The sequence below is a fragment of the Rhamphochromis longiceps genome, linkage group LG6 (genome assembly GCF_057381845.1).
Source record: "Rhamphochromis longiceps isolate RC_006_pf linkage group LG6, R_longiceps_female_GT1.1, whole genome shotgun sequence".
Taxonomy (NCBI): domain Eukaryota; kingdom Metazoa; phylum Chordata; class Actinopteri; order Cichliformes; family Cichlidae; genus Rhamphochromis; species Rhamphochromis longiceps.
In genome coordinates, this window is record NC_140562.1 from 13,081,761 (window position 1) to 13,144,690 (window position 62,930).

The following is a 62,930-nucleotide window of genomic DNA, read 5'->3' on the forward strand; positions in this document are numbered from 1 at the left end:
CGAGGGATGATGCAGGGTGTACGTTGTTTCGTGGCTCCCGCTGCACATCGGCCCCTTTGCCCGTGTTCATCATCGTTCCAGTGTGTTCAGGTGTTCCCACGCCTCTGCGTCCATTCATCCAAAAGAAGAGCGAGGGAGAGAACAGGAGATGGAGGATGTGGAAGAGGAAGAGGAGAGTGCAGAGGGGCTTTTCCCCTCAGAAAGGGGGGGAAAAAACAACCAAGAGAACATACTTTTGAGAGAAAAAAAAAGATATTTTTCTCCTCTGCTGGGTCACAATGAAGAGTGTAAATTTTTAAATTAACTGAAAATGATGAATAAAAAAAAAAATCATTTGTTCTCTATATGAATGACTATGTTAACCATGAACAAAAAGTAATGACTTCTATGACAAAGACATATAATAAATTAATTTTAAAATTTTAACTCTGAGTTCTTCGAGGCTTTGGTTGAAGGTGTTTGGCTGATGGGAAGTGTGTTTAATAAATTACGGCGACTTGCATCATCTCACTAGAGGGCAGCACTGCAACACACATCATTACATCTCATTAGGATGCATCACTTTAGAGGCTCTGGACACATTTTAATAGCAAACTTTTAATGATGAGAAATTCTAAGTGCTGCAGAATGAACATTTGTGCACCTCTGCAACGATCATTAACAAATCTATCATTTAAAGTGTTCCGGTTACTTTTAACTATAAGTCTTAAATCACAAAGATTTTGACAGAGTAAACACTTTAGGGTTGGAGCTCAAGGAACAATGCAGGTTATTTGGCATCTTTAGTTTAAATGTGCAAATGATTGCATCATAACATGTAATAAATAGGGAGCTCTGATCAGACATAACATTATGACCACCTGCCTAATATTGTGTTGCCCCCCTTTTTTGCTGCCAAAACAGCCCGGACCTGCTGAAGACTCCGCTGGACCCCTGAAGGTGTGCTGTGGTATCTGCACCAAGACGCTAGCAGCAGATCCTATATGTAGTGGACGTTTTGAAGTGGGGCCTCCATGCATTGGAATTGTTTGTCCAGCACATCCCACAGATCCACAACTAGGTTGATATATGGGGAGTTTCACCAAGTCAACACCTCAAACTTGTTGTGATCCTCAAATGATTCCTGAACCTTTGTTTTGTTCAGCATTATCCTGCTGAAAGAGGCCACAGCCATCAGGGAATACGGTTTCCATGACAGGGAAAGCTGCAGGTTTGGAGATGACCCAGTCATCTAGCCATCACAGACTGGGTCATCATCAAACTAGCTGTTATCCTCATGCTTGCCCAGTTTTCTGCTTCTAACTCACCAACTTTAAAGACAAAACGTTCTCTTGTTCCCTAATATATCCCACCCACTAACAGGTGCCATGATGAAGAGATACTATTAGTACCTGACCGATGAAGTGTTCACTTCACCAAGTTATTGATGGGTTACTGCCAGCTCCCTTTTATAGCGGGGTGAGGGTCGTTTGCTAGTTTCTATAAATGCAGAGAGGCCTGACAGTTTTAAGGAGAGGGATTAACCTGTGCTACGCTGCAACATAGTCGTTTGGCACTATATTTATATTTGTATCACCTGTTGGTTCATTTTTGCTCCACTTCTAATAGTCTCACACCTCCACTGGGATTATGACCTGCTCCGAAAACAGAACAGAACCCAAAAAACTCATTTTCATGTGTAAAAAGTTCAAAGTTATAAAACAAAAACAACAACAGCAATAAAAGGCTGGCAAACTACTCAAAGCCCTAAACCTCTACCACATCAGTTAAGGGTGTTCATTTTTGAAAACAAAAGAGACGAAAACAAAAAGCTTTGAGGTCACGATGCATTCAGCTGGACAGAGGGAGCCACTTTATGTCTAAATCTTTGGTTAATGTTGAGTTTAAGTGCCAGATCAGCCACAGTGGACCAGGGTGTAACGGCTCCCAGCCCAACCACACACACCAAGGAATGTACTGCTGCTGTTTTTCTCAATCTGAAGTGGAGGCAACCACAAACAAAAGGTCTTTAAATATCTAAAGACACTCACACACACGCAGGCACACTGACGCCAACAGCTGCAGGCACAGTACGGACGTAAAATAAACATTAATACTTTCAGCCAGCAGGATGCATGAAAACACACACTGACATCAACAACCGTGGATGTGCTGCACGAGAGTAATCGAGAACAACAAATGTCACTGTAAAACAAATAGGACATTCAAATCAAAGGCACAAACCACTGGCTGTTACACAGCCTCCAAGAACATATCCACAGTTTCTAATATGGTGCTATGAACTTTTCCCTCCTTAAAGCTATATATATATATATATATATATATATATATATATATATATATATATATATTGTAACATTCACAAGAACCAGACGGTTGGGGTCTCAGTTTGTCCGTTTATTCGGCACATAAGCCAGCGGGTTGTTAACTCAGGGGGAAGCGCTCTCGAACTACACCTCTCTTCAGCCTGGCACACACACAGAACAACCAGGTCCCCCCACCCCTTCCTGTACACCACCCTCACTACTTCCTGCAGCCCAACCAAACATGAATCTTAAAGGAACAACAACAGTGTGCAGAGAAAACCAACATGTCACTGTCCAGTAACACTTAACCATCGTTACACTGCCCCCCCAGCAATAAGTTCCTCGTCCCCGAGGGAACGACACAGTCTCTGAGGCGGGGCGGTAGCCTACGTTCCCTCCTTGACCTCCTGAGCCCCTGAGGAGGACGCGGAGCTTCGGGGCTTTGGGGTGAAGAGTCCGAGGGGGGGGAACGCAGCCCCGGTCGGGGGCCCCTCTGAGCAGGGTCATGGACGCTCTGTACACGTCCCTCTGGAAAGGAGGGGAGGGACTGTCCTCTGTAGGGGGCCATCCGGTCTCTGTGCAGCGCTACTATCCTCCCCCTAGGAGGCAACTGCACCCTGTAAACAACCTCCCCCACTCGCTCTAGGACGCTGCAAGGCCCCACCCAGCTGCTATCCAGTTTAGGACACCGTCCCTTCTTCCTCTTTGGGCTGTAGACCCACACCAGCTCCCCAGCACGGAAGTGCCTCCCTTTAGTGGTGATGTCGTAATTCCTCTTTTGGCGCAGGCCTGCCTTCGCCAGCTGCTCTCAGGCGTAGGAATGTGCAGAATCCAGCCGGTCCTGCAGCTTCCTTGCGTAGTCCCGGCCCGGTGGTGCCTCTGGCGCGTCCGGGGGTTTCCCAAAAGCCAACTCTGCAGGAGTTCTCAGCTCTCTCCCTAACATGAGCAGGGCAGGCGTACATTGGGTGGAGTCCTGCACTGCCGACCTGTAGGCCATGAGGGTAAGGGGAAGATGGTAATCCCAGTCCCGTTGGTGTTCTGAGGTAAGGATGGCTAGCTGCTGGGCCAGCGTCCTGTTAAACCTTTCCACCAGCCCATCGCTTTGGGGGTGAAGTGGGGTGGTGCGGGTTTTCTTAGTCCCAAGGCGTTCACACATGGCAGCAAATACCTTGGACTCAAAGTTACGCCCCTGGTCACTGTGGAGGGTCTCTGCTGTTCCAAAGCGGCTGAACATCCCCTCCACTAATACATTAGCGACCGTCTCAGCCTCCTGATCTGGGATGGCGTATGCTTCCGGCCACTTGGTAAAATAGTCCATGGCCACAAGAACATAGCGGTTTCCTCTGTCTGTGCGAGGAAATGGGCCCATGACGTCCACAGCTACTCGCTCCATTGGGGCTCCTGCTGGTTGCTGCTGAAGCTGAGCCCGGGACTGGTCTTGTGGCCCTTTGTGTGAGGAACATGCATCACAGCTGCGGCAAAAGTCCTCCACATCCCTCCACTGTTGACCCCAGTAATAGCCCTGGCGGAGGCGGCGAAGAGTCTTGGAGACCCCAAAGTGGCCAGAGCCAGTGCTCCCATGGCAGGCTCCCAGCACAGCTGACCTCAGCGACCTTGGCACCACAACCTGCCACCTCTCCTCCCCCGTGGCAGGATCCTTCCAGGCACGCTCCAACACCCCCTCCTTCAGCCTGAGAGCTGCAAACTTGGCCCACAGCCCCCTGGTACAGATGGAAAACCCAGTGACCTCATCCCAAAGGGGTTGCTCCCCCTTCTCCAGCCACTGCAGGACCGGCAGCAGGTCTGTGTCTTGTTCCTGCCGTGCCCTCCACTCCGCTGCATCCACCACCAGAAGAACCCTGCAGGCGAGCTGTGCTGCTCCGTCTATTGTCGTGAGTTCCCGCTCTATTTCCTCTCGCTTCTCACAGTAACGGCAGCCAGCTGCAGCACATGGGCGGCGAGAGAGGGCGTCTGCGTTAGAATGGTGCGTCCCTGCTCTGTGCTCCACGGTGAAATTGAAGGCTTGGAGCTCCTCCAGCCAGCGAGCCACCTGTCCCTCTGGCTCCCTGAAAGACATCAGCCACTGAAGGGCAGCATGATCAGTTCTGACAACAAATGCTGTGCCGCACAGGTAGTATTTAAAGTGTCTCACCCCCGCCACCACAGCCAACAGCTCTCGTCGTGTGACACAGTAGCGCCGCTCGCTCCTGTTCAGGACCCGGCTGAAGTACGCCACCACCTTCTCCCCTTCCGGTCCAACCTGCGACAACACCGCTCCCAGCCCCACATTACTTGCGTCAGTGTCCAGGACAAAAGGCAGGGCGGGGTCAGGGGGGGCAAGGACTGGGGACTCTGTCAGCGATCTGCGGAGGGTGTCGAACGCCTGCTGACAGTCCTGGGTCCAGATGAAGTCACGGTCCTTCTGCAGCAGGTGGAAGAGTGGTGCGGCTATGGAGGAAAAGCCCTTCACAAACCTCCTGTAATAAGACGCCAGTCCTAGGAAGCTTTTGAGCTGTTTCTGGTCTGCTGGTGTGGGCCACTCGGTAATGGTGTGAATTTTTTCCTCCAAAGTGCTGATGCCCTCACGACCCAGCTTGCGGCCCAGAAACTCCACCTCCCTCCTCATGAAGTGGCACTTGTCGGGATGCAGCTTCAGGCCTGCAGCCGCCACCCTCTCCAACACTTGTCTCAGGGCATCCAGGGCAGCATCAAAGGAGCTCCCGTGCACTAGAAGATCATCCAGGTAAACCAGACACCGTTGCCGTGGGACGCCAGCCAGCACACTGTCCATGAGCCTCTCGAAGGTCGCAGGAGCGTTGCAAAGGCCAAAACTCAGGACTTTGAACTGCCATAGTCCCCTGTTAGTGCAGAAGGCTGTCTTCGGTCTGGATTCCGGGGACAGTGGCACCTGCCAGTAGCCACTCCGCAGGTCCAGGGTGGAAAACCAGGAGGACCCGGCTACTAAGTCGAGGGACTCATCAATCCTGGGAAGGGGGTAAGAGTCTTTCTTCGTCACTTTGTTGAGTGGTCTGTAGTCCACACAGAAACGCATCCTAGGACTTTTTTTCTTAGGCACCATCACCACCGCGGAGGCCCACGGGCTATCAGATGGTTCTATGATGCCCGCCTTCATCATTTCACACAGCTCCCTGTCTGCAGCCTCCTGATGAGCCAGGGGCAGGCGGCGGGGGCGCACTTTAATAGGCTGGGCATCCCCGGTCTCAATGACGTGCTCTACCAAGTGTGTCAAGCCAACATCACTTTCTTTCAGGGCAAAAATGTCACTAAACTCTTTTAGTACCTGCAATAGACTCTCTTGCTGCTGTGGAGTCAGCCCCTCACAGTTCTTTGACCAGATACTCCTCACTGCTGAGAGCCTCTCCTCCTCCTCCGCTCGCTGTTCTGCTGGCGGGTCTGCAGGGGTCTCTGCGGTGGAGGTGGACGCCGCGGCAGATGCTGTGCAGACCGGGGGAGGAATAAGCGGCACCTTCTTCCCATCAGGGAGTACGAGGAGGCCTTTGCCTAAGTCCAGTACACCACCAATGGCTCGTAAAAAATCCAGCCCAAGGATGCAGGCGTCCTGCACGTCAGCCACCCAGGCAGCATAAGACACACCGAGGTCCCCCACCTTAAACTGGAACACTCCCTTCCCTCTCATTGGGGCCAGATCACCGGTCACAGTCTTAAGTTGCACGTTAGTCGGTTGTACAGCAGCTCCGGTTGGGACAATATCGGGTCGGACCAGCGTTGCATTGGATCCCGTGTCCAGCAGGGCCGTACAGGACACCCCCGCAATCGTCACTGGAACATGGCAAAAGCCGCCAACCTGGGTCCAGCCCACAGTGATGGCCGCACCGGGTGGAGGTGGCGGTGGTGTGGGGATGTCGTTCTCCCAGGCCCGTGTACTCCCGCCTAAACGGGCCCGTGGGCGTTTCCCTGAACCGCTGCAAGCTTGGGGCACTGCCTGATGAGGTGTCCGACTTGTCCACATCCCCAGCAGCTCTGAGGTCGGCGGTGTGGGCCAGCCCGAGGGGAAGGCGACTGCAGCGAAGCTGTCTGCACCAAACTGCACAGGCCCGCTGGCGTCTCCATCTGTTCCACAGGTGCTGACACAGCCCTCACCACGTGTGCGTCGTCAGCGCCCCCAGAGGATCCTGCAAGCATCTCCCTCTCCAACGCTAGCTCCAGGGCTGCACTGAGTGTGGCCGGCCGAGCAAGCTGAGTTTGCATGCGGAGCTCTTTAGGGCTCAGGGCCTGCAGGAACTGGTCCCGAGCTAACTCCGCCTGCACTGATGGTGGCATGCTGTCATACGCCCTCCGGCAAAGGCACTCGACTTCATGGGCCAAAATGCGGAGGGGCTCACCTGGCAATCTGCGTCTGTTGTGGAACTCCGACCTCAGCAGCACTGGTTGGTTATACTGCCCGAAGCGCCTCTGAAGTGCTCCGACCAGAGCATTATAATCTCCCCTCTGCTCCTCGGTCAGCAGCAGCAGGCATGCAGCTGCATCCTCACACAGGCACAAAGCCAATTGGAGAGCTTTATGTTCCTCAGACCAGCCAGCTGCAACAGCTAACAGCTCGAACTGTGCGATAAACACTTCCCATGGCGTCTTGCCGCTGAACTTAGGCGTTTTTATATTCGCTGCAGCTTGCTGGGCGCCGCCATGTTTGTTTACATCACGTGACGGCGCGCCAAGCGAGGTCGACTCCTTCCCGCCGGAATCGCGGCCGCTGTGCGAACAGTTCCCGAGCCTAGTCAAACCTGGAGAAAATCCAGCCTCGGCAGACAGCCGCAGCGCCGTTTCCCTCACTCCATGGGCGGGCGAGCGCGGACGAACCTCCCTCTCCTCCGTCTCCTTCTTAATCCTGCCCGGCAACATCCTCGTCTCGTAACGGCAAGCGTCGCCGGCAACAGGGTCTCGGGCGTTCTGGGGTTCTTTTTTCTTTCTTCACTTCTGACACCAATGTAACGTTCACAAGAACCAGACGGTTGGGGTCTCAGTTTGTCCGTTTATTCGGCACATAAGCCAGCGGGTTGTTAACTCAGGGGGAAGCGCTCTCGAACTACACCTCTCTTCAGCCTGGCACACACACAGAACAACCAGGTCCCCCCACCCCTTCCTGTACACCACCCTCACTACTTCCTGCAGCCCAACCAAACATGAATCTTAAAGGAACAACAACAGTGTGCAGAGAAAACCAACATGTCACTGTCCAGTAACACTTAACCATCGTTACAATATATATATATATATATATATATATATATATATATATATATATATATATATATATATATATATATACATATATATGTATATATATATATATATATATATATATGTATATATATATATATATATATGTATGTGTATATGTATATATGTGTATATGTATATGTATATATATATATATATACTGTGAGGTAAAGGCCCTACAATAATAATAAGCAAGCACTTGACAACAGTGGAAAGGAAAAACTCTCGTTTAACAGGAAGAAATCTCTGGCAGAACCAGGGTTGGGGGTAAATATGTGATTTTTTTTTTATGTGTAATATGATAGAAGTCAGAGGATGAGTCAGCTTTGTGTTTCTCTTTCAGCTTTCTGAAGCACTTTGGGGCCAGAACAGCCGCTGATCTATCAGCTATTATATTTATCATGTTAATGTGGACGAGACACAGAGGTGAAAGGGCAGCACATGCTGGCCTTACTTTTTTCATCTGGACTTTAAACAGTTTACTTGATGTCTAGTGTTGTGTTTGCAGCGTGTTTCCACTAAAACATTACCTAAACTGTTTGTAGTAGTATTATCTTATACCAACAGTATTCTCTGCATCCCAAATGAATACATCAGTTCAAAGCTGAAGAAGGTAACATATTTTTCTGTATTATTACACATTCAGAACTGTCAGCGTGTTGTATTTAAAGTGGTCTGACAGAAGCTGACCTCACCAGGGATTTTTCCAGTCCCAATGAGCTGATCAGGAATCTCTATAGATAGGTATCTGTATATGAATATGCAGCATTATTCAGAAAGCTTTCCTATTTCCACTGTAGCCCTGAAAATTCAAAATATCAAGTGATTCAAACACTTTCTTGATGTTACCGAGATTTACACTTTCAGACAAACGTTCTGACAACCTGAACTTTCCTAGCAGTCTGTGAAGGAACAAATGAGGGAACAGATTCATGAAGCACAAACTCAAAGCCATCAGCTATCAGTTGACAAGGACTTTTATTAGGTTTATAGAGAAAAACATTTTTTTAAGCAGCACAGGATACAAATATCTGTTAGGGTGTATATTAATTTTCTGAGTCATCACCCAAAACATCCGTCCAAGATCGCCAGTTTTACTGTAGGCAGAGTTTAGGTACCTGTATGCAGGGTTGGCTGAACACTGTATAAGCTTGATGGCGGTGTTTGGCTCAAATCACGAAAAACTGCACTTGCACTCACATAAGTTATATTACAACTGTACACGCACAGCACACTCAGTGCCCTGGATTTTCATATGCGTATGTTTATTTCTTGACCTGTTGTTTCAAGTGAAGCAAAATGATTGTAAAATAACTCAATTTAGACATACATAGCTGTGCCTTTATCATTTATTACTACAATGCAACTTAAAAATGGAACTCGAATCATAGTAAACTCCTGAATATGACTTGGTCCACAAAAATCTCATACTGGGAAAGTAAAATAATTTCACATAGAAGTTGGAATATGGTCCAGTGAGGAACCAAAAGTCAGCAGGGAGTTTAATTTTTTTTTAATCCATTTAAGAGGCATATAGCATGGTTTGCTTAGTGGGCGGGGCTAAGAACTGCAGGAGAGGCAGACCCAGGCTTTCCTGGATTTTTGCCTGCTGTAGGCCTAAGTGATGAAGATCAAAAAGATGCACGAGGAGACACAGAGCTCAGCCTCAGGGGAGTCACAAGCTACTGTGATAACACTCAGAGCCCAGATAAATAAGAGGAGCGCCAAATCAAATATGTGAATCCATCCACTGTGGTGAGCCCTAAGAAATAAGGGAGCCCTACCTGGGTCAACACAACTGATGAAACCTTCATTTTTATTTCATTTTTTAACAATCTTCTCAATTAAGATTTGGTATTTGATTAGAAGTCCGAGTTTTCTCTTTACTTCTGCACTTAACAGATCTCTGTTTGTGCAGCATGTCAGGTGTACTGTATAAACAAAAGTCAGATTGCAGTCTTTAAATCTAAGCTGGGCCTTTATTGTGAAACCCCCTCCTCCACATCTGGTCTCCTGACAGACATGGTCATCGGTCCAAAGCTATAATCCATCTTCCATTATTGATACGGGCTACATGCTGAGGTGGTGTTCCTGTCAGGGGAGAACTTCTCTGCGGTTTCCTTCACAGGTTGCATTTGAATAATAGCAGAAATCAGCAGAGGTACATTATTAAAATTGAAATCTGAATAATAACTCACAGAGGTAATTCACATCTGAATAGCCATAGGCACAGCGCTGTGTCATAACTCACACAAAGCACAGCTCTGCTCCCATTTTGCCTTCAAATCATTAGTGATCCACAGTTAAAGCTCTTAATCTTTGACTATCAGAGAGAAACAATGGACGCCACACTTCACTAAACATAAAAACACAGGATTTGAGTCATATCCTTACAAGGTTTGCGTTTCTGTTTATTGGTCCTTTGTTGTCTTTATTTACCACATCCCTCATTTTCCAAGCGATAAAGTTCCACTCATCATCTTGTAATATCCTTTTGTGTTTTCCCTAATTGCTAATGACTTGCACTTCTGTCCCAGCACTTAATGACCTTTCAATTAAATAGCTCTTTCTCCAGAATTACAGTAGACACGCTATATATCTGGAGCCAAGATGGATAATTAAATGTGCTGTAGTGCGAAAATGAATTATGAAGCAGGAAATGCACGGCCCCAAGTGCAAGAAAAAAGAAGGTAAAAAAATCAACAGGAAACACTGTGATTTTTCCCACAGAAACGATGAAGCAGAACAGCAAATATTTAAAAGCCTTGTTAGATTCTACATCGTTTATCTGTTATGTGTGTTTTGCTTTGCAATACCAAGCACCGGATAATCACAGAAATGAACGTTTTAAAGGAATGAAAACAATTTGCAAGGAAATGTATTATGACTCAAGTCTGCTGCCTCACAGTGTTTACATGTAGAGAATAGGAAAGAAAAAAATGACACATAGAAACCAGCTTTGCTGAAAACAATACAGAATTATAACCAGGATACTTAAAACTAGAGTACGTGCACATGTTCTGCTTAATAATCAGGCTGCTTCATAGGCTCTATTGTTTAGTGGCAATTGCACATTGCCTTTGTTCTACTTAAGGACCAAAGCACAAACAGTGTAAGTACACACGGTTAGACACCACACAATTACCAAAAAGTAATATGTCAAAATATGCAGAAAACACGATGAATATTTCAATCATATTTCTTGCAAAAGAAACTCAAGACATGCCTGAAAAGAGTAGCTGAGTAACTGAAGATATTTGCAGGAACAGCAGAAGAAAAGCCCCACTAGCAGAGGTGGGAAGTAACTGTAATCCGATGACTTTTTTCAAGTAACGAGTAAAGTAAGCGATTACTGATGCAAAAAAAGTAATTAGATTACTGTTACTTTCCCGTAAGCACGCTGCGTTACTGTGTTACTAAACAGTCATGTTGTTTGTGAGAGTGTCTCATGACAATTGATGTACGAGCTGATCAATTCTGTAAAAAGTAACTAAAACATTAGCGTCCACTGTTCACTCTGTATGGGAAACAACTTCTTTCCACAGCGAAAATTACACTTCAAATCTGAAATTCACAGAGAAACCCCCGGAGCCCCCCACTGACATGACTGCTGTGGCAAACCTCCACCCGCCCCACTCCTGCTAAACAGGTAAAAATAGATTTAAGAGCGACAGGACTCTTTGATTTTATTTATTTTTTGTTGTGTTTTACTTGCAACTATTTGAAAGAGTGAGTGTAAACACTAAAAAAATGTTTTATTTGATATGCTGGAATAGGCGGAAACTAGGTTTAAATGTTAAATAATTTTTTTCAAGTCAAAGACTGTTGCACTTTTGCTTAATGCAATGTGCATAAAGTTAAAAGATTAAAACTAATAAACTAAATAAGTGAGGCAACTAATCCTAACTCCAGTTCAGTTGTGGTTTTAGAACAGAATCTGAACAGAATCTCAAAAAGCTCCCTATTGTTCACATCTTACTGCAGATCAGGTGCAGGAACAAGTTTATCATGATCCCACAAATTGTACGCGAGCAGGACCAAAGTGTGCTTGACTGGCAAAGCTCACTGTGCAAGTGACTCCAAGCAAATCCCCACTTGTCCAGATTCTGCAGTTCTACCCATAAAAACCAAAACCCTGATTTGTTCACATCTTCACCTCACTTGCAACATTCACAGAGCTCCTGATTCATTTCCGAAGGACTTTGGGATTCCATACAGTTTTTGTGGTTTTCAGCAACTCTCAAAAATGTATCAACAATATCAACAATCGATCTCTTCACAGTCACCTTTGGGATGATTTCTCTGTGTGGAACCCCATAAATGCTTAGAAAGCACCTGGTTAGACTCCTGACCTGATGTGCTGCTTTTCAAACTTGGACTGAGTGAACTTGTTGACTAGTCGTCTCTTTTTTTTGCTTTATGGGTGGATCTTCAGGAATCTAATATTTCTTGTTTTTTTCTAACAACAAAGCACAAATTCCTTTTGAAATTTTAGTTTTTCACCAAGTTAAAATTAGAACAAATATTTCTGTTGCTTCAATATATCACTCAGCCACAGTTTCACTTGTTGCTAGGTTTAGAAACATGTAGTATGTATCCCTTCAGCGATGGACCCACACACACATCCTCCACAGCATTCAGCGGGTTACATTTAGTGTATATTATGTAGTCCCTCAGTCCTGCAGTACTTTTCCTGAAATTCTCGACAGTGTACTACATTAAGTGGAAAAGTCACAATAATTACAGGAAAATCAAGCAGACTAGAGCCAGAGGGCCCTGTGCGTGTCAGCATTTATGACAGTAACTTCTATAAACCTCCTGCAGATGGAAGACTCTAGATAGCTGCCGCAGCACCGGATGACAGAAATTACAGAAGGCCTGAGGCTGAATGAATCTGTATTGCGCCTGTATTGCATGGTGGTGGCAGTGGAGGCATGTTTGTGTGTGTGTGTGTGTGTGTGTGTGTGTGTGTGTGTGTGTGTGTGTGTGTGTGTGTGTGTGTGTGTGTGTGTGTGTGTGTGTGTGTGTGTGTGTGTGTGTGCAGCTTCTCAGAAAAGAACAGGGTGGAGTCAGGCAAGTAGGGCAAGCGAAAGTCTTTAATTCGGAACCCAAAACTGAAGCCAGACAGCCCGTCATTTTGTGTGAGCGTGTGTGTGTGTGTGTGAGTGCGCGCACGTGCATGACTGAAGGAGTACCTGCAGACTACTGTGTATACGTGTACTGTATGTGTTTGTGTCTTTGCTGACTTCGTATGCAGCTGTTGTTATGGTTGTTTAGGTTTGTAAGATAATGAGGACATTTTGAGCACATTATTAGGTTTTCAGAGAAACTTTGCATGATTTCTAAAGAGCGTCTTACTAACTTTAACTATAAAAACTACAGGTTGTAAAGAAAACGTGTGAAAAGAAGAAAAAGGCCTATCGCAGCTGCTATTAGAGAAGAGGCTGGATACATCATGGATAGGTCAGTCATACAGCAAACTAGAGAGACAGACATCCATTCACAATCACTTTTACACCTACTGGTAATCTGGAATCCCCAATTAACCTAGCTCTGCTAACTCCATGTCCTTGGAAGGTGGGAGGAATCAGAGTACCTCGAGAGAGTCAATACAGACACATGCAGAACAAGGCTTAGGGTCAGCCTTGCGTACAACTCAACAACAGGATAGATGTACGGTGGCTCTGAAAGGTCAAATGAACTGCATCTTAAGAAAACACTGGGAAAATGGGGGGAAAAAGCACACAAAGCACAACTGAAGTTGAAAAAAACAAAATCGCACAAAACGTGATGCAGCACGTGATGCTGCGGAAATAATGTGGAGATTTCATGAGTGTTTTGAGGCAGACAACGATGCAGGTTAGTGTCCGTGTTAATCACCTTTGTAGCTATTTTTTATTTGCTGGTGTTTTCTTGAGCTGATAGTGCTATCTGTCTTCTAGGGCAGGTCTACAGTTGATCCTTCTTTGTGTGTCTGTGTTTCTGTTCATCTGTGTTTTTGTTTAGCAATTCAGAGCAACAAATAACATTTATTTCATTGTTCACATAACTGTATCTGTATCATGGCGAAATCAGAAATCTGGTAGTTGTCAGCACGTCGCTGACTGATCTCTACACTTCTGTAAATGAGGACTACAAAAGCAAACAAACTTTATCTAAAATGCACATGTAATTGCAGGTGGTGCTGCAGAAAGAAGGAGCTACAACGGCAGCTGCAGCCACAAAACCTATTTAAAAACAACAACAACATAAAATGGTAGTTAAGACTGCACTACTGACATGTTTTAAATGTTGGTATAAAAATAAACTATTACTGAAGATGCCAAGTCTGTTTTGGTAAGCTGATCCAGTATCTGGGAGGTGAAGCTGTCAGTACTGATGGAGACCTTGGGAAAAACCAGGTGTCATCTTACAGATGACAAGTTCCAACTACAAACTGCCTTTAAAGTTTGCATCATAACTTTAAAATCAAAGCAGCTGTTGGGGCGTGTCTCAGGCATCAAGGATTTATGGCCAAAGTCAGACATTGATATTGTGTCGTCGGTTTTAAGCTGTTCTTTATACTCCACACCAGCCTCCAGCCCTCAAGCAACAGCAGCAGGGAGATGGTTTGTTAGCAGCCTGTCATGGTTGCAAATTGCTCGGCTGCGATCGACATGTAGCCGCCTGAGGCTCACTGGGCTACCTGAAAGAGAAAAGCTGCTTATTATTGTTTTTACTATGAAACCTTTAGTTTGCATTCAGTATTTAGATGAATGCACACGAGAGTAATCAACACAGAAACTTAACGAGTAGCCTACTTTAAAGCAGAACCTGAGATTTCATTTGACTTACCTCTAATAAAGACTGTTTATATTTACCCCCTCGTTACAGCTATGAACCAAACTGTTTATTGCTGCAGAAATAGCATTCAGGAGAAGCTGCTCTATTGCTCCTTCATGTATAGCCTGCTGAGACAGTTCAGGCATCTGATCATTCCTTTAAACGTAGGGGAAGACCCAAAACATGCCAGGGCCTCAGAAGACCTCAGGATGTTCTCAGATGAATAAAATCTGTGATTGAAAGGGAGTTCTTGACTTCAAATGAACACCTGGTTAAGACCTTCCTGTGCAAAGCATTCTTTTAGTCTTTGACAAATGAGACATATCTTCTTTTCAAGCATAGATAACCTTTACATGCACTGGAGCTCTTTGGCAGCGCAACATACACATACCTCCCAAATGCACTGACACAGAAGTATCTATACTGACCCAGAGAATCTGTTTTCTCTTTCCCAGCTCAACACCAGACACTGTGTAGGTAGCAGATAAGAGCTCTGACCTGGGGCAGATGTTTAGGACAAGAGAGATGGATCTGGATCAGAGGGGGAACCTTATCTGTCGCCTCTAGGATCCCCCTGTCAGTTGGCTTCCCTGGCTTAGACAACCAAACGATTAAATTAGCCTCTGATAAAAAGATGAGTCAAACACAGACGCACTTTTTTCTGCCTCTACAAATGCAGCAGAGAAAGCACCGTTGGTTTTACTGGGATGATATTTTACAAACTTCAGAAACTCAGAGTGTGGGATTGTGAAAAAGTAAAAGATTTTTAGTAGAAATCATACTTGTAGGATCATACCCTAACATACAAAAAAACTACAGCTGCTGAATGCGTTTTGTTGTCAGAGGACACAAAACATTTTAGCACGTTGTGACTGAACAACGTGTGAGGCTTTAGAGCATCAAGCCTACAATCACAGGCCTTTTGAATCCCACATGACGTTAGCATTGATCAATATCTAGCAATGTCTATGCACCTCCAGGAGGTTTTTTGCAACACTTTATAACTCAGGGTGTAATTCCACTATAATTAAATTGAGAGAGATAGATGAGATGAGATAGCCTTTATTAGCAGTTGCAGGTCTTTTGCCCACAACTGTGATGACAGACCTTGCCGACAGTACATACAATACACAAACATCACATTGGGGAGACAGGTCAGGCTAGGTAGTGAGGAAAAAAACATCGAAATGTGCAACACAGAAGGATAATACAGGAATGCACAGATATCATCACACCATAACACAATAAACACAGACAGCAACATGGGAAAGTGTTCCAGTGTGTACATCTGATCTGGGACCGCTGCAATCTTTCGACTGCGCCTCCAGCTGACCCGGTGTCCACATCAGAGGGGAGGTAAGCGTTGGAGGTGGCGTTGGATCCGGGGTAGGGAGGGTGATGCGTCAGTGAGTGCTTATCAGTATCAGTATATGTATGTGTGTGCGTGTCCATAGTTCAGCTGAGACAGTGTCCTTCGCCCTGCCAGGCTAAGTAAACAGTCTCCCAGCCAACCCAGGTGGCCTTGCATGGAATGGGAAGGAACAGACTCAACACAGTCGTTATCAGGGAGTTTTGTTTGGCTCTGGCCTTGAGCTCACAGCTGGCGCCGAAGGGGTAGCCGCATTATGATGGTGATTTTTCTTTTACAAACAACTCATGAGAATTTCAAGCTGTTTTTAACACTCCGACAGCGACACTGGTCTCTCAATCTCCTGTTAACAGCTGCGAGTCTCTCCATGATGTTATTTACCTTCAATTCTGTGGTCTTTTCAGGCTTTTGCTCACAGAGCAGATTCTGAGACCTCACGACCGCAGCCAACTGATCCGCGATGTAATCCAGCTTCCGCCCAGAGGCGTTGCTCCGAGTGGATTCTTTCCTGATGTAATCCAACATACATACGCTCAGAGGTGTTATTCTGAGCATTCACTGCAGTTGTAAGCGCCTCCAAGCTCTTAACCATGCTGCCTTCAGTGAGCCCTTTCTGAGAAGTCGCACTTGTCGTTCCAATCCCAGCGGGCAGCCTTGTGGGGGGTTGAACAGCCGGTTCTGCTCTCTTAATTCTCCGATAAGCCAGGGCCAAGCCAGCTCCGATCAGCAAGAACCCTGTTATCATGGTTCCGAATGGGTAGATATCTTCAGAGTCCTCGATCGACAATCCCGCCAGGCACACGATCCTCTGCCACCCGTCCATCGTGTATCCGGCAGGGAAAGTCCCTCCAGGACGCTTGGGCTCTCCCGAGCCCAGACTTCTCGTTAAAGGGTGTCAATAGCATTCAGAGACCAGTTGATCAAATCCATAATTCTCTTTTAGGTTTTAGACACAGACTGTGAGAGACTGTTCCAGGGAAAGCAATACAAAAAAGACACGAGACTAGACAAGGACAGAAGAACTAAGCAGGGAAGATAAGGGAGAGGAGAAAAAGTGCGTCCACCTCCTCCGAGAGCCAAAGAAAGAAGTGTTTATTTTGAGTTTATTTTAAGTTACAATGTAATTATATTTACTTACAAATTCAGCAAGAAGGTCCTGAGTTCAATTCCACCATCAGGCTGAGGTCTTGCTATGTGGAGTTTGCCTGTTCTCCATGTGTGGGTACTCCGACTTCCTCCCACAGTCCAACGACATGTGGTTAGTGGGGTAAGTCTAAATTGGTGTGAATGTCTGTCTCTATGTGTTGGCCCTGCGACAGACTGGTGACCTGTCCAGGGTGTACCGTACCCTGCCTCTCGCCCTAAGACAGCTGGATCCTTGAAAGTTATTTCTAAAACCTCGCCACATACCAAGGTTTGTGAGGTAATGAAAAAACTAATATTTTTGCATACAAAATACAATAAAGGTATAGAATTTCAGACAAACTCTAGAGTTCTACCTGGTGAAGCATTTTCTTTGGCACTGATCAGTGTTGCCTTTTTAGCTATAACACTTTACTTCCTAGTAAATGTTCAAAGGAAAACATTAAAATTTACAAGGACTGAAAACAAATGTTATTTCAGCTCCGGTACTGTGCTCTTCCTGATGATACCATTAGTATTCTACACATGCAACCCACCAGCAGTTGGAAAAGGGAACTTACAGAAGCCTATTTTCATCAACAAAAACATGCACGCAGTCAAATGGCTCTGTTGACTTCCTTGCAATCTTTCTGCTAAATGTCCCCCACATGAACCGAATGGCACCAACTTCTCAGACTTAAACTGAGTGTGCATAGACGCTGGAGTTTGTCATTAAAAGTTTAAATGGCGTTTTGAAGAACTCCTGCTGCCGCTGTCCTCACTTGACTCGCCAGCTCAGTTGAACAAGACTTTACCTCATTTGCACAGACCTGAATCTGCTTGTCTTTGCTCAACTCATGACCTTCACAGCAAGATAAAATAAAGCCAGCGGAGCCTGTCTGGCAGTGCCATATACCCCCCTCCCCTGTCTCGTATCTGACTCATGCAGCAGCGCTCTGGCAGTGCTCTCCTAAGAGCCATTACCCAATTATTAAGAAGTGATGCTTTTACAAGCTGAATGGAGAGGAGTGAGGGATGATGGAAGGACAGACAGAAAATATATAATGGAGACAGCGAGACGGCAGTTAGAGCCTGAAAAACTTTAGTCAGTCTTGCGTCTTAATGGCTAAATTCACTTTAAGTTAAATGTAAGTGGACGCTTGTTTGATTAGTCAGAAACAATAATGCAGTTTGACTGCAGTCTTTCTTTTAAACAAAACCAATAAACTACAGAAAGAGGCCATCTTTAAAAGACTAGAGAATCAGTGGAACTGTAGCCTCTACAGTCATTTCCTATAACGCTTGAACGGTTAATGTTTATTCCCGACAACACTTGGAAAATCCCAACATCAACTAATATTCCAAACTTTACCTTAACTGTGTAAGAATCCAGACTCTGTAGCTGACTGGAGCAATTTCGCATGCATTATGCATGGAGTATAATGCACATCAAGAGTTTCTGTGAACCCTCACGGTGCACTGTGGTGTCTCTTGATAACAATCAAGTATGATCAACATCCATAAAAGTTTGAAACCATGAGCTCAAGCATCACTCAACCCACTACCTTAAAGCGTCTTTAATATTTTCACATAAAAGGTTACAAGGTGCTTGAGCTTCCAGACTTCCACTTTTAATGCTTTTGTTTTCAAGGCTCTGAATTTTATTGTGGTTTTACTACCAGTAAACACTGTGATGGTCTTATCCTTCTCTGTCATACAATAACACAAGAAGCCAAGTCATAGCAGTGAATAACAAACTGGGAACCACTGAAAGGAAGCAAATACATGACAGTAAGGCTTAAACATTAGGCTAGTGACAGATGATCTTCTTTATTATTCTTTCTGAATATGTTACCATGTGTTATTGTCACAGTACAGTGTTCTGCCTCCATGTTTAGTCTAGTTGGTTCCCAAGACTAACTGTCCTGTCATTACAGGCCCTGTCGCTCCCACCCTCCTCGCTAGTAACATCACGTGGGGCACATTGAGTCTGAAACCTCAGGGCAATTTGTTGCATTTTACAGTCGAACAGCATATTTCCAAGAAACTGTGTCCATTAGGGTTTGAAATGCATTTTCTCTCATTTGGCAGGTATGTCAGAAGAGTTATCCTGTCTGCAGTGATGTGTATATAAGCCCTGCTGTATTAAAAAGCCAGTGCACTCAATAAATGAGCTGTCAGAGGGGTGAGCCTTGGTTAACACAACTGGGTGTGCAATACGTCACTGTTTCTATTTTTGAAGGGGGAAAAAATCTGCTATATTTTACTGCAGCTGAGCAAAGCAACGATCCTTCTCCATTCAGCTGCATCCATCACTCTCAATTTCTTGCCAACATTTTTCCCTTTACTCTCACTACTTTCTTGATTTGAGATTTTATGGAGTTTCTCAGAAGTTAGCTGACAGTATTTAGGTCTGTGCTGTAGAGAGCAATACATTTGAGAATTGTGGAAGCTTTCTGCTAGATCAACACTGAGCAGGCCACTTGCAAACAATTGCACTTTTAAGTCTTGCTCAGACTGCGGCTCTATGAGGATGACTGTCATCTCATTCCAGGGTGTTGAATACTGTTCTGGGAGATCAGTCATCAGTTTCAATCACTGACAAGTTTTCTTGTCATTGGCTGCTTGGCTGGGTTTAAGTACCTCAGCTGGTTAAGGTTAGGGAGAGATGATTTTAGTTAAAATACACTACATCATTAACTTTCTGTATTTTAGGACTCTAGAATCCCAGAGATCCCACTTGCACGCATGCTTTTTCCTTCTTGTCTTTGTGTAATGGGGAAGTCTTTAGGACCCAGGGGACCCAATGGAGGGTATAAAAGAGGAAGTAGCAGCAGGTGCTCTTCATTTCCACTGACGAGCGGCTGTGAACAATGGTTGTGTGAGTAGGTGAAGAGCCTGAGAAGTTTTAATTGTCTGCTACACAAACAGTTGTTTTAAACCTCTACAGCAGAGGTTTGAGGTACAGGCTGTTTTTCTTTTAGTGTTTTTTTTAAATTTGTTGAAATGTATTTGATGTTTATTGTATTTTATGTTTTAGTAGTGATTTTTACAAGATAAGCCAGGTGTGCAGCAAACACAGTTGTCTGCTGGAGGGCAGGCTGCACATGTGAATTTGTCACTGTTTTCTCCTCCTTCTCCTTGTTGTTGTGTTTTTGGTTTTGGTAGGGTCACCTTTTAAAACTGTTTTTTTATGCCGGGTTTGTTTTTATTTCTACTGGGCTGGTGCAATATTAGTCGGGCAATGTGCAATCCCTGAGTGGGGCTCTTACCTTAGGGGAATTAGGATCTTTAGAGGTGCTCTGTGTGGATTTGCAGTGAATAAGTTTTTATTAAGAGTGATTTTTAGTGCCACCGATTATTGCCTGAACTAGCACTTAGTGCATGCGATAAGTGTTCTGTTGGGCTCGTATTTATTTGGGGTGGATTTGTTTCTTTTAAAGCAACGAGCATCTGGGACCGCCAAGGGAGAGCAAGCCCTCAGGTGATAGTTGCATTGCTGGCAGGTTGCACCAATAACACTATCTTGTGGTCGTTAGTGACCTTTACCATTTTGATGTTTTAGGCCTTTTGCAAACCCTTTGTGTTCTTTTAAAATAATAAATTTTAACATACCTGACTGATATTGACCCTCTTGTCCTGTTTATTCTGGGCTCGTTCCTGTGAGAGCTTTGGGCCTGAAAGTTTGCACAAGTAGTATAGAGGCCCTTAGCGGTTACTCGGTGGCTTTCGCACGCTACATTTGTGACGGTGTGTGTTCGAGGTACTTAAACTTCTAGCTTGTGCCGCAGAAAAGTGAGAACATTCAGTGTAATTTTATAGAAATGCGAGGCAAATTCAATGTTTCAAGTAGCTCAATATAAATGGCACACAAACCATATCCTGTGCCACTGGGCACAACATTTCTTTGCTAGTTAAGGATATTGCAGCTGTATGCCCCTAAAAAAGGGAATTCTGCTCTCTGAGATGTCTAACGATGTAAAAAGAGGAAGATGAGAGATTATTTTCTAAGGTAGAAGATGCTCATCATGTGCCATCAGATAAACTAGAAAATTAAAGCGTACATTCGTATTGTGCCGCTAGAGGTGAAATTCTTGGACCGGCGCAAGACGGACGAAAGCGAAAGCATTTGCCAAGAATGTTTTCATTAATCAAGTTCGGCGCAAGACGAACTTAATTAATGTTCGTGTTAATTATTTGATTTGAAATCTGCTCTGGTGGTTGCCAAAGTTGGAACAAAAGTTGGTGAAATGACTCCTGTTTCCATGTACACGCCCCGCAAATCTGGGGCGATCGTGGCTCAAGAGTTGGGAGTTTGCCTTGTAATCGGAAGGTTGCTGGTTCGAGCCCCGGCTCGGACAGTCTTGGTCATTGTGTCCTTGGGCAAGACACTTCACCTACCGCCTACTGGTGTTGGCCAGAAGGGCCAATGATGCGATATGGCAGCCTTGCTTCTGTCAGTCTGCCCCAGGGCAGCTGTGGCTACAACTGTAGCTTGCCTCTACCTGTGGGTGGATGACTGAGTGTGTAAAGCGCTTTGGGGGACTAGTAAAAGCGCTAAACAAATACAGGTCATTTACATGTAATGTTAAAAATTCATTTTAGAGTAAAAATTGGATCTATGTATGACTGCTTACTGAAGTGTCGTGCATGGTGAGAAGAGGGAAGGAGATTGGACCCAAAATCCAGACTCATCAGGCAGAACTGAACTCAAAACTCAGCTTTAGTGATGGATGGAGGAATAGAAAACTACACTGGGAATACTAACTAAGACTAGAAACACTGGATGAACACAAGAGTGTAAGCAAACTAAACTGGGAAATGTAAGATACACAGAGAACAAAATGAAGACAAGACACCAAAACACAGTAAACACAAAACACTGGAACCCTGACATGAAGTCATCTCAGTGTTTACATTAAAAATTATAAAATGTTTTTGAAAGCAATTTTGACAGCAAATTAAACCGCATGTTATTCAAAGGTTGCAGTGTTGTGGTTCAGTTTCCTGATTTATTTTTTTGTATGTTTTTCACAGATCATCAAACAAACGTAAATATTCAACAAACAATAACACAAGTAAACACAAAATGCAGTTTCTAACTGAAGGTGTTTATTATTAATGTGGTGTATCGCATCTTTGGAAAGCTGAGTTCAATTTCTGCAGCCACATCCCGGACTGATTACTGCCACACCTGTTCTCAGTCAAAAAATCACTTAAATGCAACCTGCCTGACAAAGTAGAGTAGACCAAAAGATCCTCCAAAGCCAGACATCATGCCGTCAGCCAAGGAAATTCAGGTACAAATGAGAAAGAAGGTAATTGAGATCTCTCAGTCTGGAAAAGGTTATAGAGCCATTTCTAAAGCTGTGGGACTCCAGCGAACCACCGTGAGAGACATTACCACAAAGAAAACATGGAACAGTCTCCCATGGGCAGGAGTGGCTGGCCGACTGAAATTACCCCAAAAGCCCAGCCATGACTCACCGAAGAGGTCACAAAAGACCCCAGAACAACAGCCAAAGAGCTGCAAATCTCATTTGTCTCTTCATGACTCCACCATAAGAAAGAGACTCAGCTAAGATGGCCTGTATCCAAGATGAAAACCACTGCTGAGCAAGAGGAACATGAAGGCTCGTGGACTGATGTGACAAAAGTTTAATTTCTTTGAAAGGTTGATGTGTCCCATTGCATCTGGCACAAAACTACCGCAGCATTTCAGAATAGAGACATGATACCAACAGTAAAACATGGTTGTGGTAGTGTGATGGTCCGGGGCTGTTTTGCTGCCTCGAGACCAGGATGACTTGCTGTGGTCAATGGAACCGTGAATTCTGCTGTTTACCAAAACATCCTAAAGGAAAATGTTCGGCTACCTGTTTGTGACCTCAAGCTGAAGTGCATTTGGGTTCTGCAGCAGGACAAGGATCTAAAACACGCCAGCAAGGCCACCTCTGAATGGCTTAAGGAAAACAAAATGAAGCTTTGGAGATGCTGTGGCATGACAAAAGGTGGTTCATGCTTGAAAACCCTAACATTTTGAAAAGATAAGTGCGACAAATTCCTCCACTGCACTCTAAAAGACTAATTGCCAGTTACTGCAAACGCTCGATTGCAGTTGTTGCTGCAGAATCAGTTTTTAGGTCTAGAGGCCAATTGCTTTTTTTACACAGGGCCATGTAGGTTTGGATTTTTTCCCCCTTATATAATAATAAATACCTTCATTTAGAAACTGCATTTTGTGTTTGCTTACCTTATCTTTGTCAAATTTTTTTAAATAAATTACATTTCTTTGATGACCTGAAACATTTAAGTGTGAAAAACATACAGTGTTTTTCACATATGGACTGTTATACCCTGGGTCACTGCTAGCTTAGGTCCTAGGTCAGGGGTGGGCAACTCCAGGCCTCGAGGGCTGGTGTCCTGCAGGTTTTAGATCTCACCCTGGGTCAACACACCTGAATTAAACGATTAGTTCATTACCAGGCCTCTGGAGAACTACAAGACATGTTGAGGAGGTAATTTAGCCATTTAAATCAGCTGTGTTGGATCAAGGACACATCTAAACCCTGCAGGACACCGGCCCTCGAGCCCAACCCTGACCTAGGTAGAAGTCGAAACCTTTAAAAGAGAGATATGGCACTCATTCAACAGAAATGTATGAGAATTTTAGATGAAACAATAGTGGAGAAACTTTTAAAATCATCTTTGTGTGCAAAGCCAATAAACTTTGGCAGAATATTCTGTACATAAAGTTTTTACATCCTGTTGGTCTTTGAAATGAAAGACAATTTATATAATGCTTCAAAAATAATTGTAACTATAAATGCTCAGATGCTTTTCAATATCACAGGATCTCCTTCTAGAAGATGTGATTAGTTTTCATTTAAAATTGTGTTGTTTAGTAACAGCTGCCAAATTTTTGCTTCACACTGATGTGGAGTTGGGATGAAACCATAATTACAAATGCAAAATGTAGCTGACTGCACTGCCCTGCTACATCTGAAATCCCACTTTACACACTGGCCACACCTGCTGACGACGAGGTCAATAAAGTGCATTCGATTAGCAGCGTCTGGCTGCTACTTTCTGTATTTTTGATTTCATTTCTGAGGTCGTGTTTACCTCATTTTAAACCTGCCAAGGACCAGGCTATTGTCATCAACTCCTGATAGGTAAAACCTTGTAAGTGAAAGAGAGTAAACTTCTTTTTTACCATAACTATTAAAATAAACTCTTGTAGGTTACACTAATATAAAAAGATCTGCTTTTGAAATCCAAGAAGAAATGAAGAACTGATGGGAATAAATACCAAAACAAATCGGAACAAAACAACAAATTAGCAAGAAGATTATTATAATCCAGTAAACAACAGACTACTGTCAGCCTGAATATGCAACGAGTATGCAGAGCTCCTGACAGCAGTGCAAAATCACGCCGATAAGCGTTCAGCGAGATACAAACAGTACAAACATTCAGTTACTGTTAATTATAGCGTCATCCTCAGGTCCAAATTTCTACTTTCTTCAATGCTTCTGAGATGTTTGAGATTAAACATTAAACAGGATGATTTGCTGTAAAAGTAGCTCTATAACAGTACAGATGTAAAACAGTTTGTCAGTATGTTGGTTATCTGCCTGCAGGAGGACTGACAGCCCTCTAACTTAAGCCATCACAGCTGGTACTGTGGTCTAAACCTGTACTTTGGAGAAAGCAGAAGTACAGACTTTTTATTTGACCTTTAACTTTCACCTTAACAGAATTAGCTACATTTCCAAATAATCTCATGTTTTTTGTTTATTTCAGTGAACATACCTAAACCTTTCATGCTAGTGTTGCCGATAAGATAAGATAGAACTTTATTAATCCCTCGGGTGGGTTCCTCTGGGAAATTCGACTTCCAAAAAAAGCACAGCAACGACCGAAGTTACAGTTACAGAACTGTTATATATATACACACACACACACACACATACATACATACATACATACATACATACATATATATATATATATATATATATATATATATATATATATATATATATATATATATATATATATATATTTTCTTCTGTGAAAAACAGAAGAAGACGGCCGTAGTGATCGATGTAGCGGTTCCGAATGACAGCAATATCAGGAAGAAGGAACACGAGAAGCTGGAGAAATACCAAGGGCTCAGAGAAGAGCTCGAGAGGATGTGGAGGGTGAAGGTAACGGTGGTCCCCGTGGTAATCGGAGCACTAGGTGCGGTGACTCCCAAGCTAGGCGAGTGGCTCCAGCAGATCCCGGGAATAACATCGGAGATCTCTGTCCAGAAGAGCGCAGTCCTGGGAACAGCTAAGATACTGCGCAGGACCCTCAAGCTCCCAGGCCTCTGGTAGAGGACCCGAGCTTGAAGGATAAACCGCCCGCAGGGGCGTGCTGGGTGTTTTTTTTATAAATAAAAATACAGAGACAAATATAAATAAAATATACAAAGGGGATAAATAGAATAAATAGGAATATAAAAATACAAGTGAATTGCACATTTCAAGTATTGAGTCTATTGCACTGTTGACTATTTACAAAAAGTATTGCACAAGGTATTGTACAGTGAGGTGCAGAGGCACTGCAGCTTAGTTGTTCCCCCCTCCTTTGTCCTCCTGTTTCCCCTCCCTCTCCCCTCCAGAGAGGAGTTAAACAGTCTGATGGCGTGTGGGACAAAGGAGTTTTTAAGTCTGTTAGTTCTTGTCTTGGGGAGAAGCAACCTGTCACTGAACAGACTCTTCTGGTTGTTAATGGCCGTGTGCAGAGGATGCCCAGCATTGTCCATAATGTCCATCAGTTTCTTTAATGTCCTTTTCTCTGCCACTGTCACCAGAGTGTCCAGCTTCATGCCGACCACAGAGCTAGCCCTCCTGATCAGTTTCTCCAGCCTGTTATTGCAACTCTGATCAAACTGTTATGGGCAGAAAGCTGTCAAGCATTTGTAATGTCCTACATAATTTTATATGTTGCACTTTCCCCCCCTTTTTGCAGTCTTTGTACATTATTATTGAAAAAAAAGTTTCCTCCCTATGACCGTAACCATGACTGTAAAGCAAAACAAGCACAAACCAGCTAGCAAACAGTGGAAAGTTTGTAAATTATTGTTTCTTTCTGTATTTATTCTCACGTGTTTATGCTAAAGCCCACCAACATAAACCTGCTGAGGCACTTGTTTTTTGGGTGATTCCTTTACTTCCATCTGTCAGTAACAAAAAGCAAATGCAGCTGCAGACTGTTGCCAACATGAGACTCTGAATGACCTCAATGTGTCTCCGTTAAGGAGCACACGCACACACTGACACTGTGTAGCTCACTGGTATTGCATGCACACTCCATCTACAAGCGGCATAACTCTCGGCCACTCTGAAATTATGTTGCTTACTTTGGAGTGAGTATGAAAGGGCAGTTGGCTCTGTCAGCATGCCTTCCTGTCTGCTCTATTTATGCTGCAGTGGTGGATTGTAGAGCTAGAAATTCTACATTTTCGAGATTTATATCCTGGGGTTTTCTGTTTCAGTGAGCTGTAATTTTGTGATTTCAAGAATCTGTCAGGAACTGGGCTGTCTTTTGATCCATACTTATTTTTTTTTCAACGTCCAGTTAATTATTATTATTTTCTTTCCATGAGGCTCCTTGCTTCTGCCTTGTTTCCTTTTCCTCCTTCCAGCTCCTCTTTCTTTCCCATCTCCTTGTGACAGATGAGTGTGGTCAGAGGTCATGTGTTTGTAATTAGGTGAGCCCTGCCTCAGCACTCGGCCCTGTTTCCTGTTTCTAATCTACAGGGGGAACAGACTGCAGTTCAATCAGCCCTGAAAACAGCTGTTAGCCTCAGGCTCAGCCTTCAAATGCCACAACTTAAATAAAACTGTCTTTAACCTGTCTTCACAGTCTCATAACATTTATCAAAACCTTGTCCTCCACCACACCGGCTCCACACACTGACTTCCTTTTGCTTTGCCTGTTACATAACTGCAGAACGACTAAGACACAGGAATGCTCAAGGCTTCAGAAATGATACACTCATACTGATAACAAGCCCCATTTTTTTATGTCCTTTGCTTCTTTTTTTTATAGATTAACTATTTCCAGCATCTTTGGGCCTGTTTCCAACTCACTTTGCTCTTCAGGTGGTTCTTATTACGCTGGTTTAGTCTTTGTGGATTTTTCCAGCCTTCAGTGGTTTATTTCTTCTAAGTCTGTCAGCATAAAAAAACGTTTAATCTAGGGAACCAACATCAGCCGTGACAGAAGCAGTTCATCAACGGATTTACGTTATATGGGAATTTTTTTCTTTTTGATTATTATTCGAGCGCAAACAAATAAAAATGGACGACGATATCTAATGAGTAGCTCTCTTCTTTGTCTTTTTTTACAACTTTACACAAAATGGTACTATTTTCCTCTCCACTGAGGACTGGTGTAATTCTTGTATGCAATAAATGAAGTCATTGATGTCATTAAATGACTCAAATTGAGCTGAAGCAGTTAGCATCATCTACAACTGCCAAAACACACAAAGGGTGTTTTTAGCATCATCTGTTTATTTTGAATGTCTCTCATGGTACCAGCAAATTCAGCCCAAGGTCAGGCTGTGCAGTGCTCACAGAAACTGAAAAAACAAACAAACCAAGAGTTACGTCTCAGCTCTACGCTCTTTAGTTTGCAAAGTTCTTCTAGAAGAACAATGTCTTTTGCATGTCTCCACTTTGGACATTTGGACCAAGTGGCGATATTTGGCCATAATGCACACACTTGATGAAATCTAAACACCACAGATCAACGCAAACACCTCACACCAACTATCAGCACAATGGTGGAGAGGTGATGGTTTGGGCTTGTTTTGCAGTCACAGGACCTGGGCACCTTGGAGTCACTGAGTCAACCAAAAACTCTGTTTACAAAAAAAATGTAGAATTGCATCATCGTCTGGGCCGGCAGGTTGAATTTCTTCAGCTGCCTCAGGAAGTACATCCTCTGCTGGGCTTTCTTTATGACAGAGGTGATGGTGGGCTCCCACTTCAGGTCCTGTGTGATGGTGGTACCATGGAAGTGGAATGAGTCCACAGTGGTGATGAGGGTGGCAGTCAGGATGATGGGGGGGAGTGGGGCTGCGTGCTTCCTGAAGTCCACAGTAATCTCCACTGTCTTCTGGGCATTCAGCACACCAGACGTTCAGCCTCCATCCTGTTGGGCCACAGGTGTCGAACTCCAGGCCTCGAGAGCCGGTGTCCTGCAGCTTTTAGTTGTGTCCTTGATCCAACACAGCTGATTTAAATGGCTAAATTACCTCCTCAACATGTCCTGAAGTTCCCCAGAGGCCTGGTAATGAACTAATCATTTGATTCAGGTGTGTTGACCCAGGGTGACATCTAAAACCAGCAGGACGCCAGCCCTCGAGGCCTGGAGTTTGACACCCCTGCTGTGGGCAGACTCAACCCCGTCCGAGATGAGTCCGATAACTGGTTAGTTTGTAATAGTCTTCAGGTGCTTCAAAGAGCAGGGGGTAAAGTGGAGTTTGTACTGTGTGCGATGATTATTATAGATCATCTAAATGAATCTGTAGCCCACCTTTCTACCTGAAGAATGCTGCCAGACGCAAAATGAGAATTTCATTACTGGAGTGATAGCTGGTGTTTTTCACTCATCGGGGATAATTGGAAGGAAAATGTGTCTCAGTTCCTTGTTCATTGTTTAAGTTTAATGGGATTAGTTGAAACAGCCTGAACCGGACGGTTGTTTTCATGAATCCTGTAAACTTGAAGTTAATTGAGCTTATCGCTTTAACCGACTGTGAGAGTATTTATTTTAAGTGCTGTTGTTGTTAATGGGCAACATAGTGAGCCAGTTTACACACTATGTGTAAAGCTTTTCCCATTAGACTTCTTATTGCCAATAGTTTTGCTGGTTTTGCCACTGGTTCACTGCTGATTTATTTCTCTCTCTAATGGTGCATTTAATTGCCTTTGATGTAAAGAGTATCTTTTACTCAAATATATATTTTGACCCATTTATTTGCACGTAAATATTCTGTCTGTAATGGCAAAACATAGTAGGAAAAGCTAAACCAAACCAAATTAAACCCCTAAAGTACTCATTTGAACTAACAGCTTGCCTGCTGTGCATGTTGGAACAGCCTCCACTAGTCTGGGCTGATGATCCAGGAAAGCTGTCCTGCTTTGTTTCCCATCACAGTTTTCAGATCTCCATCGAAGGCTTAAAGTATTTACAGTGCTGCAGTCTGCCTTTCCTCCCCGAGCCTCCCTGAGGACGGCATTACAGCTAATGGGAGATATATGGCCAAACAGATGGAGCTGGCATGCTGTGGACTCATCCGCTGTCTCTCAGAGTTTGAGATGGGTTTTTGTTTGCTAGTTTGTTTGTTTATTTTAGAAATCTGGCCAGTTTTCAGACTTGATCACAAGTGTCATTCCCCTCATAAGGTTGAGTGGCCAAGCACTAATCTGGAGGGTGCAACATGAAGAGAATTAGACAGGTGAGGAAAATCTTCCAGAATTGTTAACACACAAAAAAGCTCTTTTGAATCTTGACACAGTATAGAGCTCTTCATTTGATATAAAACTACAAGCCCTTTTGTTGCTCACTAATACAAATGAGGAGAGACTTGGTTTGTGAAGGGAATACTGTTTTTATATGTTATATAAACAAACACACGTAGACATACACAGTCCAGACCCAACAGCTTAAGTGGTAAAACATATTAAAGCTATTATAGAAAGCTCATTTACAGACATTTACATAAACTGCTCTGCAGCCTCAAGTCCCTAAAACAATAAACAATAACTGTCAAATACATTCCTGAATTTGATAAAAGCACCGTATGTATTTTCATATGCTGGAAAAGTGGTCAGCTCACCAAAATTACAAAAAGACAATAATGTAAATCCAGTTGTGCAATATTTTCCTGCCACGTCACTGCAAATATAAGCACTCGAGTTGGATTATGATTTTCGTTATGTATGAAAGCAGATGCTCACAGCCATTGTCATCCACTTGAAAAAAAAAAAAACGGGCTGGAGCTCACTAGCAAAGAAGAAATGTGAAGGAGTGAGAATGAGAATGACTCGACCTCAACGATCTCACTGCCGTTAAGTATTTGTAGGTAAATATAATTACAACTGCTTGTTTTGTTTTGACAAACAAATTATGATGTATGCAAATATTTATCTGTATTATTTTTCTTCTTCTTTTGAGATTGAACGACCCACTCTGATTTCTTTTGTATTTGTTTTATTATTGCTCATCTTCCCTGTGCCTTGTCCCCGATGTTCGTATTTTGCATTCTCATGCATGACCTCTGAACTGCTCCATGATCTTTGCCTTTTCCCTGCACCTCATTTGGATCGTTTGCTGTGCTGTCTGATTCTGACAGTGTGATCTCTGACAGTGTTTTGCATTAAAGATTGGGATGTTTGGACTTTTACCTGATGTCTTGTGTTTGGGTGCATCCCTGTAGAATTTGTTCCACAAAAATTCTGCAAATATTTGGTAGCATTTTTGTAATAAAACTCACAACTAAGGGTGTAATTCAATGTATTTTATATGAAATTACAATGTAATTATATTTACCGGCAGGTACATAAGAGGGTAACAAGTCAGGCTTTTGCAAGAAGCCTGTAAAGTAATTTTAAGTATTCGGTTACTTGCAGTGAGTAAATTATACTTTGAGTAAATTACAGTATAATGTGTAAAGCCTGGAAGTCAAATGTGTTTAAGTCCCTCCATAATGTAATAATTTCCTGTAAAGCACCTGAGGATATGCAATGCTTAAAATCGACCCTGTTGTCTGTTAGCTGGTGTTTCGTGGAGTTGCATAATGTGTATGCAATCATTTTATATTAGGACAGTGGATCTTTTAGATTCAGCATTTCCATTTCTGCATGGCTCCATACAGATGGTGGAATGGTGGCGGCTGTGGGACATTTTTGTAATTTGGATGAACTGACATTTTAAATTGCTTCTGTGAAAGAGGACATTTGTTTAATGAATAGCCGACTGCCACAATACATTTCACTCTGACAGATTCTATGTTGCTAAGAGGCATCGCACCATAAATGTCACATAAAACTGATTGCACAGATTTTAAACTCCTGAAAAATTGGTGTGACGTCTGATTAAAAAGTACCTGAAAGCAGGTGATCATGGGAAATGGCACAAAAAGTAAGATCTTTGTACGATAAAGTATTTCTAGTACAAAGTAATTATTTAAACTTTTTTCCCCTATGCTGTACCAGTTGTGCCTCCTATTTCCTTTTTCTTTTTAAGGTTTAGATTTAAGCATTTTGGGCAGTCTTTATTTAACAAAACAGCATTTTCCTCTCTGGGTTGAAAGGAATATTTAAGCACCTAAATTGTTTTGTGCGCTAATAAGTACCTGTTTCTTGGCACAAAGTAATATCCCTGGGAAAAAGACTTAGTAATTGGACCCACACAGCCTCTCCATCCTGCCTTCTCCTCACTGGATGCTGGGAGCCACCAGGTATCCGTTGAAGGTGATGTAAACATCCACGTCGTCGCTGTAAATGGCGTTGTCCCGCTCCCTTTTGTAGAGCCGCACCCAGACCTCGTCATTCAGAGCCAGATCCAGCATGACGCTCTGACTCTGCATGATGGACCGCTCGCTGGGCTGAGCGTACAGGATCACCTGCTCCTTGTCGTTGTGCATCAGGTGGAGGTATGTCTCCTTAAAGTTCCACGTGTGGATATTGACGTTGAAGAAGTAGATCCCGGGCACGTAGCAGTAGAACTTGCCTTTGAACATGTTAAAGTGCTCGTAGAGGTTGACAAACACAGTGTCAAACACCAGCGCCTGGTAGTAGTCCAGGCTGTGCAGGGATTTGCGGCGTCCCACAGAGAAAGAAGAGTGAGGGATCTTGCAGGCGTCTCCGGGTGCACCTGCTTGGCCTTTGCTGCCTTTAGGGCCCATGGGGCCTCGGTAGCCAGGAGCGCCCTCCAGACCTGGTTTTCCGGGTGTACCTTTGTCTCCTTTGTCTCCTTTATCACCTAAAGGGACAAAATGAAACATGAACAGGGAGGAAGACAGAAAACCCACACGCGTGACTTGCATGTTTGAATATTTTAACCCTTTAAAGCCTGAACCATGAAATAATTGCCAGAAAATTCTATATTCTTGAAAATATAGTGTTTAGTAAACCTTCTGATGAAATCTTTCATTTTTAAATTTCATAAATGATTTTATATGAGTAGAAGTCTCAAAAACTCACAGGCTCAACACATGTATCAAATGTGATACACTTGGCTTAACAGGGTTAAAAGTAAAGCTCTTAACAGACATTTTAATAAAGAAGAGGTTAGCTTTTGCAAAGTGAGATATACTACTGCTCACTGTACCCATTAATAGCAAAGGCATGTCAAGACCACATTAATTTATTCCCAGCTGGCTGCACCAGATGTTTCTTTCTTCCAAGAACTCAAAGTGATCTTGTCATTTAGCAAAGTGCAGCATTTAGTTGGATTCAAAGATTTTCTCTCAACTCTTCCATTTTCAGGTCTCCGTTTTATTGTGCGCACAGTACCTGCCTGAACTTTTTCATAGTGGCTACAAATCTAGAAGCAGCAACAAATTCCAGTAAACCTTTTATATCTGACATTTCAAATCCTGCTTATAAATCTAAAGGAACTCTTTCATTCAAAGTAGTGCTTATTTTAAACTTGACCTCCTCGTGGACTTTAAGACGAAATGTTCGGGTAGACCTTGTGAGGACAGCATGTCTGTAAAAAGCAGTTTGTTTCCAGAATCTACTGCCTCATTAAATTTGAAGTAATCACAGCCAAAGACCAGAAGGAACTGTAATCATTTCAGTTAAACACATTTATTTCTCCTTTTTCTGCTGCTGTTCTAGGCATCTGAAGGTGAACTACTACTGCTGACACCCTGAGACAGCACATGAGCTCTACTGGAGGAATGAGCATCATTCTTCTAAAACTGACTTGGAGCTTTCGTGATGACGCACTGTTTCATAAAATCTCCCTTAAAAGAACAAGTAGGGGTTGGTGCAATCCAAAGGTATCAAAATGGTCATCTAGCCTTGCTTCCTTCAAATTGCCTCCCTTTTGGCCATACAAACTGATTGGTGTATGAATTAAATGCACCAATCAGTCATAACATAACAACACCACCTGTCTAATATTGTGTTGGCCCCCCTTTTGCTGCTAAATCTTCCCTGACCCATCAAGGCACGGACTCCACTAGACTCCTGAAGGTGTGCTGTGGTATCTGGCGCCAAAATGTTAGCAGCAGACACTTTATGTCCTGGAAGTTGCTAGGTGCGACCTCCGTGGATTGGCCTTGTTTGTCCAGCACATCACACAGTCGCTCAATTAAATTGAGATCTGGGGAATTTGGAGTTCAAGCCAACACCCCAAACTCGTTGTTGTGCTCCTCAAACCATTCATGAAGAACTTTTGCTTTGTGGCAGGGAGCATTATCCTGCTGGATGAGCCTCCAGTCATCAGGGAACACCATTTCCATGAAAGGGTGTACATGGTCTGTAGCAGTGCTTAGGTAGGTGGTACAAGGTTTCTCAGCAGAACATTGCCCATCACACTGCCTCTGCCAGCTTGTCTTCTTCCCATAGTGCATCACTCTCACACTGCCATCTGCTTGATTTAAAAGAAAACGTGATTCATGAGACCAGGTCATCTTCTTCCATTGCTCTGGTATCCAGTTCTGTTGCTCACATACCCATTGTTTCCAGGAGTCAGCATGGTCACCCTGATTGGTGGCTGTACAGTCTTCTACATAACAGCCTGCGATGCACTGACATCTTTCTATCAAAAACAGCATTACATTTTTAAGCTACAGTAGCTCATCGGTTGGATTGGATCAAAAGGACCAGCCTTTGCTCCCCACGTGCATCAGTGAGCCTTGGCTGCCCACGACCGTGTCGCTGGTTCACTACTAGAACACTTTTGATAGATTGATAGACTGACCACTGCAGACCAGGAACACCACACAAGAGCTGCAATTTTGAAGATGCTCTGACCAAGTCATCGCAGTATGGCCCTTCTATCAAGCACATGAACTGTGAGAACACAATGTTTTCTTGCTCCCTAATATATCCCAGCCACTAGCAGGTGAAAAGATAATCAGTTTTATTCACTTCATCACTTTACCTGATTGGTGCATGTTCAGCTTAAAATATGTTTTTAAAAAAATTACTTGGATATGTTTTCCTAGTTTTTATTTGCTCTTTTCTTGTTTATATCTGTCTTCCCTGGATTCTGCTAAGCTGCCACCACACGCCACCAAAACGTCCTCTTGATTTTAAATTTAAATGCGATGTGACAACAAGCTCTAAAAATGATTAATGCGATTTTGTGACTACTGACTGAAATGTCTCTATTTAAGCGAACATTTTGAGTGGTGCTATTATTCCCGAAACACAAGAGAATACTTTTGAGCTGATTGTACATTTGCATGTCAAGTGACACTGCTTATTCGGTAAGCCTTCCTACATGCCATCACCATATCGCTGTGGAACAGCTGTAAAAAGATGTGAGCCAAGAAAAGGCTCAGGCATACATAAACAGAAGCTAATTTAGGAGCAGTGCAGCTTACTGAAATTATGGGATGAAAAGTGGGTGACCATTTTCACTTTCAGCTGACAGCAGAGTTGGCTCAAATCTATCTATCATCAAGGATCTACGTGCAACAATTCGAAGATGGCTTGACAAGCCTAAAGGCAAGCACTTGTGCTCCCTATTTTCTGCCATACATACTGACTGGCCGCTTCATTACACCTATTCAACTGCTCGTTAATGCAAATATCTAATCAGCCTGTCACATGGAGGAAGCCTAGTGCATTTAGGAATGTAGACGTGGTCGAGACAACCTGCTGAGTTTAAAACTGAGAATCAGAATGGAGAAGAAAGATGATTTATGTGACTCTAAAACTGGCATTAGTTCTAGATGGGCTGATTATTGCAGAAACTGATGATCTTCTGGGATTTTCCAAAACAACCATCTGTAGGGTTTACAGAGAATGGTCCAAAACAGAGAAAATATCCAGTGAACAGCAGTTCTCTGGGTGAAACTGACTTGTTAATGTCAGAGGTCAGCGGGAAATGGCCACACAGCTTTGAGCTGATAAGAAGGCAACAGTAACTCAAAAAAACATTAATCACAACCAAGGAATGCAGAGATGCTTCTCCCTTGCAGCAGAATGGCTACAGCAGCAAAGGACTACAGTTTTTGACACAGGCTCACCAAAATCGGTCAATAGAAGATTGAAAAAATGTTGCCTGGTCTGATGAACCTCAATCTCAATTTCTGATGCAACTTTCAGATGGTCAGAACTTGGCGTAAACAACATGAAACTATGGCTCCATCCTGCCTTGTACTGTCCCAATCAAAAATTTAAGACCACTTAAAAAATGGCAGAAAATCATATTTTGCATTGTTGGATCTTGACAAGGTTCCAAGCAGAGCTTCAACATGCAACAAGAAGAAATGGGAGTGAGACAAAACATATTTTGAGCATGCAATTTATTAGAAACAACGTTTAAACGGAAACAGGCTGTTTATCAAAAGTTTAGGACCACATGCCAAGAGTTCATGATCAAGAGTTCAGGCTAGTAGTGTTAACTGTTTGGAAGATACTGGGGATCATATTATTGGTTGGGTTTTCTCCTAAATACTGTAGTGCCTGTACAAAGAGATTACACTATAGCTTTTAGAAAAAAAACTGGTGTATGATAGTTTCGTCAGTTTTGAGAGGCTCTGAGGTTATAGGGTGATAAAAAGAAACCTGTAAATATGACTTTCTTGCGAAGTCTTGCTGAGCTTGCTCTGCATTATTTTAGGCAACTAAAACTTCAGTTATGAGTTAAACACCTCTGGGATCGCTAAACCCCACAGGAAGAAGCCACAGTGCTTCCCTCTTTAACCATGACCAACACTTCCTGTAGAGGTAAGCACTGCTCATCCTCTCCACAGAGCCACAGTGACGTCTCCAGCTGTGACCAGCGTCCAAGCAAAAAAGTCCCGAGCAGAGTTACAGCAGTTTCCACAAACAGTAGCTTAGCAGCACATCTGGTCACAATGACCTACAGTGAGTGACTTATCCGGCAATAATACACAGTTACTGTTACATGTTGCAAAATACTTAGATGAGAAAAAACCCATTGTTTCTTTGGTTTGGAAACCTTTACATGTTTTTTAACCTATTTTTAACAAAAAATAAAAATATAAAAAAATATAATGGCAAACAAGGAAATGGTTCTAAGTGTGAAATATACACGTTTACGTCATGGGTTTTAATTTAATTACTAACTTTCATGTGCTCATTTTAATACATACACTATATACAACATAGAATAGTATTTTAAATATCACTAAGACTTGCTGTTGCTCTTCTTGTAGGCAAATATAGGTCTATGACACTGTAGGTTTAGGATATTACGATCAGATGGTTATGAGTCACTGAATGTCTGGAAAAAGATCACAGACGTTGCTCCTTTCCCAGGCCCGAGGCCTCAAAAGTAGTATACATGGCGGTATGGGCGGAGATTGTAACAGCAGTTACAAGTGGAAAGTTAAAGAGATGAGAATTGCTGCACAGATTCAGGAATGACTGCAACAATAAACTTGTTATCAAAGAGAGTCACATGCACTTAAAAAAGCACCAATTAGCCAATGGTATTGTTGCTTTTCTTTACAACTGTGCAGCTGGAATGTGGACACTGCTGTTCCATGTATCAAGTACATCAAGCAACACTTCTTTTTATTTGCTTTTGATTTACTTGGGATGAATCTAGAGTCCGAAAGTGGATCAAGACCCACAAGTTGAGCAACTTAAAAGATAAATTTTAGATAAACATGTTAATTTGGGAACTGAAAGTACACTGACACTGAAAGCAGCAAACGTTAAACTGCAGGGTTTCATAGAAACAAACATAAGATCCTATTACTAAAATTAAGCAACATTGCATGACACCAAGACTTAACTCCAAAGTCATGCATTTTGGAATCAACTTGACAGAAAGGCAGACATGAAAGGTCAGAGGTCAAATGTGACCTGATAATTGGATGGAAACTATAACGTGTATTTAAACAATACCTAAATGTTGCAAATACAAACTAAGGAAACAGATTTTTAAGCATAGTTTTAGAGATAAAAGACATTTTATGAAAGTTTGGTCTTATTTGACCTTGAAGAAGCCGTCAGAGGCACAAAGTAATTATTATGATGGCTAATATGTTAGGATGAGTGACAAGCCCTGATCAGAAGACCTGTGAGTCCTGCTGGTGACATATGGATACAAACGTTTGCTAATATAGGTGGGCGATTCACCATGCACAGCCCTAAAGGTGAACAACAGAACTTTTTCCCAGAGTGCAGTCAACTGACACTGAAGAAATCACCTGAATGTTGCATTTTCAGTCAGTCATCCAGGTGATTTCTTCAGTGTCAGTTGACTGCAGGTTTCCCCAACCTTATAAAAAGTACATTATAGGCCGTGAGTTCAGTATTATGATCATTAATATACAAATTGTCATGACCTTTGATGAATGGCCATGAGTACCATTCACAGAGAGCTGGTTAAATGCTGCAGTTGTAAGATGTTTCAAAATGCACCATTAGGCCCCCTCCTTGTTTCTACCAATAAAAACACAATGTCCAGATGAACAGAATCAGGTTTCTGGGATTTTGAGGATGGATCAAGACACCAAATTAACTTTTCAATGTAATGCTACTAAAGGAAAATGTGTGGGTGTAAATTCTGATTTGCCCGTGACTGAAGGTTCGTGTTTCTTTTGAGAAATTTGGCAAACTGAGATTGACTTACTGACTATGCTTACACTGTTTGAGTAAAACCAACAGCACATACTGCTGCATTTTTGATCATGCACTTAGTTCAGTTTGCTTGCTGTGCAACGCAAAGTTGCTTCACATTTTGACTTCCCACTGAGTCCATGAAATTACAGTTGGACTTCGATGAGGAAAGTTGTGACATGGCACAAAAACACTTGAACTGTGTTTGCATGTGAGAAGCTTAATGATAGACCAGCAGAGACATTTTTGTGGTTCAATGGTTGGACTGGTTTACGGGCTGATCGTGGGTCAGAACAGACTTGGCACGTCCGGTAATCAAAGAACCAACAGATAAAACAACAGAGTGATGACACATCATCTGGATCGCTCTGGCTGAGTTGGCTGACTGACTTATCATATTAAACACACATGTTCTTGCAAATCCCTCTCCAACTCGATCTCTTGCATTGGGAAATCCCACTGATTCCCACTTTTTAACCCCACTGATTCTCTCACAACACTTCCCCCTCTTTCTCTTACCTTCATTGTATATATATATATGTACTAGTATGTGCACGCACAGATAAAGCCACACAGATGCACAAACACTGACACTCAAAGTCTTCACTGTTGGCCTTCCTCACTGCCTGCAGTAACAGTAACTCAAACAAGCTGTCATGGATTTGACTGTGTAATCAGGTGTAGTAAGCACAGGATCCACAGTGTTTATAGGACGGCAGATTAAGGAGTCAAACTGGACCACTTCCAAGTTTTATTTAATCTGCTTCTTTTTAATTTAAAGTGGGCCTGAGGTTAGTATGACATGTTTTGTTGGTCCTTTTCCCCCACGTTCTGCTTGATGTGTGTCTATAGCTGTGTAACCGAGCCCACGTTTACTGGTGTTAATTTGTGGTTATTGAAGTAACCACGGTTTTAGTTTTTTAAAGAAAATACACAATGTAGGAACAATTTGCTCGGAAATATTTGTGATGTTTAAAGTGGGTTGTGACAAAGAGCTTTATGATCAGGTAAGCTTTAAGGTTTCTCACATTTATTTTAATATTGCCCTGTAATTGGTAAGTATTAGTAGAAGCTAGTGCAACAAGACAACCTAGGACTTTTTGGACCACTGAAAATCTGGGACACCAAAGTAACTGCCTGCTTATTTGGCAATGCAGTCTAGAGCCTGGTGAATTATACTGTGGCAAGCATTGTTTTTCTCTCTCTAAATGGGTCATTTTGTAGTGTAATTATCTTTGAGTTTAGTTTAGACCAAGTCTGAGTATCCTGCAGCCCGTTTCAAATGAAGTTGCCCATTCTCTTAAAACTCATTGCACGAATATCAGGTTCAGGTTAGATGCAGTCCAGAATTGGATGTATGGTCAACCTGCCATTGGTTCAAACTCTGAACCCCATGAAGACTCTTAGTAACCTCCAGTAACACAGTACCATGTAAGTCAGAGGTAACAGACAGGGAACAGTCTGTTTATGTAGACTCCAAGTTAAAATGTCTTTACTGCAGAAACAAACATGTTTAGAGGAAGATACATAAAAAATACTAGCAGCCACCAGTGCTGGTCCTCAGTAGATACGAAGTCGGGTGTTCATGCTACCCACCCATCCAGCTGGCACGTTGGCAACAATACCCCTCGGTCTGTTTAAATCAGTGAACTGGACCTCTTTGATGTTTGTGGTGTTGGTGCTTTTATTAAATATTTGCAACTGTATTAAAAGTAATATTATTTGCCCAGTTACCGAACAGAATATCCAAGAAGTCTGTGATGGCCAGTATGTTGCCTGGATTCCTGACTATCTATCAGAGAGGCCTCTATGTGGCAGAAGACAGGAGACTTTACTATACAGTTTATAGCTGTATATATTATTGTGACGTGCTTTTTAACAAACTGCAAACTTCCCTCGTTTGGCCTTTGAGCTTTGGCTTGTTGACTGATGCATTTATTATAACAAAATGTCATTCCACCTTAATGAAATCCTTGCATACATTCATATTTTGATGCTGATATACATTTCCTACCACAGATACTGTGAAAAGCCACCATTGTCACTAGTATTTGGCTGCCTGCTGCTTTACAAAATGTTAAAAAGCGGCTGATTTTTGAAGTGGTTCCAGATTCCTTCTGTTGTGCGAGTATCTAATTTCCTTTTCACTGACAATCTCTCATTTTACTCTCAGTTCCACTTAGCCATCACTGCATGGCTACACTTAGTAGCTCTATTCCATTATTATAGATATGTGATTACTCTCCTGATTAAGGAGTACACACACACACACACACACACACACACACACACACACACACACACACACACACACACACACACACACACACACACACACACGCGCACACACACACACACACACACACACACACACCTGGAAAAGGAAAAGCGCAGACTTTGTAAATGCAGCTTAAAATAGAGCCCTCGTAGTGCACACTTTAAAGAGTGAATGATTTTTTTTAGTAAATTAACAAGCAACGATTCTCCAGTCATGGTATCATTTGCATGATTGACCATCAAAGTGAAGCTGCAATTATCAACTGAACGCAGTCTGTAATCAGCAGTGTTTCAGAGCTTAACAGATGCTTTTCAAGTCCCTGGTACCTTTGAGGATGGTCATGTTAATGACAGTTCGGACTTCAGGCATTTGATACTGAGCCGTGGCTGCGGGAGAATCTTGCTGGTCGCAGCATCGTCTGCAGAGTCTGGAAGGAGACCTGGAGGGGGAGGGGACACAGCAAACCAAGGGAAGGAGCAACAGCAGCCCAAAACACCCCGACAACATGGCTGTCTCAACCTGAGGATGGAAGGAAAGAAAAGAAATAAGCAATCAAAATAATGGTAATGCTCCAGGACAATGTTAAACTGTATGTCCATATGAGGCCACAGTGATGGCAGATGTTTACAGATGCATGCAACTTTATGGCTCATATAATAATAATGGTGTTTTTACTCTCTGATAAAGAGGAATTTGAAAGTGAAAAACGATCAGCCCCCAAACCAACATTTTTTGGTTAGTTATGTTGTTTGTTGGTGTGCCGTATTTTTCACATTCCTGTGGAAATCTGGTCTATAAATCTGGACTGTAACTGCATCTTCTCAGGAGACAATGATATTGACAGTATTTCTCAGGTTTCTCTTGCAGCCCTTATTAGCCATTGTGCACCTACATTTAGTGATCTATACAAGATGTAATATACTACAATGCAATTTTACCATGACATTGTGGTTTTAGAGTTGCAGCAAGAAGTATTCAAAAACAAAGGCTTGAAAAAACCGTACTACTTCTTAAAAGTATGTTTGGCATTTTGAAATGTAAGAACTTAAGGTCAACTTGACAGACCAGATTATGTTATTTTAGGATTATCGTATAGTATCCAGAGGATCAAGAAGTGAAATATAAGCCTTTCTATAGACTAAAAACAAGAGTGAGAAAGTTTTCTGAGGCTGGAACTTTGATCACAATATAAAACAAAATTAATATTTTGGTTGAGAATCTTTTCAAAGCTGTTCACTACAAATGAAACTTGACTACATAATTGAAGGTTATGAAGAAAAAGACCCAAATGTGTCCATCATTATGTGCCTGTGTAACAGTAACCATAGCACAGACAATATGACACTTGATTGATGCTTTACCCAGAGTGCTTTATGGTAACGTGAGTACATATGTTTCCAAGATGCACAACCCAGAGTCAGCCAGACCCTCCCACCCCGAAACTGTAACCACTGAGAAACACAAGACCATAAAATCCATCTGGTTAAAAGGGGAATGCTACAATCTTTTCCTTTGAGCTTCCTTACACAACTAGAGACACAAACTTTGATGTTATATTAAATAAAAATCTCAAGATTAGTCTACATTGGGTTCTACAGTGAGCCCTAAGGAGCAGGGGATGTAACACTGACCAACTGACTGGTGGACAGTGAGCACCCCTCATGATGGATCTCAGCACATTTTGTTTTCTGCTGCCCTCAGCCTGGTTCTGCTCAAGGTTTCTTCCTGTTAAAAGGGAGATTTTCCTTCCCACCATCACCAAGTGCTAGCTCATAGGGGGTCATCTGGCTTTTGTCTTTATTATTGTATTATCTTTGCTTTGCTCGAGGCAGCTATTGTTGTGATTTGGCACTATAAAAAATTAAATTGAACTGGAAACAATTGCCCAGTTTGTTGTTAACTACATATTGGCGCCTGTGGCTCAGGAATTAGAGCAGGCCATCTACATACTTAAAGGTTGGTTGATTGATCCCTGGCTGTTCCAGTCTGCATGCCAAAGTATCCTTGATACTGAACCCTGATTTGCTTCTGAATGACACATGTTGTATAAAGTGCTTTGAGTGCTCGTTTTCCCTAACATGACCAGCAACTGAAAATAGTCCATCAACAATTAATCAATAAAAATCTGAATATTGATCTAATATTTTTCCATTTACATGTGTTGTAATTTTCTGTTTTCTCAGAGAAGCATCTAAGTCTCTGAAAAAAGTCTTAATAAAAAACTTTATTTGATAGAATTAGAGGCCTGCTGCTGCAGGAAATGAAGCCCATGAGAGTTGTATTCTTAGGCCATAAAAACAAAACTGCATGTGCTTGTCTGGTCTGCATTTTTCACCTTTTCCTCTCATTCGCTCTTATCTATTTCATTTTCATCCTCAAACGCAACGCCTCTGAAAAGGAAAAGCATAACAGAACGAGAGGAAATGTTTGTGTGAGAAAGGAGAAAACTGAGGAAATGAAATAAACAGGGAAGAGACAGATGAGAGATTTCCTGAGGTTTTTACAGTGATGGATGAATGTTAAAAGGATTTGAGATGACAGATGGCGCATGACTGTGAGAAAAATGAAATAACTGGAGCGCTGCCCCAACGTTTTTATCTGACTACTGATAGTAAAATATAACAGTTATTATCTGCCTCGCTATTACAGCCTGTCAGATGTCACGCAACGCATCTCTGCTCTGTTCTCCAACATGTCTGAAAAATTAGGCTCAGATTTATCATATGAATTTGTATTTCTGTCATTTTGGCAATATTCTGCGGCAAATGCAACAAGAAATGGCCTTCGGTTCCTTTTAAAGACAATCCAGACTAAAGCTGTATTTCTGTCACAAAGCAGTAACCATAAGAAGAGGATGAGTGGTGCAGCTTGAAAGTTTGAAAGTGCTTACGTTGGAACGTTGAGCTGGTGTGGAAAATCCAAGTGATTATTTGGATTTTTTTCTTGGAAAGCTGTCAACTGTGGATTCACTGTAGTTGACACACAAAAAATATATATTTTGCAGACTTCAAAGAATCCCACATGCTACTGTATATTTGCTCTCCAGTTACCAGAGTGTCCCTGAATGGGTGGCTTATTTTTACAGTGTCACAGGAACGCAGTGCACAGGACAGGGAAGCGCTCAGCAGGCACTCTGCTTGACTGACTGGCAACCTGTCAGCTTATAAAAAGCCAACCCTTAGTGACAGGAAGTAATATTTCTACAGTCCCAAGATAGGAAACACTTGTTGAAATTATAGGTTTTGGTCAGTGGAGGCAGTGCCCAGCCGCTGTGCACCGAGATGAAGAAAAGATGCATCTTCTTGGGTTTTCTGAAGCAGCTTTTGCACCTCAACCTTAGATATTGAGAAGAATCGTGTCATTCTGATGTCCTTTCTCTCATGTGGCGTGCAGAAGGAAACATATGTGTTCTCACTAATGTAGGACTGAACACAGAGACAAGGACACTCACTCACACCTATGGCTCATTCAGAAGCATGAGCTGATATCTCTGTGTTGGTGTTGCTCTTATATTATGACACTAGCACTGGTCAAGGATCAACTGGCAGCAGCCAAGAAGTTAGCTAACGTACTTAAAAACTATTGCTAGCAAACCTACATTTGGCCAACAACAAAGCAAACTAAATAAAATATTTGTTCGTTGTATAAATGAATGAAGAAAATGCTTAAAATGTTGACCATTTGTTCTTAAAGAGAGTTTTATATAAAACTCAAAGTTATGACATTACAAAAATTACAATTACAATGTTGATCCTGGACCAACATTATTATGATGGGAACAACACCAACACGGGGATATCAGATACATCCATTTAGAATTAGCATTTCACCTGTAACAAGCATGTGTTTGCACTGTGAGCGAAAACCAAAGTTACCAGAAAGGACCAACACAGGCAGGAGGAGAACGTGTGTACCTCTGTCTTAACAAGTCCTAAAACAGTTCAGGGCTCCAGCGTGTTCATGAAAACAGCCTGAACAGGTCAAAACTTCAGCAATATTTGTGCCATATAAAAATACTGTACAAATGCCTACATGCATATCAGCGAACCAACTAGAGGGACTATCATGGTGTCATGCGTGTGTCCTACGTAGCGCCTATGCATAGCTTTTCAGACCATGTCCACATATTGTAGCTATTAACTATCACCAGGGGGCAGTGTCTGTGGGGCTCACTATTAAACCAATCAGCTTTTGACCCATGTATGCCATCCTCACCTTCAGGCCAGCACTGTTGCTTTTTGTAGGACTGCATGCAACCACATACGTATAGGATGCATATCTCACATCCTTCACCCTGATAGCTGAATATCAACACAAATGAACACCAACAAGGTTATATCAATTCTGCTTCAAAGGATGGGTTGGAAATGTGATCATGTGGCTTCAGGCCAATCATTGTAAATGGCAAAGGTGAGGGTCGAGCATGGGTAGCAACATTATTTGATGCATGAGTGCATTTAAAGGTATTGTTTAGGATTTGCCCCTAAAAGTACCACTTGAGGTCCTCCACGTTGGTCTAACTTGGTATATCCCATCCACTACTCACCCGATTGGCAAGAATATTTATTTATTTACTGATTGATTGATTTTTAATAATTAATATCATGGTCTCCAAAAAATGAAGTGACATTTCCTCCAGCACCATGTGTTATCCTTTTGTGGCTTTTGGTAACACGTCTTGGCATGACCGTAACATTTGTCACAGATCTCCGTGGCAGAGGATGCAGCCAGTTCTTACTAAATTGCTTGTTGCAGTTTCAGAATCAAATCTCCACCTGTCTTTAATAAGTTCTACATTTACATGCTTAGGTTTTTGAAAACTAATGACCACATTAATGACCTGCCTTACTGAAGACTATGTGGTAACCTTCCATTCAGTGTGTTTCTGCATTTTGGCAAAATTTGAAAATACTGCAGAAATGTTAAGGGGGATAAACAGAAACATGAGTTACACTTGAAGATTTCGGGCAAACACACAGCAGGCTGACACACCCTTGGCCTTATTTTATTATGCAACATGCTGTCAAATTGATTAGGCCACACGTTCAGCTTGCTTTAAGGCAGGAAAAGAAAGTGTGCAACAGACGTTTTAAAGTTACTGAAAGCTGTGCAACTACAAAGGCAATAACAATTAGTCAGATTTTATAGCTGGTTTAATATCATCAAACGGGAACAAAAATTAATCTCTTACATCATACTCTACCAACAAACATCACCCCAATGCGTGCCTGCGTGTGTGTGCGCGCGTGTGTGTCTGTGAATCATAACAAGTAACAACCACTAATCAGCTGATCAACACACACTGCACTCATGCAGCTGTTATAATGAATTGGTTTAAGAAGCCACGTCTACAACGCCAGAGCATCAACTTGGCATGCATCTGCACTCCGGATAAAGCACATACGCGCGCACACGCACTCAATGTCGGGCAGTAGGCCGGCGCGTGAGAGCTTGCGCGGTGATATAGCTGCCGGGGTAAGTTTGCAAAAGAAAAAAAAAGCTACTGCTGAGTTGGCGACTTGTGAATAACTTCTTCAGCCTCTGCACGTCTCTGCAAGCGCACCGCCGGCTGCTTTTTTCTTTACCTTCATTCACCGTTTCTTTTCCTTTTTTTTTGTACAGCATTACGATGCAGAGTCGGTCGATTGTCATAAAGTCGCTGTCACATCTTGTCAGAGTGTCTGGTCGCTTTTCTTACCTGCAGGAGTCTCAGACGAGGAGGAAAAGCAGACTGCTGGTGTCAGACTGAGAGGAGGAACAACTGAGAAGAAACCTCTCTCTCTCTCTCTCTCTCTCCTATACACACACATTCCTCCCTCCCACTCCTGTATATAACCTACCCTCACACACACACAGCACAACAAATCCTCCTCTTTCATCAAATAACATAAAGTCAGTGTTACTCCCTTCTCCCTGGTGTGTTCATTTCCTGCAGCCCCTCCTCCACACAATCTCTCTCTCCTTAAACTCCAGATCCATCATTCTTACTTAACAGAGAGTCAAGATAGCTGCGTTTCCATCCAGGAGTTTTATAACAGGGAGCTCAAAGTGGCACGAGGAGCTGTCACCACCCAAACTCTAATATAGGTCATCGCTCTCCTCTGTTCAGGCAGCGCAGATGCCCATGACTCAGATTCTGGACTGCAGCAACATACTTTCATTTAATTTGTTCCATTTCAAAACTATCACCGTCATAAAGTCCTGCTGTAGCTGCTGTTAAGACTGTGAAAATGCATAACCAGCATTTTCTTTTCTAAAACATGTGCTGCAGAATATCAGAATGAATTCAGCAGGCATGGGAGTATCTATCATCTGGGTGTCCTGGTGGTCCAAGCGCATGTGTGCACAAAATAAATAATTTAGCCAATTTAGATTCTGTTTATTTTGTTTTATTGGTATATCAAATTGTTCTAGTTCTTAACAAAAATGTTATTGACATTTTCTTGGTGTCTTTAAAAAACAACATTACTAAAAGTGGCAGGCAGCCATGAAAATCATAGGTCAGACAGCTCATCAAAGACCTCAGTCCCTTTATGGACAGTGTGTTACAATAAGCCTGGGGAATTTCGTGTGACCCAACTCACATCCTGTTCTCACAATATGAACTTTGTACTTTCTGGCAGAAGATACAAAGTTCCACACTGTAAGTTTGACAGACTGAAAGTCATCAGTTGCTTGTTCAATTGATGCTCTGAACAGCACTGTGTAGTGTGGAGGTCATTGGGTGAGAGCAACCTATCAGTTACACGTACAATTATTGTTCATGTTGATTAGTGTTATTAAAATGTGATTTGTTGTGATTGGTATTCTTGGTAGTTTTAAAGGCTGTACTGTAAACTTGGATTTGAAGTCCAAAAGTCCAAAACTCCTCCTTAGGGATCATAAAGTAAACACATTCTGAAACACCAAATGGGTGGCTTCCATGCCCAGTGAGAAACCACTGTTCTCAGAGATTTCAGTCAGCTGATATTGCAGTGCAAAGACTGAAAAAGAGCTGATAGCAGTGAAAGTGAGCTCTTAACTAAGCAGCAACCCGAATGGCAGAAAAATGAAGCCAGTGCAGACCTACCAAAAACTATAGTTCCTCCAAAAGCCAGCTGAGGCCGGCTGCACACACAGGACTCTGTCCCCATCTCACGTCTTTAGCTATGAAAATAACGTATTTACATCCTGGTACAAAATGCTGGTCTCTGTAGTTCAAATCGCTATTGCTATCATTAGCTAATAATTTAGCTCTTCACCTGTACAAACAAGGTCATTCCTGTTTCTCAAAAGAACATTTTGCTCATGCTGAGGCCATGGATGGTGTTGTGTAGATTTCTACAAACTGAGAGCTAAGTTCATTGGATGCCAAACTATCGATCCATCTCTTTTGTAAACTGGAAGCTGTGACCAGATGTCACAGAGCGAGAGGCGGGTTACAGCATGGACAGCTCGCCAGTCTATCACAGGGGCCACAGTGGACATCTGTATCCTCCGTGTCTTCCCTCACTTTAACTGTTAATAATGTTCACCTTCCAGATATGATCTTTGTGTGTGCCTTATCAGTTACTGCCATGACAGTGGTCTCAGATGAGCTTTCTTCTCTTGAGATAGGTATAAACTGGTGTTTCAAATCCATCAGGGGTGAAGCACAGTGACTCTGGTAAAGGGAAGATAGATACCCTGCAGCTTTTTTGTCCAAGGCCTCAAATTACCTTTCTCCTGGAGGAAAGGGTGACAGAGTTTGGTTAAATGGTGATTCTAAATTAGCCATAGGATTGAATGTGAGTGTTAAGGGTTGGCTGTCTCCTTGTCTTAGCCCTACAGACTGGCAACCTGTTCAGGGTGTACCTCTTGCCCCATACAACCCAGAACTGGCTAAGTGGAAGAAAATGGATGGAAGGATGGATGAGTATTAACTAGGAACCATGATGCAAACCATGCCAAAAAATTGATTCTGTTCATCTGGATGCAGACGTCACTCATCCAAGTGACTTCTTCAAACTTCTTAAGTCTCTGGAGACTGGAGAAGTCACTTGGATGAGTGACAAAACGTTTTTTTCACTGAAAACGCTGCATCCAGATCAACAGAATCAACTTTTTGGGATTTCCTCAAATAAGTCCATTTGAATGAATCCACTGCCCCACCATTTAGGCCACCTGATTAGGCACCTTCCTTCAAGCCAAATACATGAAAGCATTATGGAGCTTTTATTTCCCCAGGTCTACTCTACAGTTTTCTGTTTGTCAGTTATCTTGCTTTCATTCTCAAGTGGTAACACCTTTACTTTGGAAAAAAGATCCTCTGCCTTTGCTAGTCTGGCTAGAATCATTAACAGACATGATTAGCTTGGGTGTTTTTGTTTTTGTGTGAAATAAATTAGCCTAGTGCATCTGTGCTCAGAGAAGCATTCATTTAGGCTATCTCTGTAAGATCAACAGAGGGGAAATTCCCTGCTATTAGCACTGATTAGAGCCAAAAGTGAAAGTAAGTAAGTAATAAAGTCACTTTTTAGTTGCCTCTACCTGAAACCAGCTAGTACTTAGCACACTCTTTGGATAACACCCACACAAAAGGATAGCTGTGATGGTAAAAACAGCTAATTATAAAGCAAGCGTACCCAGGTGCTGTTTTATAAAGATCCTTTGCCTTTGATCCGTTCTCTTTTACCAGGTCCCTGCTTCACTGAACTCCTTCATGACGCTTCAGCAGCAAACGCGGTCAGAGGCTTTTAAAACCCTAAGTACACCCAGCTTACAGGCTTAGTGATGATGTCATGGGTTTTGGGGTTTAGACACTAATTTGGTCATTTTTTTAGTTTTCTAGCCTAGAAGCAAGACAGCAACAGGGTTTAGAAAAATCTAACTGTGTTTCGTTAGAGTTACCTCCCAAAACTTCCCATGATCTATCTTTGTCCAAACTCACAGCCCTGCTTCCTCCTCCCCCTCCTCCTCCTTCTAGCATTCCATCACACGGGCTTTCGTCTATTCTCCGGGGTTTTTGATTGGGTCCTTCATGTTTTGCTTCCTGTCCAGGTCAGTGCTGAGCCCTCAGCCAACCAGACGCCACAGAAGTGAAAGTAGAAAACAAAGCAAAAACACAGAGAATACTCATGAAATCTGTGTCAAGAGCTTCTGACTGACCCAAACGGTGATGGCCTTGAGCATGTAGGACCGTGCTGTATGCCGGGAGAAAGGAGTGGAAGTTGGGTTCCCTACCAATAAATTACTCTCTATCATATGTTTATTTTACAAGTGTTTATTTTAAAAATGTAACACAGCCATCAGCACTTCTGAGGAAAAAAAAGTATTTCTGAAAAACGTCATTTAGACATGTTTGTTTTGGCAGCTCTGCAGAGTACACTAGTTCAGAAGTTCAAGACTGTAAATGTGAATGCATAAAGATACATAAAGATATAAAACCTCACACTGCAGTCACGTAAACAAGAGTCACGGTTTTACGTCTCAGTATTCATTTTGTTTTGGTTGCCTGGGTTACATTTTCTCAGTCAAGCCATTCAAACAGATGATCACGTGCAATGTTCTCTTTATAATATAAAATAATAAAAAATGATGTGAAACGTTTATGTGGCCACATTTATGTCACTTACTGATTTATGGAATTGACTGAAATAAAAGTGATCCATTTAGACCAAAACTAGTTTTATGCAGGCTGTAGAAATGCTTTTTATTGCAGTTATATTGGTCATTTGAACACGTATGGGTGCCGACTTTGTTTTGAAGTCAGTCTCAAGTGACGCCTCCAGGAAATGCACAATTTGGCTCTGTTGTGTTGGTGCCATGCAGCCCAACAGGCTGCTGCTTGGTTATTACAGTAAGAATGTGCAACAGGAGTGGGGAGTGGTCTTTGAGGAACCTGTTCTCTCTCAGAAGTGTTATAGAGTCAGCAGCAACATGTATATAAATCTCACTGTGCAAAGAAGATCTGGTTTGGCTCGGACCAGACTCAACATTTGAAAGCACAAATGAATTGTTCCCTTTGTGTGCTTTGGGAACGCAGGGCCAGGGTTAAATTGGCCCAATGAATCAGCGGCCTCTGGTGCAACACTCGGGTAATATAACAGTGTGTCCAATGTAGCATCGCTTGCTTTGATCAAATGTTTTGCTTTGTTTTGTTGGAGACAAAAGCAGCTCATTTCTTTTCCACTTTCCTACTCACCTCCATTCACTCATAGCTTGTGTCTGAGAATGACGCCTGTGCTTTTCTGCCTCTTTACTCTTTGTGTGTGAGTGAGTTGTTAAGTTGTTGTTGCTTGCCTTTTATTTCTGCTTGTTATTGTAGAACTCCATTTTTAGTTGGCTCTTCTCAGCTCATTTGCAAACTTTGATCAACTTTTGACCCGTTTCAGTCCGTGCTGTTTGACTTTTCTGAACCACATCACATTTTTAGCAGTGGTTTTAGTTGCCTTAAACTGTGAAAGAAGTGGGCTCATGTTCTCTCAAGTCAGGGGGACTGTTTACTTATAAAAGCTCTTTTTCTTCTTTCTTTTTTCAGTCTTAATTTATTGTTAGAGTTATCCACATTTTGTTGGCTCACGAAGAGCCATGTTGACATTAATATCGACAGGAACACAACTGAGGAATTCAGTTTGTGACTAAATGAACTACAGAGGCTGTCTTCTGTTTGTGCAACAACTCCGCTGCAATCAAAATGACAAGCCCAGGGGTTAAACAGCATTCAGTTAATGAGCATTTAAATCTGATCTGCAGCTAATGAAGATTACTGTCGAGTGAGTTCATTTTTTGTGTCCTGCAGCCTGGCGTTGCTTCCAATGATGGCTTGGAGTTGAGTAATAAGACAATAATGAAAATAATGACATCCTGTGGCTCGCTCGCATCGTTTTTTTCTAATCCCTATGATGCAGTCAAATAGAGTTGGTCACAGTACTTGAGGATCTACAAAGGAGGGTGGCATAAATAGAGTAAAGCTTTTTTAAGTGCCAGGCAATTTCAAATGCAACTTTCCAAGATGGAGAAAGATGTAAGAAAGGGGGAGCAGAAGAGGAAGAAGATGAGAGTTAGGTACAGTACTTCCAGCTGCTGACAATAATCTTTTTTATACAACTGATACTTGTTTTGGGTTGCTGAGATATTGTTGAAGCACCGTCTGCTTTGATAGCAGCCTTCAGCTCTTTTTATTTTTGGTTCAGGTGTTTTTCATCAATCCAGAAGATTCTCCGTGGCTCTCAGGTCGGAGGAGATGACTGGCCAATCAAGCAGTGTGAGAAGATGGTCAGCGAACGATTTGGTATTAGTTTTGGCACTCAGAGTGTGTCAACAGATGGAAGCATGAAGTGCTCTGAAGTCTCCATGCAGATGGCAGTGTTGACTTTGGACTTGACAAAGCAGAGCAGACCAACCACCACCAACAGCAACAGATGAAACCTTAAATCATCACAGATACCAAAACGTCACACTGGACTTCAGAAACCTTGGATTGAGCCTCTTCCTACAGAATCCAGGACTTTGATTTACAAATGAAATGAAGAATTTACTTTAATCTGAAAAGAGTATTTTAAACCACTGACTGATGCTCCACTTCTTTTTTTTTTCCTGTAGCCCAGGTAAGACGCATCTGATGTAACTCTACTTGTTTCTGATTCAGAATGGCTTCATATAAGTGACAGTTGTAGCTGTTTTTTGGAAGACTTCTTGATGCACTGGCAGCAGCTTCAGTCCACTCCTTGCAAAACTCTCCCAAGTTCTTGAATTAACTTTTCATGACAATCCTCCCAAGTCATCCCTACTGCTTTAGCATCTTTTTTTTTAATTTACCATGCTTCTTCCTTCCATGTTGATGATCATCTTCTTCATGCTCTTCTTTTCACTTTTCCATCACGCCACCAACCCTTCATACCACATAGCTTCCCCTCTGAGCCTGGCTCTGCAGGAGTTTTCTTCCTCTTAAAAAGGAGTTTTTCCTTCCCACTGTTGCCAACTGCTTGCTGAAAGGGGATCGTGTGATTCTTTTCTGCAAAATACTTTAGGGTCTGTACCTTGCAGTACTGTTATTATCATTTCCTAATCACAATAACAGTCAATGCGCTATATAAATAAACCTAAATTTGAACTGTGATCTGAACTGAATTGAATTTGGACAACTTTCCACTGTCCATGGTTACATATACTGCACTGGACCAAAAAGACTGCATTTACACTCTTTGAATAGTACTACTAGCACTAGTACTCAAACTCAAAAGGAAATATTCTAATAATGTTTCAATTTTTTTCTGATTTTCATGAGCCATTAAAACAAAACGAATTACCCAGAAAAATTGCATTCTCATTATACTGAAATCATTTGAGATGCTCTAGTATAAGACTGGGACTGTGGTTTCATGGTGAGAGTCCTCGGTTGACCTGTGAGAAAGCTTAAAGTTGGCCATTGTAACAGTCCAACGATAACCTGGGACAAAATTCTGAGAGAAAGAATCAAACCCAGAAAAAATAAATTGGGGGGCTTCCAGCCAAGAAAAAAATGTTTGCATGATTAGCACAACTGTCATAGTCGATAAAAAACAGACTTGGGGTCTTTTATACAGTCACTGGTTTTATCATTATACAGTATACATAAAGTTTATTTAATAAACAAAATGATTAGATCCATGTCACAGTATCACATGCAGTAAACACAATCTCAGTCTTTTGGGACCTTCAGCACGAGGGGCCAGATAACCAACCATCTTCCAATCTTCAGAGCAGGTATTTTGGTACATAATCTTAACAAAACAAGTATGTTTGGCAAAGTCGGTCTTTCATTTTCACTTTCTCTTTAATGTTAAAGTTAATCTTCTCAGATTTCCATCCATTCATCGCCTTCCAGCTACATTATCTGGTTTACATAATTACTATTAACAGAGGAGTGCTCCATGACTTGGCTGCAGATGTGCCTTTCTATGAAGCCTGTTTAGCTGTTCAGCTTATGACAAACAGTGACCTTGGAGAAAATAGTTATAGTTAGCCTGGAGGTTGGGGTGTCTTGAGGTCTTTTTTAACAGATGTGATGCCATCTATAACCAGACAAGAGTATTAATGAATCCAGATTTTCAAATAGGTGAATATATGTTGGCTGAACATGATTTGTTTCTAAGAGTCTTTTCGAAATATCTAAAAATCTCGATTTTGCAGGGGAGAGATGGTGAGTATCAGTTTCAGAGATCACGTAGTTCTTTCTCTCCCACCGGACCTCCATGGTCAAAAAAAAATGATGCCTATAGCTGCAGTTGGTTTAAAATCTCTCATTGTGGAATACATTTTCTAAAGCCTAGAAAACAAAGTCAAAATGAAAAGGAGCGGCTTATTTCTCTCGCAGACTGCAGACAGTACACTGAAAGGTTATTTTGCTCAGTGACGCCAAATAAATTACAGCCAACACCAGCGTAAATCAAAGCTCACACTAATTTGAAAAGGTGAAACACACCCCCACAAACCGCTGCACTCTCCTCCAAGATCGTACTTAGTGTAGCTGTGATCTTTGTGGAGACATTCAGTGTAAGTATTATATTCCACTTCAGGCTGGTGATAAGTGTTTTTCCACTCGACTCCACTTCTCAAAATCATCCACAATCCATTTCCTCTGGTCACCTGCATGAATATAACACTTCCTTTCTTTCTGCTACTTTATTTTTATCCTTTGGTCTGTGTCTGTGTCTGTATCTGTCGATAGCTTTACCAGCGATTTTCTTTCTTGCATCGAGTTATGTTATTTCCCAGCTCTGCATGATTCCTCGGGTCCCATCTGTGGACACTCAGCATGGAAGAAAATTAAACAGATGGTGGGGCAGACAGGGGGACTTAACATTATGTGTGTGTGTGTGTGAGAGTGAGAATGTAATCTGGACTGCAGTTTCTGCAGTCTCTCTATGTGGATGTATCTCTTTATGTTGGTTAGTTGACAGTAATAATTCTAGGAGCTCCATATAACCTAAAGTTCTGAGTAATTAGAGATGACACTCCAGACACTCCAGACACTCTAAACCAAGGCACAATGTACATTTCAATTCCTTTAATTTTAAATATGTTTATATTGTCTATCCTGTAAAATAGTCAGATGTCTATTCATATTAATGTACAGAATTCACCTGCTTGCTGCTACTACTGCACATTCACCCAGTGTATATATCTATATATATATATATATATATATATATATATATATATATATATATATATATATAATGTTCTTCCTCTACACCCCCCCCCCCCCCCCCCCCCCATTTTTGCACATGTCGAGGAGCGTGTCAGGCTACATTTCACTGTGTGTTATACTTGTATAACTATGCATGTGACAAATAAAGAACCTTGAACCTTGAACCTTGACACAATGGTTTCTGTCAAAAAGTAATTCTGTTGTTCCACTAATTTTTATTTATCTCTCCTGTGTTTACCTCCCACATCCAGCATGAGTGTTGGCTGTAAGACTCTTTTAGCAGCAGACGTGTAAAGTAAAATTTGCACGTTCATAATATTTTGACCCACCTATTGTTGATGCAGCCATCCATACTGACAATGAATAATTTCCATTTCGTGTGTGAATAAACAGATCGAACCAATCAGACCACTGCATTTGCCAAGAAGTGTCCTCGTAGTTCACTGAATATACAATCACATGGAAATGGTAAAGTAATATTTTTTTTACCTCAGGCACACAGCTAGACACCACCATGATACATAATACATTAGGTTATGTTCTTTGCTGCAGCAGCCAGCTGTGTGTTCTTGTGCAAAGTTAATAACTGCAACGTTACCCGTGCAATGTGTGTGCACAGCTTTTGGAGATTTATCAGATGTTAAAGTTATGTCACCTTAAAAGTTTTGAAAGTTTGCTCAATTTTGCATCCTGCTCTGTCCCTTTAAAATACTGTTTCACTGCTACAGCTGAGCTCCAGTTAGTGAACTTAGCACCGAGATGATTTATTGCTACAGTTGCAGAGCTGGGCCAAAATTTTTACACTTCACTCTCTCTCTCTCTGTGCTTTTCTTTAGTTTCTGTGTCACTCGCAAATTTGATTTCCGTTCCGTTCAGATGCTTCGATGCAGAAAAAATATGAAAAAAAAAAAAAAGATTTGTCAAACCTGCCAAACTTTCATGTGTAATTCTTGGGCGTTGGAAAAAAAATGGATTTGTGTATTCATTGTGGGAAATATGTCAGTATGTTTTAGTGCTTATTTAAGGTTCTATTTAAAATCTATTTAAGATAGGCTTTAAAATGGTTTCTAGTCATCATTTGTAAATCCAAATCAATTAAATCAAACCGCAATCTGCTCGCTGCAGAAATGTCTCGTTTCTGTCAGTCTGGATACGTGTCTATGGGATTACAGTTTCCTCTCTATATGACAGGTTTTTACCTCAAACAATGGAGAACAATGTTTTGTAACTGTCTCCAAAACCTATACTGACACAAAGGTTCGATATACAGTCTGTGTTAACTTTGAATATGAATGTGGATCTATATGTTAACATATTTATTCATCATCTAATGATATCTGGGAAGCAAACTTGTCTGTAGCCCATTAAGACACAATTTTTAATGACAATATAAGGGTCCCCAGAGCTAGAGATAAATAACTAAACATGGACAGCCAAGAGAAGTATCAGGGAGTGAAGGACCAACTGATATAGATGGACAAACTGGTGATGGCTGACCAGCTGCACATAGTAGTGATGGACAAGCAGAGAAAGGTCCCTGAGTCTGACAAAAGCCACAGACTGAGCAGCTGCTATACCATCGCCTCGTGTTGCATACAAATGACATCACGGGACTTTTGGGTAATAACCCAACGCACATTACTCACCATAACTCAAAAATGAGTCACGCTGAGCCAATCAGAGTAGATATTAATGAAAAAGGACTAAATGTGATTGTGTTGCCTTGAATGAGTTCAATTCAATTCAGTTTTGTTTATATACATTAATCCAACAGTTCAAGGCACTTTACATCGTAAGGTAAAGACCCTACAGTAATACAGGTAACAGAGAAAATCCAAACAATCATATGACCCCCTATCAGCAAATGCTTTGGTGACAGTGGGAAGGAAAAACTCCCTCTACCAGAAACCTGCAGCGGAACCAGGCTCAGGGAGGGACAGCCATCTGACACATCCAGTTGGGGGTGAGGGAAAGAAGATGGCAAAGACCCACTGTGGAACAGAACCAGAGATTAATAATAAGTACTGATTAAATGCAGAGGGGTGTATAAACACATGAGTGAGTGAAAAAAGTAAGTGAAGAAGAAACAACCTGCAGCCTAGACCTACTGCAGTGTAACTAGGGAAGAATTCAGGGTCCTATAACTCTATGGTTTATCAAAAAGGAAAGCTTTAAGCCTAATCTTAAAAATTGAGACTTTATCTGTCTCCCAAATCAAAGCTGGAAGCTGTTTCCACAGAAGATGGGTCTGGAAACCAAAAGGCTCTACCTCCCATTCTTTTTAATATGCTACAAACCACAAGTAAGCCTGCAGTCTGAGAACAAAGTGCTCTAATAGGGTGATACGGTACTATGGCATCATTAAGATAAGATGGGGCCTGATTATTCAAGACCGTGTATGTGATGAGAAGGATTTTAAATTCCAAGTCACATGCAGTGGCTTGTTTTTTTCCCATGCTCTACATTGAAGTTCACTTTTGTATTGGAAAACTTTAATATGTCTTGTATCAAACTAATCAGAGATATTGCCAAACTTTTCTGCTTGCAACGCCCCCTCATTCACCTCCTCCTCCATATCTTCTTCTTTCCACCCTAATATCTCCCTCACTCTTTCAATCCAATTTTCTCCTCTTCCTCCATTCTGTCATCCCTTGTCCTCCTCACTGTCCGCCCCCACTCCCTCACATCATTTAGGTCTTTTCATCTCTCGGTCATGCTGTCTATTTGATTGGAGCTTGCCTTTATGGAATTTCATTCTTTAGCTTTGGGGTCATTTTCTATCTGTCTATCCTCCTACTATATTCCTCATTTCCCTTCTTTTTTTGAACTGTTTTCCTCACTTCTTTATCATCTTTCAATCACATTTCCTTCCTTTTTTATATCTTTCTGTGCCCAGTCTTCCCTCTCCCTTTAGTTGAGCTGTTCCCTCAGCTCATTTATTGAACTTTAGCCTATGTTCCTCTGATAATTCATATTCTTCCTCTCCTTTCCATAGTGCATAGTATTATGTCACCATTACATTAATCATTTCCATAAGTTTACTGAATAATACTAGCTTAGAAAGTTTACTTCTGAAACCATCAATCATTAAGAATCTGGACATGAAAATGTTATTTTTCTTTGCTACCATTAGCTAATATTTCCCTTTCACAAACATTACACCTATATAAACTAAAGTCATCATATTCTATAAATGACCAACACTGATAAAATCTAGATATATTTGGAAATCTTGTGCCTAGGCTTTGCAACACATTTGTATGGAGGCATGTTTCTAGGTGACTCACAACTGCCCACGTTTGACTTTTGAGTTTGAGGCCTTGTTCTGTGGTAAAACGTGCAACCCATCACCTCTCTGTTCCAGTGCTACATATTTCATAAGGTCTCTCTTAAGGTCCCATCACAGCTTTTGATAGAATCCTAGCAATGCTGAAGTCTGGAGTTTGGTCTTAGTCACTAAAACACCTTCATTCGTTTCTTTTTCAGCCATTCTGTTGTAGACTGCCCTGTTTCATGACTCAGTTTCAGCCACACATTTGCTCTAGAATACTGTGGTATACAGAGGAGTTCACAGTTGACTCACTGACTGCAGGGTCCTCAGGTCCTGTGACTATAAAACAAACCTGAATCATCACACCTCCACCACCATGTTTGACAGTTAGTATGAGGTGTTTGTGCTGATATGCTGTGGTTTTCATCAAATGTGAAACTGAGCATTGTGGGCAAACATCACCACCTTGTTCCTAAGCCATGCTGTCACCTAAGCCACGCTGTCATGATCGTTTTCTCCTGTTTTCTCTTGACAATCCTCGTCACTGATGATAAATTGGAAACATTGGCTGATCAACTCAGTTCTAACACAAACCCTCTGATTAGATTCTTTATTTCGAGGCTGGCTCTCCACTCCAGTGATAATCGTGCTTATCATTCCAGCCCTGTTTCTCTGTTTTGTAGCACCATGTCTGAGGCTGATACAGTTGGTTCAGTGTACACCAGACTCAGAGTGGAAACTTTTGAGATTCTGCTGATCACACACGGAGGCACTTGTGAGCGTCATTTACAGAACTTTATTTACAAGCCCAAGATAATAACGAAGGTGATTCGACTGTAAACTGTGAACTATGACAAATAACATGAGACTCTAACAACATTAGCAAACACAAGTTATACTAAACTATGTGAAATACTAGATTTACAAAAAGGCACTTGGGGACTGTGACAAGGGAATAGGAACAGGAAACACGATCAGGACGCTCTGAACACTAGAAAGAGAGAAGACAAGGTTTAGTGGCTGGGTCTGTGAAGTCCTGGTGAGTATGAACCATAAACAGATTTTATCTTACTTTAGCAGGTGGAGCAATGGCAAGAGAGGGATAAGTGGTCTGAGTGAGGCAGTGTGGGCTACAGGAAGAGGGGATCAGTCGAGTACTGTGACAGGAGGACAGGCAGGTGAGTGAATCCAAAAGGTGCTGTGATGCAAAGAGCTGCCGAGTACAAACCAGTGTCTGGATAAAAGAGTGTATTGCCAGAGGGAAGTGACAGGATGGCTGAGGGTAGGAAAACACAAGGTGAATAAATATTACTATAAACAAAACTCTTTCTGTGAAACACTATGACGGTCAGCACTAATTGCTATTAGCTGATGACTTGGCAAAGAGTAGTGTTGCGTGCTGGTCTAAGTACTGGCAGCTCAATTACCAGCAGGTGTGGAGACATGCAGAAATGTAGCGACTCGGCCCAGCGGTGGAAACCGTGACTCTGTGAAAAGCCTCAGCATTCACTCCGAGCATGACTCTTTTGATAGAATCGTAGCAGGGCTGCAGTCTGGAGTTTGGTCTTAGTCACTAAAACTCAGTTCTAACACAAACCCCCTGTTAGATTCTTTGTTTCGAGGCTGGCTCTCCACTCCAATGATAATCGTGCTTATCATTCCAGCCCTGTTTCTCTGTTTTGTAGCACCATGTCTGAGGCTGATACAGTTGGTTCAGTGTACACCAGACTCAGAGTGGAAACTTTTGAGACTCTGCTGCTCCTCTGTGCCAAGCTGACCTTACTGAATGGAAGGCTTCATATTGTCTTATTTTGTAGCTGCCATACTTGTTCAATCACATTGCTGCAACAAACCTTGTAAAGGTCCAGAACTTAACCCAATTAAAATTTTGTGAAGAATGCTAATGGATGCCCACAATGAACTGAAGCAACGGTGGAAAGAAGATGGGCCAAAATTCATCCATAATGATGTGGAAAAACTGATAAAGTCATACAGGAAATAATTACTTCACATTGTTACTTGTACAGGTGAGTCTACAAGCAGCTGAATCATGGGGTGTAGTTTTTCACAGGACTCCTCTTATAAAACTTTATTTTTCACATGAAAGCTAAAAACACTGAAGCTGTAAAACTGTCAACATTTTTCTGTAAAAAAAAAAAAAGTAAAGAAAAATCCTAAATGAAATTAGTGACGGCCAACAGCACGAAAGACTGTGGGCACCCCAGCTTGAAACTGACACACATGTGAGCTCATTTATGTATACAAACATACTGCATCCCATCACAGCAACTTACTTCAAAGTCATAATGTTAAGGCTAAAACATGTCATAATAGCTTTAGGAGGATTAGGATGATTCATGCCAGGGACCCCACATGGTTCCCAGAAATACCAACGTCTTTTTTCCATTACATAACTGGTTAGACACCAACTTTACAACTGGATGGAATTACAGCATTATGTGCCCTGCTAATTATTATGGTCACATGTTAAAAACCCTACATACTCCAGTGTTCAAATGTTCAACTTATAGCATTCAATGTATATATAATAAAATGTATAATTCCATTGTACATTCTTGGACAATGGCAATAAAGTATTTTATTATTATTATTTATAATTATTATTATTTGAAGCATAAATAATTACAGTGTTGTTTAAAAAGTAAAATTCTAGTATTTTACTTGTTCGTTATTTAGCTCATATGTGTGTGTCTGCACTGCACCTGTGCGGTTTATCAATCCAGCTTGCGTTAGCTGATAAATCACTACTCCACACTTTAATCTACAGACGGTAACTTTTGTCTTAAAAAACAAAACAAAACATGGAGACAGCCAATATGCTAATGTTGGTACTTAGTTGGCTGTAGTTATATCCTAAACACTTTTTGTCGATACTTAATGTTAGCATATTCTATGAACTTGGAAATTTGCTTGGTGTCTAAGGTGTCTAGTTTAGAAATTATTACAGTTTCTCATCAAACGTAATACTGAGTTGGTCATTTTTTTAAAGCTAGGCTTGTCCTGGTCTTGACATCTCCATTGCAGCTTTTGCGTCTCTGTCTCTCTTACCTCCTCTTGCTCACCCTGAATGAGGACCACAGCAGTGAGTCTTCTGCACACCTGTTTCTCATCTTCTCAGTTCACTGCAAAGCTTAAGTATCAGCCTCCGCTTCCTTTGTAAGTACAGTTACTTTCATTGTAAGTAACTATACTGGACTGATTGGACTTTTTGATTATTCATCCTGCCACATTATTTTTCATTTGACTTTAATTCTATTTCTCTTATTGTCCTATACTTTTACAATAACCTAAATAGTTCTAACAAATCTACAGAAATCTGTAATTTTATTCAATTTCATTTCATTTGGTCCCTCGTTAATGGCGTCATATATTTTATATTCTTGCTAGCCATCAAGCTAGTGACTTGTAATGTTAGAACCACCTCATAAACTGATTTTTGTATGATTGTTCTGACCATGGGTAGCAGCTCTAGGATATCTTCCAACTGAAATTAATGTCATATAATGTTAGTTAAACAAGATGCATTGGTAGCAGACCAGTTATTATTACATTAGCTACATTACTTTTAGCTTTTTTATTAGCGTGACAACATTATATGAATCTCAACAACAAAAGGTGAAGAGAATAAAACTGGAATATTGTGCATGCAGCCAGAGAGGGCAGGATTTTAACTCTATTAAAAAGATTTTTGCCTTAGCTACCAGTCTTTTATTTTTGTGTTTTTGCTCCCTTTCGTGTTTCCTGATTGATTTCCGCACAAGTGTTCTCCTCCCAGACTACCCTTCTCTTCCTGTCTAAACACACAAAGCCTTAAGATGTTCAAACCATTGAGAAAGAAGCTAAGGGCAACAATGGAGAGATCAACTGAATAACAGCCTTATACCCCATAACAATAATTAAAACCAAGATTTATGACAAGTTTGGTTTAAAATTACAGTAATTATTCAACACTTTATTTCTTTTGCTTTTTCATTGCTCAATATTTTGTATTCATTGAGACACAAGAGTGAAGTAAATGAGTTCCAAGAAAGCTGTATTACCATTTACTTTGTTGTATTCCATTAATTTAACAGAACTGCTCGTGTGCGGGACCGATCTTAAACAATGCTTTGATTATTATTATTATTATCATTTTAATGGATAAGGCAGAAAATTATTTGATGGATAAGGTTTTAGAGCTTTGAGTTTTGGAGACAGTTTTTAAATTTGGCAATACAGAAGAAGTGAAAAATGCAGCTGTCTTTATCCACTAGTTTCCATGGAAATATTGGTCAGTTTGTTTTCAGAGAGAGTGCATGTCATTATTAGTAAATGGATCACAGCTCAGTAATTGTGAATTGTGAAATCTGTTATCCACATAAATCCACAGACACTGGCTTTTTCCTTGCTCTCCACTTTCTAAGTAAAAGACACTTCAGATGCAGTAGATTCTGAATCATTTCTGGCAATAACCCAAACATGAACAGAGGTGGAAGGAACTCATGTGAAGCTATGATTGAATAACAACATGATGCTCAGTGATGAAAACCATATATGACCTGTTGTTTTTCCACTCTTTTTTCTTTCATATTTTCCTGTTACGGTGGTCCATTACAATGGATCATCATGGTCAAACTGCACACTAATCACTAAAGCTGTGTAGATACACACACTGGAAGTGATTTGCAGAGACTAGAGTGACCAGAGACCATAGAAAGATATTTGACAATTTCAAGCACTGTGGGCAAAAAAACTGCTGCTGACCAAAAGTGGGCGGGACCCAAAGTAAACTGTGTGACCAAGAAGGTCTTATTCTGATTGACATAACACCTTCCAATACCACTGTCATTGATAGTGTCTTGTGTGCTTTTGCAGACTTTTTCAATTTCATTTTGTTTACATATATATATATATATATATATATATATATATATATATATATATATATATATATATATATATATGTGTGTGTGTGTGTGTGTGTGTGTGTGTGTGTGTGTGCGTATATGGAACAGAAAAACTCCCTTTCAACAGGAAGAGTGACTGATAGTGGGGTGGCGGGGACATTTGACCTTTCAGGGCCACTGTACAAAAGGTCAAGCGCTAGGCTTCAGGTTTTTAATCTCTGTATGATATAAGTGAGAGCAGACATGGTCATTCTGAGCAGCCCCACCCACTTGTTGTTTAAACCTTCAGTTTGCAAGGGGCAGCCAATCAGAAGAAAGCAGGTTTAAAAGGGAGGAAACTATTGAGCTGCTCAAGTAGTGTCCAAAATAAAAAGATGAAACATTTGGAGTTTGAAATGAGCATAACTAGTCTGCTTTAATCTGCAAATATCTCCTTGGGTGAGACTCATGATCATTTTCATTGCATGTAAAGACTCACTGTAGCCATCTGTCAGTCTATCAAGTTTACGATTTTTCACATTTCTACTTTTAAGACTCTAATTTACCAGAATTTCACAACAAAAGGTTGGCAGCTGTGGCTCTGGGAGCAATGTTGGTT

The 62,930-nt window shown here is 41.8% G+C and overlaps 1 protein-coding gene and 1 long non-coding RNA gene across 3 annotated transcripts; one reads left to right on the forward strand and one right to left on the reverse strand.

The window, feature by feature from the left end:
* Positions 1-29,541: 29,541 nt before the first annotated feature.
* On the reverse strand, positions 29,542-45,844 carry c1qtnf6b (C1q and TNF related 6b). Of its 2 annotated transcripts, none has more exons than XM_085409264.1 (3): positions 45,701-45,844; positions 40,329-40,521; positions 29,542-31,929 (listed from the first exon to the last, which is right to left on the reverse strand). In XM_085409264.1, the coding sequence occupies exons 2-3, from the start codon at positions 40,507-40,509 to the stop codon at positions 31,382-31,384; spliced, it is 729 nt and encodes a 242-aa protein (XP_085265390.1). In that variant the 5' UTR covers positions 40,510-40,521; positions 45,701-45,844; the 3' UTR covers positions 29,542-31,381. The 2 variants fall into 2 exon arrangements, with proteins under 2 accessions (XP_085265390.1, XP_085265391.1); XM_085409265.1 differs by lacking the exon at positions 45,701-45,844 and adding an exon at positions 42,893-42,961.
* Positions 45,845-50,890: 5,046 nt separating this feature from the next.
* Positions 50,891-60,244, forward strand: LOC146667598 (uncharacterized). The gene is made up of 3 exons (XR_014911959.1): positions 50,891-51,027; positions 51,156-51,569; positions 58,503-60,244. It is a non-coding gene; the product is annotated as an uncharacterized LOC146667598 (long non-coding RNA).
* Positions 60,245-62,930: the final 2,686 nt, after the last annotated feature.

Coding starts and splice junctions, on each gene's coding strand:
- c1qtnf6b (XM_085409264.1), bottom strand. CDS start 40,509: ATGTTGTCGGGGTGTTTTGGGCTGCTGTTGCTCCTTCCCTTGGTTTGC. Junction 31,930..40,328: donor TAACATGACCATCCTCAAAG/GTACCAGGGACT, acceptor TTGTCCCTTTAG/GTGATAAAGGAGACAAAGGA.